The sequence below is a fragment of the Callorhinchus milii genome, unplaced genomic scaffold, assembly GCF_018977255.1.
Source record: "Callorhinchus milii isolate IMCB2004 unplaced genomic scaffold, IMCB_Cmil_1.0 Scaffold36, whole genome shotgun sequence".
In the NCBI taxonomy this organism is placed as follows: Eukaryota; Metazoa; Chordata; class Chondrichthyes; order Chimaeriformes; family Callorhinchidae; genus Callorhinchus; species Callorhinchus milii.
The window spans coordinates 372,253-444,341 of record NW_024704777.1 but is presented as its reverse complement, the minus strand read 5'-3'; the positions used below and the strand labels follow the sequence as shown (position 1 = coordinate 444,341).

Sequence of the window (72,089 nt, the reverse complement as noted above, 5' to 3'; positions counted from 1 at the left end):
TTGCAACTATAGCATGCAACGTAGAAAATTCCATACGCTGTTCTAAATATTGTTGCTGAGAGCACAGGCTCAATGAACACACTGAGGTAACACTGAAAGTAGTTTGTACTAATAGGCAGCCAGAATCTACAGCTTGCATTATGAATGCCATTACTTCCAGTCAAGTGAACAAACAAGATACTATATTCACTTTAGAATTGCACATGTAATACTCCGATTAAATTGTCGATTGTGAATTAAAGAAGTAATGCATCGAAAATAAACCGTCGAAGAATATGAATAAGTAATAAGTCGTACACTGTAATTGAAATGTTTACCTAAATTACAAGAAGAAACAATATATATTGCGTCTATTGAGCTCCGTTCATGCAGAGCAGTGCATTGGAGCTTTTATGGTTTAAATGTAGATTATATTCACACAAATGAATCTGTAATATTGAGACCCGAGATGTTGTTGGTTGTCAAGTGTTTGGAAGGTAAACCTGAACAAGAATCTGTTCAATGAGGAACATCAAATACGGACTTTGAAACACATTTGTCAGTGAATGAGCGCTGCGTTAGTAAACGTTCAGAACAATCTGCGTTAGTAAAGTGCGCCTCACGAAGGGCTTGAGTGTACTCTGGGATTGAATTGCTGAGTGTGGAGAGGCAGATAAGCTAAATGCTTGGACAATGATGGGGGCACATGTAGGGTGGGAACAGAATACATGATATATTATTTCTACGGAATCCGCTTTAACATGCTGTTCGGCTACAAACACCACCCTCCGCTTTAAACAACCAGTATGTGTAAATTTAAGAGGAGAGGTCCAAGGACAGAGACCTGAGGAGCATTGCACGAGACTCTGCAGGGGATGGAAAAGAAGCAATTTGTGGAGATAAATTGGAGATGGTGTGAGAGGTATGATTTTAAACACGGAATGAAAGAAACTGAAGGTTGTGCTGAAAGGAGAGGAGATGGGATTCCAAGACCACTGTTAATCTGCTAAGATCACAGTTTGTCCGTCGGACCTCAAGTCCTGAATGAGAGCTAACTGTCTCCAGTTGAATGTCACCGAGGCCATCATGCTTGGCCACGCTCAGGGCCATTATACCTCGTGCGCTCACTGCATCAACCTTCTTGGATGCATTCTCCACCTCATGGAGCCAATGCTGAACCTCGATGTCGTGTTCGACTATGAACATGCCTTCATACACGACAACCATGTCATGAGCCACTTTCACACCTCCACTTCGTTGCCCGGCTCCACCACAATATCTCATCTCAGGCGCCCGAGAGCCTCTTCCACCGATCACCAGGTCCCTGTTTGATCACATAGATTGCCTGCTGGTGGCCTCCGCAACCCCTCGCTCCGTAAACAGCAGATCATCCACAATTCTGAAGAGTATGTCCTTTCCTGCACCAGGTTCTGCAAAGCTATCAACCACCATCCTCTCCCGACTCCACTGGCTTCAAATTACACAGACAATAGAGCTCAATATACTAATAATAATTGCATTAGATATAGCGCTTTATCACGTATAACAGGCGTCGGAAGGCGCTTCGCAGAATATACTGTGAAGTGAAGTGACTGTATCTTTTGCAGGAGAAACGCGGAAGCGATTTTCACATAAGAGTATCCCACAAACAGTCGTGAATTAAAGAGACCAAGTTTTTTGACACTTACGAATCGACGAATGATTTTAGGAATTATTACCTCTGGAAAAGCAATCAGCAATCGACCGCCAATTGGGTTTCTCCTTATTGATAACTAAACAGTGGGGAGAAGAGTAAAATACTTGATAACGTTTATTACTGCCGGGAATTGAACCGCATAGTCAATTGCGAGATGATTCCTCTAACTATTGATCTACAGGACTTCAATATCTGGATGTCACGCTCGAGGTCTTTCTCCTCTGTAGTTCTGTGATTTCCTTAACTTCTACCAATCTGTTCGCTCCTTCTGCACAGTGTGCCTCAGCCAAATACCCAAATGTGTTTGCGCGATTCACATACAGACACACACACAAGTATCACACAGGAAGCTATTCTGAATGGTCAGAGCTTCTCTTCATTCTGCATAATTAGGCTGTGAGATACAGCAGTATTGAACAAAAAATGCCGAAACCCAATGTTGAACCAGGGACCTTTAGATCTTCAGCCAAACGCGCTCCCAACTGAGCTATTTCGGCTGTTGTAAAATTAAGAGTTTCCTCTTATTTTTATAAACCGTACAAAGTTAATGGTCTTATGAAACGCTTTTTTGACTGATCTGACCAATCCTTTGCGGGACTTTAATAGTATACAATTATATGCAGCCCTTGCAGGTTAGGAGGACGTCTTGAATGGATTCATCTCAAATATTTGCGATCTCAGAATGGGGCTTGGTTGAACGTAAACCTTCAGGCAGGTTTTGATCACAGCGTGGGTCTAGGGGCAACCAAGTTCACAAGGTTGGTTTGGATGAAGAAGAACTGTGGGCCAATCGGAAAACATCCCCTGTCTTGCTCTCTATCTTCATTCCTGACAGCTTGTTCCAGTCTTTGGTTATCCAGAAACCTACAATTTCTTTACAAACTTATACGGTTCTTAAGCTTCTTGATTGTGTTGATGCGGTGAGTCTTTTTCGATGGTTGGAGAATCTAAAACTACGGGTCATAGTCTCACGATTAAGGTCAGACTTTTAGAACTGAGTTGAGGAAACCCTTCTTCATTGAGAAGGCAGTGAAATTGTGGAATTCTCTACCACAGAAAGGTGGGTACGCTCGTTTTTGAAATACTCAACACTGAGGTTGATCGATTTCTAAAGGACAGAGGGATCAAGGGATATGGGTATATGGGGTTATATCTTATTAAATGGTGGGGCACGTTCGAGGGGTCAAATGGCCTACTCCTGCTCCTAATTCATAGGGTTTGTTGGTCTCTGCATAGTGAAACACTTCCTGATGTCTGCCCTGAAACAGCACTTTACAGCTGCAAACGTATTTCGTCTTGCTTTTATGTCTTGTTACACCCTAAATCACTAACGTGACAAAGTTTTTCAACTCAATTTGACATTTTATCCAACTCTATGAACCCAATCTGAGCTGTTTATTCTCAATGCAGGAAAAGCCTTAGTTTGTCTAATCGTTGCTGTACAAACGTTCCCCAAATACTTGGGATCAAGGTGCGTTCTGACCAGATGACTATAAACCAACAATTGAGGTGCGTCTATTATGTTAATCCTTGCAGCGACTTCTGTATATATATTTGAACTGAGATCGCTGGATTCAGGGAAAATAATCAGCAAAACCAAACACTAGAAACCAGGTCAAGGCTCTGTACTTTCATGGTTGCTTCAAGATCGCAACATTTTTTAAATAACCAATTGTGCGGGGCACCATTTAAATATAGAAACCTGGAGAAGAGACGCACTAAAAGGTCACCCAAACTAGACGGAATCAACAGCATTTTTAAATGGTATTTGGAATTTATTCTCTTTAATTTCCACTTAATACCGGTGAGTGTGTAACCACAGTGCATAGTGAGCTTTACTGTGTCTCCAACCCTGACCTTAGAGTGTGGACGAAGAGTGCAGTGTGACTTTTACTATTTCTCTAAACCTGACCTTGGAGTGTAGACCCAAAGTTTAGAGAGAGATTTACTGTGTTCCTAACCCTGACGTGGGAGTCAGAATGAATAGTGTAGAGGGAGATTTACTTTATCTCTAAAGATTACATGGGAGTGTGGACAGGCTGTGTACCATTTTCAGATTTCTGTTATCGAATCACTAGCAATGTTTTCAGTGAAATAATCTAACAATTAGAACGAATGGATAGTTCACCAGTTTCTTAAGTTGCTCCTTGAATTGCGTCTGGGTAACCGCGTAAATACACGTGTTTGTGCAGGAACTCAAAAGCTGCAGTAAGTAACCAGTTTGCCAGATAATATACACAGGAGCAGTCGGGCGTGTGTAGGAATATATTTCTGAAAGTCTTCTGTACAAAAAACACAGAACATATGTCATCCATAATAAAATGAAACTGATGGATATAGTAAAGAGCAAAACGATGGATTTCCTTCTGTTCCTCATCTCTGGATCACTGTCACTCGCTCCTCTATTCCTGTCCCCATCACTGTGTCCCCGCAGTCTATTGCGAGCTCGACTGGCCACAAGTATGTGCCTGACAGTCAGGGCGTTGAGCAGTAAAATCAGAACAAATGGGAGTAACGGAGTTAAAATGTGACTAAAAATGTCAAACGCTGCCCATGTGAGATTAATGTAGTAGCTTGTTTTGGGCACGCATTCCCACGGAATATCATTAACTATGTACTGTGGTTCAACTGCAAAACACCAAGGAATGTTTTGCGCAAAGAAGATCGCACTCAGTACCACTATCAGTGTACTACATGTTTTCTTTGTACAATATTTTGCTTTCAGATTTTGGCAACAGATAGCCACATAGCGATCAAAGGTGAAAGCCACAGTGAACCAGACAGACATTGCCGATGTTGAAGCAGACAGAACCATGAGAGCCCGACACACAGGAGTGATGGACACGAACGGATTTCGGAAATAAGAAGGAATAATTCGATAGAAAATCACCGCTATGATAATCACCATCAGATCAGCCACTGACATGGCCACCAGATAGTGAGTGACACAAGTGGAGAGACCGCACCGCCCTCGAGACAGGATCACAATCGACACCAGATTAGCTACAGAGAGACAAAGAGAAATGACCATCAGAATCGTGCAACAACTGACATTGACTTACTCCATTGCTACAGTTGATATAATGCCAATAGGGCGAAAATAGTGGACTTTGTAATGGTGCAATAGACACCATTCTCTCCTTGTTCAAATCCTAAACTTGAGATTTCGAAGCAAGATAGCAGAAGACCTGCCTCACAAAGTTAAAAAGGCAGAGAAATAGAGAGAGAGACAGAGAGAGAGAGAGACAGAGAGAGAGAGAGAGACGGAGAGGTAAACTCATAGAGAGAAAGAGAAAGCGACAGAAAGAAATAGATACACAGTGATAATCAGGCACGAAGACACGGAGACAAGCAGACAAAGAAACAAATGAAGAGACACACAGACAGAAAGACAAACGCAAACAACAATAACAACAAACTTATATTAGTAAAGACACACAGACATATACAGAAAAGAAACGATTGAAAGAAACATAGAGACACAGAGATACAGAAGCAAAAAGGAACTAAGAGATACACGGACATACACAGACAGAGAGTGAGATACAGCGGTAGAGAGAGAAGTGGGTAGTTTGGGGTGGGGAGAGAGAATGAAAAACAGTAATACAAATAATAATAATTAAAAATCATTGCATTGGATTCAGCGCCTTAATGCTTCATTGTGGCGTTTCAAAGCGTTCCACAGGATATCGTGTAATGCTAAAGGCACACAGTGTTACACTGATGCGGATAAAACGCCAGTAAATACCAGTAGCAAAAGCTTGGAAAACCTTGGATCGACCCTCAGTTCATCGAGGTGTTCTGGGTTCCAAATCACAAACTTTTGACTCAGAGACAACAGCACTAACACCTGAGCCAGACCCACGTACGTACATAGGTTCAATCCATATTTAAAACGATAATACCAGTTTCGGTCCGCTCTCTCTCTCTCTCACACACACACTCTCTCGCTCCCCCCCTCTCTCTCTCTCTGTAATATATATTTTTATTTTATACCAATAGCAATATACCGACTCAATAAACTTTTGATACAAAATTAACATTTTTGGACGACGCCATCTCATCGCGTTTGACGAGATTTGATTGCAAAAGTCTGCATTTTGGTCAAACGGCAGCTAAAGGGATCACAGTCATGAAGTGAGTTATCAAGTTTCTCTCTAAGATTGTTGTACAAGACATTCAAATCCAATCCATTCGCTTTTCAAATTGTCCCATAAGATTTTGAGTATCTAAAGAGGCCATTCGGTTTTTTCATGTTAAGTTCTTACTCAAATCACGGAAATGATCAGTTTCTCGACACTGGGCTGGAACCCACTACTTTCTGCTTCAAAGGAAAAGCGCTAAAAGCTGAGTCAGGCTGGAAACTCTGCTACACTGCATATTAATGTAAGGAATGAATTGGTTAAATCACTTGCCAGGAACACCAAAGGCAGCGAGGATCGGATAGTAAGTATGTTCAATCCTGCGCATCAACGCAATTTCCATCATTGCAGCGAACTGAAGATAACTACTCTTGATATCGACAGCAGTTTACGCTAACAAGATAATATTGAACAGCAGAAAACGCAGTCTAATTTATAATGAGGGTGAACGCTCCATTGAGCCAATTTACTTGCGTGATCATGGATGAATTTCAGCCACGTGAAAAACATGAACTTTCCCTGAACTCTGCAAACTAACTCTATTATTTACTTTTCTCCAGCTTGCTTTATTTAGCCATGTGACAACCCATGGCAATGCTTTAAAGATCCGAGATGCTATCCTTCGTGAATGGTCAAATCCAAAGCAAATTGTTTTGTTGTGAAAGTATCCCAAAGACAGATCCACATATGTGCCCATTTACAAACGGAAATCACCTCGTTACTGGAATTGATGGCACATCCTCTCTTGGAGACTCGCACCCTGTTTAACATATTGAGGAGAGTACTGGGTACCGGATGGCAAGGTTGAAGGCTTTCGGACCCCAGTTGGGCAAAGAGGTACTGTTGAAGTTAAACCAATGAATGATAATGCTCGCCATAGAGAATCATTCTGCAGAAAATTTCAATACGCCTTCGGTGCATTCCTTACATTTTCTCCAAATTGGTTAAAGACACAGTAAAGTTCCCTCTATACTGTGTGTCCACACTCCCAGGTCAGGGTTAGAGACACAGTAAAGCTCCCTCTACACTGTGTGTCCACAGTCTCAGGTCAGGGTTAGAGACACAGTAAAGCTCCCTCTACATTGTGCGTACACACTCTCAGGTCAGGGTTAGAGACTGAGTAAAGCTCACTCTGCACTGTGCGTTCACACTCCCAGGTCAGGGTTAGAGACATAGTAAAGCTCTCTCTACATTGTGCGTACACACTCTCAGGTCAGGGTTAGAGACACAGTGAAGCTCTCTCTACGCTGCTTGTCCACACTCCCAGGTCAGGGTTAGAGACACAGTGAAGCTTCCTCTACACTGTGTGTCCACACTCCATTGTGAGGGTGAGAGACACAGTAAAGCTCTCTGGACACTGTGAGTCCACACTACCAGGTAAGGGTTAGAGACACTGCTTGGATAAAACAATTTCGAGTTCCAATCAAACACAGCCACTGTTTGCAAACAGAGTAGTGTTTATTAAACTCTAGGATCCGTCCAAGTTCCCGATGTACGTGGCCAAGTAAGCACAGTCAATAGATTCACTAACAGAACAATACTACCGCGTAATCCCTCCTCGTGGTCGTCTACTTCTGCCTTCTAGCTTTCAGTTTTCCATCCACGATATGTACTGTCCGGCGCGCGCCGATCTTGGTCTGGCACGGTGTGTTAAGCTTGTGTCCATCCAATCATGGTTCGGACATTAGGTCACCTGGCCAAAATCATGCTGGGTTCACGTGAACATCTCATGGGTTGTATGTGCCTCACACACACAAATACTGTCCTTGAGACAGTCCGTTGTCTCGTTTACGTGCAGGACCTTAGTACACATCTTGTCGTTGAGACACTCACGTGATCCTGCGAAACTCATGAGATTCAGTCCAGTTGCCCCCCTACACTTAACTTAAAAGTTAACCCGTTCGCAACATCTGTCATGATTCTAACATTATACAAAAAGTGTAAATTCTAATAATGGGATGAAACTCGGTGTAACCATTATTCAAGAAAGCCGTTCATATAAGCAGAATTTTTGATGTTTAAATGTCTGGTCGTCGGCCCAGATTTTGGCAGTTCAAATCTCATCCATACCTTTAAAGCCCACTGCGGTACAGCTACTACACTCGACCTGTGCAATCTTCTTAAACCCTACGAAAGTGACACGCTGCTTCCTTTCACCTGTTTCAAGTCCCCAGAAGAAATTGAGTTACGGCTAAATACTGTCTCTTTGACTCACTGGGTCTCGCTCATTCTGTCTCACTCTCCTGCTCTCCCAGACTAGATGAAGTTACGTCGAGTAAATTTCAAGAACATCTTTGGCAGTTGGGCTTTCAGCCTGTCTAACTATAACTCCATCCCAGAAAGCCTTTTGCCTTACTCCTTTTATTTTGCTGCCTTTCAATTCCATTGGAAAATGTTCCAATTTGACGGGTCATGTTTGCCTCCCTGCCCCTCCCAACTCAAACCTCCAGGTTCATACAAACCTTCTACTCTCCAGCGAATTCGGACATATCCCAAAAGTAAAGGAGCTCCGTACATGCAATGTGTTGTGGTTGTTTCATTGTTCCTGACCCAGGAGTTTACACGATACTCCTCAGAACTGCTGATGACAGACAAGCCCTTCCTCTGGATCATTTACAGGTCAAGGAAGGCAGACCATTCACGGGTGTAGACACCAAATGGGACAATCTTAATTTAACTGTAAATAAGCTACCTGTCGCTTCAATAAAACTTAACTATAAATTTCCAGATTTCGAATACCGAGATAGTCAACTCACAGAGACCAGTGATTCTGTGTTAAGGAAACCTTTATTTTAGCGATGTGCATGTACAGAAACGTAGTTTTGCCAATTTGTCTCTATTTTCTACATCTTCCATCTGGAGGATATTCAACTTGAGGCCTTTTAGTGACCAACACATATACAGCAATTTCCTTATCTTTGCTCTTTCCTCTCCAATTTCCAATCAAGAGGGGTGGTGAGGTGGGTGGTGGGGGGTTGCCGCGGTGGGTTGGGGGTGGTGTGGGTGATGGGGTTGGGGATCCTTGTTTGTAACTGCTAGTGTTTTAACTAGCTAAAACTTCACAGTTTACTTATTACGGAAATGGGAAAGCTTCCGGCTGCTTGTCCAAAAAGGACGACCCTCATCATTACACTTTGCTCACTGTCGTGAATAACAGGAGGTGAGTGGAAAAAATTAATTCTGTTACAGATCAGGATGGGCGGGAGGCCATGTTCAGTGCCCCGGTCTGTTGTTGAAGGCCATCGTCAATGACCTAGACTGTTGTTGAAGGCCATCGTCAGTGACCTAGATTATTCTTGAAGGCCATGATCGGTGACCTGGACTGTTGTTGAAAGCCATGGTCAGTGACTGGGCTATTGTTGGAGGCTATGATCAGTGTCCTGGGCTATTGTTGGAGGTGCCACACTCCAGAGGAGACGTTAAACTGATCCCTGCTTAACCGATTTGTCAGATACTCGGATGACTGTCGTCTTCTGTGGTCACATTTCCCTCAACTTCTCCCATACTTTGCAGCAAATGGGACTCTGTGCAGCGCAAACGAGCATGGTGGACGTTTCCAGATAGCATCACTCAAATAGTGAAGCCAGTTTTTCCCCAAGTCTTTCTCTTTGCTAATTATCCAACAAATATAATTGGCTGTGTGGGGAAAGGGCAGGTAAATGGGACTGAAAGGATTGCTGTTAATATGCCCACGAAAAGAACGTGGGGAAATGGCGTCCTCTCTGCCGTAAATCACATAATTCTATTCTTTTACTAAGTTGATGGCTGAATCTGGGACATAGCAGCGTACAAATTAACTGTCGCATTTACTCCCAACACACCCAGTCTTTGAACAGTACATTTCGAAAAGTGCTTTGAGAAGTTTTCCTGATGTGACAACTGCAATATCAAATGTGGAAATACTCATTGTTCTTATTATTGTCAGTGGCAATTAGCCGCTCAGCGCTCACTGGGACCAATTCAATTCCACAGAAGGGTAAAGAAGACAGACTGAAAACTGGGAAGTGAGTGTGGATCAAATTGTCTGAGGCAAAGGCAAAGGCAGGAAATTATAACAAGTCTCAGAGAAAGAATCAGTGGTCTTAGATAGATTCTTAGCTGGAGTGGAGCTGGACTCTGACAGCTTTGGACTCTGACAGCTTTATCAGTGGAAAGGTCACGTCGTTTCTTCAATAACCCTTTCTTGACTGTTGTTTTTTTTTGCTGGTCGGCATTCGACCACGAGCACGACAATAATTACCAGAGACAAAGCGATCGCCAGGCTGAGGCGGGCAATGTTCACATTTCCCTGAGTAGATAAGGAACCTATGAGAAAGACACAATATGCAACATTGGTCAGAGACTGAATCATGATTATTCTTGTGACAAAGGTTACTTTTAACAGTCGGGTGTCCAACCGAAGAGGAAACTCATCAAAATGCTTAAGAATATTCAGTCACGTTCCACAACAACAACTGAATTCTCTATAGCACGTTGATGGACTTCCTATTCTGGACAGATAAACGTGACTGATAGGATTGCACTGTAATACAGAAGCACAGAAACCATAGCCATCACCTGTGCTGGATAATTTTATGGTTCTCCCGGAGCATTTGGTACATGGATATTGGCTGTGGTCGGAATGGAATGCAGCTTGGAGTACTCACTCCTGATTAACCAATCAAAACGACTATTACAACAACAACAACTGGCATTGATATCGTTCCCTTCGCAAATTATAGCGCCTCGTAGCGCTGCACAGAGTATCATTTGCTGCAACGTATGGGAGAAGGAGTGGGAAATGTGACAGCAGAAGCACTAATAGAGATAAATCAACAAATTAGATTAAAAATGGATAAATTGAGGGTAAGGGGACGGATTAGATGGTGGAACTCATGGGTTAAGGGGCACAATATCACAACCTCTTACATAGAATAATACGATAATAGTATGTAAAAGCACAGAAGGAGACCATTTCGCCCATCACACCTGTGCCCATGAGCTATTGGAAAGAGCTAACAACTCGACCCAATGACCCGCTCTTATCCCATCAATCTGCACTTGATTCCTTCTTAGGTACCTGTTCAGTTCTCCTTTGAAACCTGTTCTTGAATCTGTTTACACCACCCATTCAGGAAGTGCATTCCTACCAACACTCTGGATCAAAAAATAAATTATCCTCATCGGCAATGTGGTTATTTCGTCAATTATCGTAAATCTCTGCTCCAAGGAGAACAATCATAGCTTCTCCAGTCTCTCAACAACAACAACAACAACAAGATTCCATTTATAGAGCGCCTTTCACGTCAGGAGGAAGTCCCAAGGCGCTGCACAGTTGGGTCATGACCCGAGCAGGGGGGAAATGGTCAGGGTGAGGGGAGGGAAGGGAGGGAGCGAGGAGGGGGAAATGGTCAGGGTGAGGGGAGGGAAGGGAGGGAGAGAGGAGGGGGGAAATGGTCAGGGTGAGGGGAGGGAAGGGAGGGAGCGAGGAGGAGGAAGAGAGTCGAGAGGGGAGCTGAAGGCACTCTCCAAGTGATGATGTGCCTCATCCTGGAACCATCGTGTTAAATGTCCTCTGCACGCTCTTCAACTCCAGCATCCTCCCTAAAATGTTGTGCCCAAAACTCTACACAATACTCCAGCTGAGACCTAACCACCTGTTGCCAAAATGTCAACAGAAGCTCCTTGCTTGCGTATTCTATACCCCAATTTATCAAGCCGTGTATCCTGTATGCTCCTTTTAACAGCTTCTCCAATCTATACTGCAAAGTTTTTATTGTTTGCACACAGGTCTCTCTGCGCCTGAACGGCCTTTAACACAGAAACATTTTTGTGTATTGCCTCTCCCCATTCCTCTACTGAAAATGCATTACTTCACACTGCTCTGTATTAGCTTCTACCACTTGTCTAGCAATTTCCTCTGCCTGTTTGCATCTTCCTACAGTCTGCTGCCATTCTCCTCCCTTTTTTGCTACGTTTCCGGGTTTTGCGTCACCTGCAAACATTGAAGTGATACTCCTCTAGCCAATTCCTGGTCATCAATATATACTAAAATGAGCAGTTGAACGTCGATACCTGGGAAACAACATAACGTACTTTCACTATGTATGTCAAACAACTGTTCACTAATACACTCTGCTTTCTGTATCCAGTCAATTTTAGATTCATGATTCCTTACTGTTCCCTTAAACTCGGGCCTTTAGTTGTGCTAATATGTCTATTTTTCGGAAAGTTGTCAAATGCATTTTGACAAATGCACACAAAACATCAACTGCTCTCATTCATCAACCCTCTCTGATACTTGATTGAACAAATCAACCTGATGAAAATATATACATGGTAATGTTTAATGAATTGGGGGTGCGGTGTTGGTGAAGGGGGTGGGGGGGGGGGGCTGGGTTGGAGGGAGGGTGTTGGGAGTAGTGGAGATGGAATATCAGAAAAGAACATACACCGATCGCACTCTCGTCCGGTTCCCAGGCCAGGCGGGTCAGTAATATCCCAGGGCACTCACTACTGAAAACAGCACAGCCCAGTCTGGCCCATCGCCAGGATCTGGAAGGGCAGATCAGTCACTGGGGGCAGGGAATGCTCCATCTCAGCTTATTTTACTGCTACAATCAAAGCCCAAACTAACAGCAAGTGTGCTTCTAGCTGGAAAAGCAGCGCGCTCTCATTAAAAGATAGGCTGGTTAAACTCCAGGTATTACCTCAATATATATTCTTTGATTCACCGACCCACATGTAACACCCTCCGCTATTGTTAAGTGGAATAAAGAAGGGTGAGACTGGGGGAGCGAGGGGAGAAAGGCGTGCAGAAGAAATGCTGATGGAGGATTGAGAGGTCAAGAGAGGGTGGGGAAAGGGGCAAGGGAGAGAGAAGGCTGGGGAGAGGGTTGGTGAAAGGGGGGGAGGTGGGGAGTTGGGAGACGGGGCAAAGAGAAGGGAACGAAGGAGAGAGTGGAGAAGTGGAAGAGTTGGTGGGATCTGTGGGTAAATGGGGAAAGATAAGGCAGAGAGTAAGGTAGAGTAGGGAAATGGTTGTGCGTGTGGAGAAAGAGGCGGAGACAGAGGGAGGAGAGGGAGCGATTGGAGAGCGGTACTGCAAAGATATTGCAAAGGTGGAGTCCTGTAGCACAGTGGTTGGAGCCCTCGCTTTGCAAGTGAGAGACCTGAGTTGAATCCCCGGCAGGTTAGGGCGAAACTTTGGGCAAGTTTCCTTACTCCACACAGAGGCCTCCAAAACCTCTCCAAAAATCCCTCCAAAACCAAAAACAATAATAAAATGGTCAGTTTCAATCCACGACTGTTTGTGGGACATTGCTGTGCGCAATTTGCTGCCGCGTTAGCCCACAAATATACAGTCAATTCACTTTACAGTGTGTTCTGTGAAGCGCTTTGGGACGTCCTCCCGAGGTGAAAAGCGCTATATCAAATGCAAAGATTATTATTATTATATGGGGCGAGGAGTGGATAGGGTGGGAAAACGCGTCGAGAGGCGGGAGTGTGTGGCAGGCGCAGAAGGCAGGGGAGAGGGTGAACGTGGGAGAGAGTTGGAGAGATGGGAAGAGAGGTGTTATATTAGTCGGGAGATGGCAGTTAGGATGAGTGATTCGGGGAAAGGATGTAAGAGGGGGCAGAAGAAACGGAGAGATGATGGCTAAGGGAGGAGAGGGGGCACTTGGTGAATGTGGAAATGGAGAAGGCTGAAGAACGGGGAGAGAGTGTGGAGACGGGGAGAGAGGGGATATGGGGAGATGAGAGTGGGAGATGGAGAAGAGCGGAGGAGAGAGGGAGAAAGAGGTAGAGAGATGGGGAGAGAGATGGTAGAGATTTTGTTGGATGTGGGAAAGTGTGTGAGAGTATGCGGGAGTGGGTGCAAGAGTGGGAGACAGACGAAGGGCGAATACAGGAAAGGGAGGGTGAGAGCATTGGAAAAATGGGGAGAGAGCAGAGTCCGAGTAGGGCAGAGAGTTGGAGGGAGTAGAAGCAAGAGAGGTGGGGGAGAGGAGAGAGCGAAACGGACAGAGTTTGGAGGGTGGGAGAGATGGAGAGAGAAGGAGTGACAGGGAGGAGAAGATGTGTAGCAGATTTAGGATGAAGATGGGGAAGGGGCGGAGAAGGGAGAAAGGGGGGAGGGGAGAATGGAGAGAAGGGGGATGCGGAGAGGTTTAAGAAAATGGGAGGGATGGGGAGAAAGTAGGTGACAGGGGTGAACGAGTTGGGAGGAGAGAGAGTGGAGAGACGGTGAGAGGGTGGCGGACAGCGGTAGAGAGGGGGGTGGGAGCGAGGTGAGAGTGTGGGAGAAAGGGGGAGAGTGGAGCAAGAGGGGGAGACAGGTGGGTAGAGGTAGAAACAAATGGGAGAGTGAGGGGGAGATAGGGTGGGAGATTTGTGAGAGTGGAGAAGAGGTGACAAGCAATATAAGGATCTGCAGGTCAGCCTGTGACACTGTTTCTATCTGATGATTAATTCGAGGCAGATTGGACGCTCGGTTTGTGCTGCAATAAAACAATTTACTCTGACCTTGGGGTAAGTGAAAGCTCGAGGTCAGTGTGAACTGGGCGTTAGTGTGAGATTGGTGTCAGTGTGAGCTTGGGGTGACTGTGAGCTCATGGTGAGTGTAAACTAGGGTTCAGTTTGAGCTCGGGGTGCCTGTCCATTTGTCTGCCTGTTGAGGTAGAGGTTTCAGATCTCGTGGCGATTTTCAAGCACAAGATTATCTGGCCTAAAGTCCCTAAAATAAAATGATTCATTCATTTATCGGCTGATTGCGGGACCTTTGCGGTGCTCAAATTATTGTTATTATTATTATTGGTTATTGTTTTTCAGATCTGTTCCCTCCAGGGAAATATCTGGTATCGGGAAGCTTCATATCCAGAGCTTTGAGACGTCTTTCCGACATGAGAAGCGCTGGTCACTTTTTGGTGTTTGTGTCAGCACTGAGTCACGTTATTTTTGTCTGTCAACAGTCACAAGTCAATAGAACCAGAAAATTTACACACCCGGTGGTCTGCTCCTTCTCGTGTGCTCAGACCCTCCTCCTCACCCCCTCTCTTCTCAGTCCTTCCCCATGTTTTGACCCTCCCCCGTTCTCAGTCCATTACCTCTGCTCACACACATCTGCACAAACTACTCACCACCTTTGTACACCCGCTATGTTCACCACCTTCCTATGTTCAACGCCTTCATGTGTTCACCATCACTGCGCTCATACCCCCACCTGGTGCTCAACCCCACTTGTGCCCAAACACATAACCCGTCTTTCTGTGTTCCATCCCCGCTCAAATACATCACCCAGTTATCCCCCTCCCCCCCAACGTGCTGACTCCTCTTTGCTCATCCACCATATGCTGCACCTCTGTTCTCACAGCCCTCTGCTCAGCCACTCCCTGTACTTACAACCCAAGTGCAGTCACTGCCGTTCCCCCGCTGTGCCACCACCAATCCATGTTCAGCTGCCCATGCACACACACTCCCTGTGCTCACCAATCTGTTTCACCTCCCTTTTTCACACACCTGTCCTGAACACCCCTTTGCTCAATAACCTGTACTCAGCCCCAACTGTGCTCATGCACTATGTTCAACCCCTCTCGTCGCCAATACCCTGTACTCACCCCCTCCTGTGCTTCCCCACCTGTGCTCAACCGCCTGTACTTATCCAGCTTTTGCGACACAATGTGCTTCCCAATGTGCAAATCCAATGCCCCCCACTGTGCTCAATTGCATGTGCTCCGCCCTGTGCTGCTCTCGACGTCCTGTATGCCATACACCCTGTTCTCACCCCCTTGTACTCAGGACACTATGTTCAACAACTCGTGCTCAGCCTCCTGCGCTCATGCCATGGTGCTCACCCCGCTGTGCTCATCCACTTGTGTTCAAACTCTGGGTTTCGCACTGTGTTCTCAGTCACTTGTTGCATTAGTATTATCCCCTCACATTATTGTGATCACCTCTGCTGTCCAAAGCCACTTGTGCTCACTGCCCCAGCTGTGCTCACCCCCAATTTGTGCTCAACACACTGTGCTCAATCCGAACTGGTCTCATCGCCCCCCTGTGCTCACACCCGCCTGTGCTCAGGCCCCTCCATGTACTTACTCCCAACCTGTGCTCCGCGCAATGAGATCGCACACCGTGAACTTAAGCCTTGTGATCACCCGCACTGTGCTCATATCCTCTGTTCTACCAGCATACTGTGCTCTCACACAACCATTCCTCCTACCATAGATTTGCTCTCAGCCTGTGCTTATCCCACATTGTGCTCACCGCCCCGTTTCCTCAACCCTCTGGTCTCAGCCCCCTGGGCTCAAACCCCGTGGTTACTCACCATCCTGTGGTCAGACCCATGTGCTCAGCGACGTGTCCTCATTCTCCCGTGCTCAACACTGTGTGCTCAAACCCCATGCTGTCACACTCCTGTGCTCACATCCCTGAGCTCACTCTAATGTGCTCACCCCACTGTGCACAACACTTGTGCTGAGCATCTGTGCTAAACCACTTGGCTCACCGCCAGTGCTCATGCCCACGTTGCTAACACTCGATGACCATCCCCTCCCAATATTCAACATCACACCCATTTGTGCTCAACCCACTTCGCTGTGCTCATACTTCTTTCTGTGTTCCATTCCCTCTCAATCACGCACGTCCAGTGGTCATGATCCCCCACTCTGCTCACGCCCCTGTACTCTCCCTAACTTCTCACAACTCTGAGCTCACACCACTGTACTGATAACGCCGTGATCACCAGCCCCAGTCTAATCAACCCCAACCACATGCGCCCCCCACTGTGCTCACCCACCTGCTCTCAAGAACCTTTTGCTCCCTCTCTTTTCACATTACCCTGAACTGCTACCCCTGTGATCACTCCTCGGTGCTCAATATCGCCTTTGCTCATTCCCATTATAATCAGTCCCACATTTGCTCCAACATTCGCACCAATCTGTGGCCGTTCCTCTCTGCAATGCCCCCGACTGTGTTCCCCTCACACTCGGTTGCCTCTCAACCTGTGCTCATCCGCGTCTACTCAGAACGCGTTTCAACCTATCTGTGCTCACTCCTGTACTCCCCACATGCTCATCCGAAACACCATTTGCTCAAACCCCCTCCCCATGCTCACCCCTCCTTCTGTGTTCCATTCCCGCGCAACCACCAACACCCAGGGTGACCAACGTTCACCCGGTAGTCAGACCACCTGTGCTGACACCCCTTTACTCACCTGTCCAAGACTCACTAGTCGTTTAGATCTACTGCACTGTTCTCACCACCAACATTCTCGTCCTCACCACCCTGTGACATCCTCTCTGTATTCAGGAACGTATGCTCAGCCTCCACTGTGCTCCCACAACTTCTGCTCAACCCTCTGTACTTACCACCAACGTGTGTGCTCACCACACCCGTACTCACCCACCTCTTCTCCCCACAACACTCTATTATGATACACATTTGTTCAAACACCCTCCATTTGCTCTACCCTACTTCTGATTTACATCCGGTATCAACAATTTCGCCGGTCCCGTGAACAAACCTGCCCTATACTCCGACCTGTGCTCAACTCCGGTGCTCACTCCCCTGTTATCAAACCCCTGAGCGAACATCCTTGTTTCTCCCCGCGGGCATCCCAAATCGTGATCAATCCGCTGTGCTATTCGACCCCGCGCCCACGTCCTCAGGACACTGTGCTCACTCCGCCTATGCTTCCACTCTCTGTACTCAGCCCCGTGTGCTTCATTCCACTCCCTATGCTCATCACCACATGTTGCTCACCTCCACTCTGCTCAAACCCTGTGGTGAACCCACACTGTGTTCACCCTTCTGTGCTCATCCCACCATCCACCCTGTCCTCAGCTCCCTCCCGGGCTCCCTTCCGGGCTCCCACCCCCACACCAATACCGTGGTCAACATTCCGTACCACTCCCATCCAAGAACGACGTGATGAACATAGACAGGATTCTTTACCTGAGCAGATGACACCGGCATCATTGGTGTGTGACCAGGAATAGTGACCCCATGTCCCTGAGGGACAATCCCGCAGAGACGTCTCGTTCCCTCTGCACTGAACACCATACGTCACAATGGGCGCTGAGCCCCTCCCAAAGTGAGCGCCTCCTGGTGCTGACAGCGCGGCTCCACAGCCCAAATCTTTACACATCACAGCCGCGGCCGCCATTTCCCAGGTCAGACCAAAGCCAGAGCCTTCCACTGTGCCATAGCCACTTGCTTCGTAGCCGTCATATGTATCCACATCCCACATCAGATCGCTATATCCAAAGTTTTCGATCGTGTTATCCTCAATGCCAAATTCATAGTTGAACCTTTCCCAGGCATCGTCATTGAGATTAAGTAACATATTCTCGGTCAGATCGCCATCCACTGTGCCCCATTGTCCGTCGTAGTGAACCTCCACTTTCCCGGCACACGGGCTGCTGCCATTCACCAACCTCACACTCGCACTCTCTGTAAAATATCACACCCAATATAAAGAGTCTGTTTCTTGTTTGACTTCACGTCCAATCAACCAGGAAAGTACAATACAATGGGAGGCCTGTCATACTGGGAGCATGTCTGGGGCATAAACAAGAATAATATTCATTTTAACAGATGCAGACACTTCTGTCTATATACAGTCCACAACCCGCGTGTCATAACGATAGTAACGGTTTTTTAGACCTCTGTATTATTTAAACTACACTTGCAAACAAAACACTATTTTGTATTCTGATATTATGCAACATTTTAGATTGACCTACTATATTATAATATTATATTTTATATTATTACACTTTATTTTATATATATATGTTGCTCTCCAACGTCAAGTCACACCGTGGCTCGGCCAACACCTATGGGTAATCCCACATAAGGCAGACCCACCCAGGCAGAGATCACCCCAAGACGCAGGAGCCCAGGGCCAAATCACATCCCAAAGGACAGATCCTCCTCCAGCGCACAGCCAGACTCCACAGGGCATATCATCCCCCACCCAATGCACCATTTCCCACCGCCCCAGACACCAGCCCCAAGTCAAGCTTCCAGTTCATTTCTACCAGGGCATAGACCCCAGAAACAGCTACCTCACAGCGCACATGTCCTCTGGCACCGATATCGCCAGGGCGCAGCACCACACGTTCCCAATTGCACAGTCCTCACCCCGTGGAACAAATCTACATCCTAGGGCACAGCACATACATCACGCACATTCCCAGCCCCAGTGGCTCCCCACCTATGGCCAGCACCCCCACTCCCAAACCACACACCCGCCCATGCATAATTTCCCACTCCCAGGCACAGACACCCAGGCAACGCGATCTCCACACCCCAAGCACAGACGACATGCCCCATGTACAGCAACATAGGGAAGAACACCTCCAAGGCACAGCCCCAACCTCCCTACCCCATCCGCACACCGAGCACCGTCCGCTTGACCGAGGCAAAGCATGAATTTGCAAGGCGGAAATATAGACGTACTTTTTTTAGAGTTTCGGGTTGTAGTGCCTCAAAGCTCTGTCACTAGTGGTGGAACGGAGGGCACGAGGGATACGGGGTATGTGGGAACCTGCTTACTAACTTGCTCTGTCGATTGTATGATGGTTTCTCTTCGTATTCCCCAGTTGGAGGTGAAGAGAGGCTGAGTTTCACTCTTAGTAGCTAATGTTCCCACGTCAGCTTCTGGCTGTGAGATTGTGTCACTAGCCTACACAATCCACCGTCTTTCTCTCCAGAAATATCACTGTACAAGAAAAAAAAACAAGATCAATGCAGGAAGTACTAATACGGTATTTCGCACAATCAGTGATATGATTTCCCCGGTCTCCCACACAATGAGTAGTCCGTCCTTCACTACAGGGCAGATATTTAAGGCCATCAACATAAAACGCTCCAGTGGGGGTGTGAACACAAACTCAGGCTCGATCGTGAGAGAGAAGACAGGGAATGGGATTAGAATAGGGAGCTCCAAATTGGGGTCTACTACCAGCACAGACACGATGGAGAAATCGAGAGTAGCTGATGGGATTACTTAAGAAAACCATTTCCCTCTCTTCTCTATCCCCTCACGCTCCACTCCTCTCTCCTTTCTCTGGTAGCTCTCCGCTTCCATGTCTGACATCTCTCCTTTCTCTGCCTTCTCTTCTCTCTCTTCCTCTCTCCTCTCTATCCTCTCTCTTCCTTCTTTCCTCACTCGCCACTTACTCCTTTTACCGTTCTACCCTCTAGCCCTCCCGCATCTCCTCTACCAACAACACGAAAATATATTTGACCTTGCACGTCAAAAGAGTTTTTCGTACCTTACCTGATAACCGAGTTAAGGTGTTTTGAGAGCTGGTGCTGACGGAGGCTATTCGAAAGCACGATCAATGAGGAGGGTGTTGAGATGGATCGTGAAGGAAGCAAGGAAGGGGCGAGGAAAGGGACTGCAGAGTGGAGTACAAGAGGGTGGAGGCAAAGTGTCATATACTCCGATGGAGAATATGACACGGGCTGCAGAGTTCTGGGTGATATGCAATGTGTTTGCGTCGGCAAACCGGGATGTTATAAAGGCTTGAAGTTCGGTTTCCTTTGCCTGTAGATTGAAACAATGGCAAGGTCGGGTAATGTTGCGAATGTGGTTGAAGGCACAGCGTGTGAGGTAGAAAGGAGAGTTGAGGTTCAAACAGGAAGCCTCTCACTCCCCTATGCTGTCCATTTCTCAAGCTGGGCCGTCAATGTGTTTGGGTTAGCAACAATACTCACGGAAGATGAGAAACAATGGCTCCATGACAAGGATGAGTAGAGCTCGTGTGAAGATCTGATGCTGGTGGCTTATGCTTGCATCCGATGTGTAGCGGGCTCTGCAGACTCGGAGTTAAACCACACAGTGTGAATCTCAGGAGCAGCGTTTTCCAGAATTACTGAGCTCTGTGGTCCACCAACATCCTAACCCATGTGACACACAAACACAAAGAAACAGTCTTACTCACACACTCGCAAACACACACACAGACAAAAACACACATAAATTCACACTGAGAATCGAACGCGATATGTGACTTAGAGATGCATATTGCACAATTATCAGAGCTAGGGAGCAGGCAATCAGACGTCCTCTCTTTCTCTCTCGGCAGAGACCAGGCAGAATCAGCACATATGATTTCCTTTTATAGGAATTATATCACCCTCACACACAGCCAGCCAGTGTGAACGCGATTCTCGGAAACTGCAGTATGTTATTTTAACGCAGTGAGCCATGCCCTTATAGGTAGTTGTGAGCTGAGCTACACACGCAGCTGGTAAATGCAGTGGAAAGGAGAAGTGAGTTCTTGCTGGTGTCCCATTGGACACTTCCCCATTGCCGTGCACACATTCTGTATGATTGTGTTCGTCAACAAATATATAGTCATTACACATTTCCTTGAAATATTGTAGAAGGACTTGACACAGGAATAATACCTGGAGTCACTTGTAACAAAATATCGACTGGAGAAACCAGATTTTCGCCCTCAGTTTCGTCTCTGTACCGGATTACTTACTTCCTCTTTTCAGTTGTTGACACTTTTTGGGACAGAGGGACAGGTTGATGACACATCATCAACCTGTCCCTCTCCTCTGGCTCTGTCCCCATTCCATTAAAAACTGCCATCATCACGCCCACCCTGAAAAAACCCTCCCTTGATGCGTCGCAGCTATCAAGCTACCGGCCCATCTCCAACCTCCCCTTTCTCTCCAAGGTCTTGGAAAGAGTTGTCGCCTCCCAACTGCGCTCTTTCCTTTCCACCCATTCTCTTTTTGAACCCCTTCAGTCAGGTTTCCGTGCTGCCCATAGCACAGAAACTGCCCTGGTCAAGGTCACCAATGATATCCTGACCATCTGTGACCAGGGCTCCCTCTGTCTCCTCGTCCTCCTCGACCTATCGGCAGCATTCGATACGGTCGACCACGCTATCCTACTCCTCCGCTTGTCCTCCCACCTAAACCTTCAAGGAACTGTCCTTGAATGGTTTAGGTCGTACCTTTCTCACCGTCTTCACTTTGTCTCAACGAATGGCTTCTCCTCCACCCCCCGTACTGTCTCATGTGGTGTCCCTCAGGGCTCTGTCCTCGGTCCCTCCTCTTCACCCTCTATATGCTCCCCCTCGGTGACATCATCCGCAGACATGGAGTTAACTTCCACATGTATGCGGATGACACCCAACTCTACCTTTCCTCCTCTACTCTCAACTCCACGACCACCGATGTCCTGACAGCCTGCCTGTCCGACATCGAGTCCTGGACGAGAGACAACTTTCTTCAGCTCAACGTGCGAAAAACCGAGGCCCTCCTGATTGGCTCACGTCAGCGCCTCCGCACCTCAGGCGCTGACACCATCAGCATCCAAGGCTGCACTCTCCACCTCGCAAAGCCAGTCAGGAACCTCGGCGTTTTGTTCGACCCTGAGCTGTCCTTTCTCCCTCACATCCGCACTACAACTGGCACCGCCTTCCATCACCTTCGGAACATCGCCAGACTACGGCACTACCTCACCCCTCACGCTGCTGAAACCCTGGTCCACGCCTTTGTCACCTCAAGGCTGGACTATGGGAACTCTCTCCTCGCCGGCCTTCCCGCCACCTCCCTCCACAAGCTGCAGGTCATTCAGAACTCTGCAGCTCGTGTACTGTCCCGCACCAGGCTTCGCGACCACATCACTCCCACCCTCGCTCGCCTCCACTGGCTCCCCATCCCCCAGAGGATTGATTTCAAGATCCTCATCCTCACCTACAAGGCCATTCACGGCCTTGCTCCCTCCTACCTCTCCAACCTACTATCCCCCTACCTACCTGCCCGTACCCTCCGTTCCTCTGGCTCTGGTCTGCTCCACGTCCCCCGCCCCAACCGCCCTACCATCGGTGGTCGGGCCTTCAGCCTCTCAGCCCCCAGGCTCTGGAACTCCATCCCCCAGTGCCTTCGCCTTGCTTCCTCCCTTTCCTCCTTCAAGGCCGGTCTCAAAACCTTTCTCTTTGACCGTGCCTTCAGCTCCCCTCTCGACTCTCTTCCCCCTCCTCGCTCCCTCCCTTCCCTCCCCTCACCCTGACCATTTCCCCCTCCTTGCTCCCTCCTTTCCCTCACCCTGACCATTTCCCCCCTCCTCGCTCCCTCCCTTCCCTCCCCTCACCCTGACCATTTCCCCCCTGCTCGGGTCATGACCCAACTGTGCAGCGCCTTGGGACGTCCTCCTGACGTGAAAGGCGCTTTATAAATGGAATCTTGTTGTTGTTGTTGTTTTTCTTTTCTTAGTAACTTCCCTCTTTGCTTCCCCGCAGTATTTCAGGATTCTGCCTGCGGATGACGGAGCCCAGCCTGGCTCATCAGCAACAACTCGAAGGGCAGACTAGAAACTGAGGGCAAGATATCCTCCTACTCAGCTCCTTTTAACACTGCAAGCCAAAGCGCTAACTAACTGATGGACTGTTACTTGCTGGATGAGCACCAATATAGCTTGCCAGACGCCGCTCTCAATGAGAAGCTATGTAGTTGTAGCAGAAGAGACAGAACATTTACCCAAACACAATTTCTGACGTCAGCAAAAACTGGGTACGGAATTTGCAACTAAAAGTATAAATAAAGCCAAAGTATTCAGGCATTGTGTATTTGGATTTCAAGGAAGCGTTTGATAAATTACTGAACCCATAGCGGTGAAGAAAGTGAAGAATGATATCGGGGGAAATCATAGAGTTATACGTCACAGGAAGAGGCATTCAGACTATCATATCTTGCCGACTCTTTGAACGAATTTTCCTATTTAATCCTACTCCCTCACTCTCTCCCCCAAGTCCAGCAAATATGTCTTCCACAAATATCTGACTTTGGCGGTTTGGATTGAAAGTGGTTGAACTGTGGGAAATAGAGATTCGTCAGAAGCTTATAGGTGGGAAGGTCTCCGAAGCACACCTGACGAGAAAGGCGCTTTACAAATATAATTTTATATTGTATGGCAGAAATCGACAATTGAGAGGCAGCAGAACAGATTGTAGAAAGCTGTAAAATACGAAACACACAATAAAGGTTGATGTTCCACAGCGTTGCAACGTTAAAGGGTAGTGTACAAAGCATTTACCAGCATGAGTGGATGCAATTAGCAAGAAAGATTGGAACGTTTCTCCCCAGATTGAGAGGAGGCCTCATGGAAGTGGATCACAGTGTGAAAACAATTTGATAAAATGGACATTTATAAACTGTAAATCTAAAAGTCGGTTCATTAATAAAGAGAGCTGCACTTTGCAGCATAGCTTCAAGGAGTCCTGAAGTGGATGATGCTATACCAAATGTAAGAAAGACAACGTTATTTTTTATTTGATCTATCATGGAATTTAAGAGGATATACTTTCACAAAGAGTGTGGGCAGACTGTGGAATTTGTTGACACAATCTGTTGGTGATGTGAACATGTCAGTGTATTTAATAGGGAACTTGGTGTATTTAGAAGAGAATACAGGGAGGGGTAAATGTGGTGAACAGAGGGAATTAGGAGAGGAAATAGAGGAATGCAGGAGAGGGCAACAGAATTGTAGGCGTGTGGAATAGAACATTGTAGGAAGGGAATAGGGAGAGAGATGGAGGAAGAGATGGGAAGGAATGGACCATTTGGCTGGAATGGCCTGTTTCTCCGGATCATTCTGTTCGAATCCTTGTGCTCGATGACGAACATACAGGAAGTTTAGCTGTGACTTTCAGGTTGATGTACAGTTTTCAAATGGAAAAATCCTACAGGTCAGATATTGGTGGATACATAGGAGAGCAGATGAGTGTCTGTAAGAAATAGCAGCCTTTAAACTGATTGATAATCCAATCAAAGAAATGTGAGATTTGTCTTTTTTCCTTCAGGAAAATTTTGAGCTAATGATAGTCATTCAATTGGTAATCTATTTATTTTTTTCTCAAGAGTGATATTGGAACTATGACGCTCCTTACTGGGAAGGGTCTGATTAGTTATGAGCTCAGGTGGTAAATAAAGCGAAATGTTTCCACTATTATGCTGTACCTGTCCCGGGATTTGTGTTGCTTTGGTAAATAGAGAGTTAAATTGAGAGTTCCCCATCCCTGCTGTCTTGTCGGTTTTTGAGAACATTACAATTAGACAAGGAAGCCACTTCCAGCCTGCAATATCTCGGGTAACCACAGGGGGAGCAAACATATCTGCCTTTTGAGCTGCAGCTCAGCTATTAACAGGCAAGAGAAAAGACAGGCAGATACCGTTTGTGCAAATTATTGTAATTCATATGAAATCAGGTGGTAAAATAACTATAATTAATTCCAGCAGAATGAATATATCAAATATAACCAGGACTCTACCTGAGACACGTTATCCTCTCTATCAACGTCCAGAGGGCAATTGTGGTGTCTCTCCAAAAGTGAGACTCAGAACTACCCAGGAAGCTCACTGATTTCTGTGTCTCTTAAAGTGGTCGACACTACTGGCAAAAGAGATGGGAATTTCTCCAGATGATGGAAATTTTAATATTAGACATGATGTCAAATGGCAAAGGTAGCTGAATCACTGCTATTGTGTAGGCTTTGCAGCTTTACCGGATATACAGTACCAACCACACAAAACTCCATGCAAAAACGGCCCAATTACTTAACCAGAAGGAAAGAAAAACAGCTGAATCTAACGTGAGAGTTTTCAAAGAAGGTTCTTATTCTCCACAGTTCTCTGTGCAGAAACCCACTTTGAATCTCCAGTGTGATTTTTAACAATCATAATAATCCTTGCATTTGATATCGTGTCCTATCAGATATTCAAACCGCTTCGCAAGATATACTGGGAAGTCCTTCCGACGTGTAACACGCTTCATAAATATAATTTTGTTGTTTGTTGACGTTACTGTTGTACTGTAAAGTGTAGTGACTGTATTTTTTTGATGAAACGCAGCACTATTATATTTCAAAAACATTTTCGTGGGTCATAGCTGTATTCAGTTGGCTGCTGCGTTTCACCCAAAAAATATAGCGACAGTCCCACGTGGAGGGCGCTTTATAACTGAAAGTTGATGTTAATGTACATGTAAATTAGAAGCTACTAAAAATAATAATATGCCACTAATACTGATACAATACAAATTTTCTGATATAATATACTAATATCAACAATAGCAATAATACAAAAAACAATAATCACATCAACTGGCAATTATAGAGCCCTTTCCCTCTACACAGCGCATCGCCTCAGAGCTTAACTTTGGCAGCGCCTGACTCCGAACCGGAGGAAGAATAACAATAAAATTGAGAATCATGGTTGGCGTCTCTCTCTCGCTCTCTCTCTCTCTCTCTCCCTTTCACTGCTGTCAATCACTGATTAGAGAACGACAGAGGATAGGTGTGAGTGCGGTTCTCTCTCTCCAGTCAGTCACTGGTTACCAGGGAGACATTGGACGTGTCTCTCTCTCTCTGTCTTCTCAATCACCGTGACTGTGGGCATGTCTCTCTCTTTCCTATCAATCACCCGTTAACAGGGAGAAAGTGGGCGCATCCCTGTCAGTGAAGGGGAGGAGAGGGGAGTGCTGGCGTCACCAAGTGACGGAGGGAGAGGCGAGAGAGGGTCACACACAGCGGGAAGTTGTGAGAGAAAGAAAGAGAAGGTGAACGTGAGAGAAACAGACAGACAGAGAGAGAGAGAGGGAGAGAGAGAACGAGAGGGTGTGTATGAGAGAGAAGGGGTGTAGGAGGGACTGAGAGACAGAAAATATGGCGGCGGCAGATCAGTAGCAGGCCGCTCGCTCCCTCCCTGTGTCTCTCACACTCAGCCTCTATCTGTCCCTCTCTCTCTCTATCTCTCTCATACTCACCTTCTATCTGTCCCTCTCTCTCTCTCACACTCATCCTCTCTCTAGCCCTCTCTGTCTCTCGCACTAATTCTCTCTCTTCCCCCTCTCTCTCTGACATCACATTCACAGCCACAGCCTGCGGCACAGACCCGGAAACTACAGATCCCGGCATTCTTCACGGCCCAGGGGCCTGTGGTCACGGAGCTGGGCCGCGCTGGGCATCCTGGGAGCTGTAGTCAGAGTGTGCCACTCTGTCTCTGTGTCTCTGACTGACTGAGCTGTGAATGAGGGGCATGTCCTGACTTTCTGATATTAATCTGCAGTGTCCGTGCTCGATTAAGAGGAGAATGGATTGAGGGGCAGCTCTGAAACACAGTCACACAGACTCTCTCTCACACACACACGCACACACAGTCTCTGTGTCACACACACGCAGTCTCTATCTGTTTCTCGCACAAACACACAAACACGCACAGTCTCTCTGTCTTACACACACAGTGTCTCTCTTTCTCTGACACGCAATAATGATATAACAACAAAATTCCATTTATAGAGCGGCTTTCACGTCGGTAGGACGTCCCAAGGCGCTGGAGAGTTATGTCAGCACACGAGCAGGGGGGAAATGGTCAGGGTGAGGGGAGGGAAGGGAGGGAGGGAGCGCGGAGGGAGGGAGGAAAGGTCGAGGGGGTAGAGAGGTGATGGGAGGGAAGGGAGGTGCGAGGAGGGGGTAGAGAGTTGAGAGGGGAGCTCAAGGCACGGTCAAAGAGAAAGGTCTTGAGACGCCTTGAAGGAGGAAAGGGAGGAACCAAGGCGAACGCACTGGGGGATGGATTTCCAAAGCCTCGGGGCTGCGAGGCTGAAGGCCCGACCACCGATGTTAGGGCGGTTGGGGCGGGGGATGTGGAGCAGACCGGAGCCAAAGAAACGGCGGGTACGGGCAGGGTACGGGCATATAATACTAATACTGAAAACATATTATTATACAAATGTAACAATAATACAACCACAATAATAAAACCAATATAATAATAATTTAATAACAATAATAGTTTTTTTTCACCTATATTACCGTTTTCCGTCAATCTGTTCTGCTGCCTCTCAATTGTTGTTTTGTGGCATACATAAAAATGCGAAACTAAACTTGTATAGCGACTTGTACGTCATGAGGACGTCGCAAGTCGCTGAGCAGTCATGGATTAGGTCCTGAGCGAGTTGATGTGGTGTAGGGCGTTGGGGTGGGGGCGGAATCGACGTTGATTGATAAGGTGGAGTCCTCGATTTTGGTCTATGGGTAGAGAGTGGGGAAATACGATTAATTTGGACAGCTCTTTTAAAGAGTTGGCACGGACACGATGGGCTGAATATTTGGGGAAGTCACATTTGCGGGGCTACGAAGAGAGAGTGGGTGAATCGGATTAATTAGAAAAGCTCTTTCAAAAAGACGGCACAGACACCATGGGCTGAATGGCCTCCTCCTGTGCTGTATAATCCTATTCATTATCCTAATTTTGGGAGCATAGGTGTCTTCACCACCTTCTGCTCAGCAATTTACCAAACGATTCCGGGAAATCCAAATACACTCCCTATGAAGGCATTGCCTTCACTTACGCGTTTAGTTCAAACATTGGAGCCAAGGTGTTTATTGCTGACGTAGTAGTTCGCGTTTGGGTAACTGTTGGAGTCTAAGCAGTTAAACCCACACAGTCTGTCGTTCAGATGGCTGTCTAGCAACCTTTCCTGCTGCTTGTTCAGCTAGGACCACCTTACCGTTTGTTAGGGCTGCAGGAATAACAGGAGTTGAGTTGGAGGAATCCCTGCCCCCAGTGACAGGTCGACCTTCCGGCCCTGCCGATGAGCCAGGCTGGGCTATGCTGTCATCAGCACTGAGTGCCGCGCGATATTGCGGCGGAGCAAAGAAGGAAGTAACAACGGAAATATAAAGTCTGAGCAACAGAAAAGTGGAAGGATGTGATCCGATAGAGAGTATAAACAGAAAGCGTAAATCTGTTGCTCCAGTCTATATTTTGTTATATTTAACACCAGGTCTTATCCCTGCTACCAATCTTTCCGAAGTGTTTAACGACTGAGTATAATGTGTCATGACTATATGTTTGTATACGAACACAAAAATACGAAATTTGATAACACAGCAATGGAGAATTGTCCAATGTGAAACCAGCAAGGACTCACTTCTCCTTTCCACAACATACTCCGATGTGTGCTCAGCTCACGGCTCCCTATGAGGGCTTACTCACCATATTAAAATAGCTTATTGCTGTTATGTGAATCAGCTTCACGCTGGCCGGTTGAGTTTGAGTCTGAGGCATGTGTTGCAACAATTCCCGTTAAAAGCATCACAAGACATTCTGGTACCGCCTGGTCTCTGCAGAAAGTAAGAGAGAAAGGAGAGGCAGAGGCTGGGTCTCTGATTCACAGGTTTGAAATTCGCTCAACATCCATCTCTATATCGCAGCTCGAGTTCGTCTCTTAGTGTGTGTGCGTCACTGTGTGTGTGTCAGGCTGCTTCTTAGTGCGCTTTTTATCACAACAGCTCTGTGTGTGTCTGTGTCATAGGGATTTGGAGGTTTGGGGATCACAGTATTCCTGGCAAACGCTGCTTCAGCTATTTACTGCGTGTGGTTGATCACTACGTCTGCGGAGACCCCTCTCCTTAAGACGGACAAACACGGGACCCCAGGCTCTGTGCTCATCCTCGACATGGAGCCATTGTTTTTCATCTTCCGTGAGTATCGTTCCTTACCGATCACAGGGACGGCGCATCCAGAAAGATGGGAAGCAGAGAGGAGTGAGAGGCTTCTTGGTTGACTCTCAACTCTCCTTTCTACCCCACACACTGTGCCAAACAACACCGCATCATGGTTTCAAACAACAGGCAACCGAAACCTCCTACACGCATTCATAACATCCAGGCTTGCCTTTGCAAACTCACTGCTTTTCGGCCTGCACAACTCCTCCTTCTATAGGCGGCAGATTACCCAGAAAACTGCAGCCAGTGCCATCACCTCCACGAGGCTCTGTGACAGTATCAACCCCCATTCTTGCCAGACTCCATTGGATGAAGTTCAAGACCGTATTCTTCACCTTCAAAATCCTCCATGGCCTTGTTTCCCACCTTCAATTACGACTTCCTAACGCCCTGCGAAACTTCCCGCTCCTACCGCTCTGTGGGCTCCGTCCTGATTCACATCAACCACCTCAAACTCCCCACCATTTGCCCCACTCTCTGGAACTCCAATTTGCAGTTAAACTAGCTCGCCCCTTCCTTGTTTCCTTCAAGATCCGTCTTAACACCCTCTCCTTTGCCGTGCTTTCGATCACACCCCATTCCCCCCGTACTCTCCACACTACTTCAGGGAGTGACGGAGGTGAAAAACAGGGGCAAGAGGGGAGAGAGGTGTTAAACGATGGTGAAGGGGAGTGTTGGAGGATTTTGAGGGGGAACTCGGATTGTTGTCATTGAAAGAGAGAGGTTGAACGGGGATGGAGGCCTTTGCAAAGATAAAGTCCTCCTGGATACTTCCCCGCGTGAAGGGCGCTACATAAATGCAAGTTGTCAAAACGCAAGTTATTGCAAATGGCGAGAGCGTGAGGATAGACCAGGAAAAATAGTAGCCAGTATACACAGTCCTCACCGAAATGGAGAAATATTGTGTTCTGCCTATCAACGGGATTCGGGATAAATTTCTGTTTCTGCGTGGTCACCACACCCCATGTTCTCCAAGACTCGGAAGAGAAACATAGACGATTTTTTTTGCACAGAAAATACCATTCAGCCCATTGTTGTATTTGTGAGTCTATCAAATAATTCTTTATTCAGTCTTTTTGTCTGCTCTTACTATCATGTCTGTGCTGGTGCTCGCTCTTCCTCTGGCGTGGAGGGCGTTTTATAAATCAAAATCCAAGTTGTTGTTATTAATGTTGTTGGAGCTCTCTACACGAATCCCATTCCGAACTCTCTCTCTCGCCCATGGCTGTGCTGCTGCTCGCCCCCACACTGGAGCTCTCTATGCTAACCCCATTCCCTACTCACTCTCTCCCTCTTTTGTATGTGATGGTGCTCGTTCCACCACTGGAGCTCCCTACGCTTATCCCATTCCCTGCTCCCGCTTTGGCCATCGTGTCTGTGCTGCTGCTGGTTCCAGTACTGGAGATCTCTACTTGATTCCCGTCCACGGCTCTCTTTCTCTCTCCATGCTGCTTCTTCCCACTGGAGCCTTTTATATTGATGACGTTAAATGACTATGCTGTAGTTAAGGATCGACCATTGACGGTGTGACAGACTGAACAGATCAGGTTCTTGATTGTATGACTTTCGTTATCAATAATTCCTGCTTTGATCTTGTTTTCTTGTTCCTTGTGCAGTGCTATTTCTGGAGAGACGGACGGTGGAATCTGCAGGTTAGTGACACAAACTCACAGCCAAAAGCTGCTGTTGGAACATTTGCTTCTGAGTGTGAGTGTTGGCCTCTCTTCAGCACCTTCTGGGAACAGTAGGCGGAAACAGGGTACAATCCACAAAGCACATTAATAATAATGCTAATTATTAATAGTGCTGGTAGACAGACCTTCCGTTTGGGACTCGTGCCCTCCGTTCTAAGAATGGTGACCGGGCTTTTAGTTCTTAAACCTTGAAAGAGGCTACCTCCATATCTCCGCCTTGCCCCTTCATTATTAGGCCCTCTTAAGGGCTGTGTGCTTTGGTGGGCTAAGCATGTGTGGAGGAGCAATGCCCTGAGATTTGCGAGTTCCTCCTGGGGAGGAGGGATTGTACTGTGCTGAGGCAGCCAGGTGGTTTGGTTGGGGGACGATTGGTGCGCTATGCCTGTGATAATCTATGCCTATATAGAGGTGGGCCTGGGGTCTACTATATTTAAGGTTGGAAGTTGTTCTGTCCCCTCGGCGAGGTTTTGTGTCCTCGGTGGGTCTTTCAGCGGAGTGGGGAGAGCGGCGGCTGTGTCTAGTTTTGTTGCTGTGCCATCTGGTTGGCTGTGCCATCGGGTGTGGAAATGTACCCTGCGGAGCGTGTGTACAATCTTGGGGTTGACGGGCTTTTCCTGGCAGAGTGGCTGCTCTCTGCGCTGGGGGGTGGGGTGGGGCGGAGGTGTGTTACCGGGGAGTTGGAACTCCGCCCTGAAGGAAGGACTGTACCCTTCAGTGAGGGGTTTCAGCCTTATGTGGAAGAGTTGCGGCCAGGTTTGAGGGGCCGTGTCTTGATGGGATTTGACCTTGGTTGGATTTTGTGCTGTGCAGGAGGCGCTGGGCGCTATGCAGGGGCATATGCAAATGGGAGGGTCTTTCCAATTGTGAGTTCGTACCTGTGCCTATTGGCTGCTGGACTTGGGAGGTGGCTGCGATCTTGGGAGGCGACACCTGTTCCCTGAGTTCGTTGTGCTTGAAGTTCTGTGTCAGCTGGTGTTGGGCTCTGCTGCAGTTGCTGTTCCTGGGATGTCAGCTGTGCTCTGGGGGTAGGTGTGGGAAGGATCAAGAGGCTGCAGCATCTTGGATGGGGGAGGATTTTAGCCTGGGTGTGTCGTCTGTGCAATCGTAGAAGGTTTGTGACCGATGGTGGGTCTTTGTCTGGAGCGAGCTGTGGCCAGTGTGTTTGTGCTTTGGGGTTTTAAGGCTGTGGCCTGTGGTTAGCTATTACCTTGGTGGTGGAGTGGAGAGTTTTTTTGCCCTGAGTATATTTGACTTTGGGTTGCGGAAGCTGACTGACTGGAAGTCTAAATTTCTTTTATTGTGTATAAACTGTGTAACGTGGCCTGACACAAACCTGAGCCACTAGTACACTAATAAAACGACAATATCTGTGTCTATATCTGTTTATCTGTCAACAAACGCAATAACCAATTGAGCTACAGATATTATTTGTAACTTACCAGGAATATCTTGCATGCCTAATATCATGGGCGCAGTTTCGGGGATCTACTGCCGTTGCTGAGTTTTATTTAATAAAATTACATAATTTAACCACAATAAGGATGTATGTATAAAGTATAATATAATATTATAAAGTATAATATTCTTATATGAAGTATGATAGCATCAGATATAATAATCTAATATAAACTATAAAGTCTAAAATAAATTGTAATAATCTAATATATGTACATTGTATTCTATTACGCTGGGTGACTGGAAGTCAAGCAGGAATCAAACACTAAATACAGTGTGCAATATTTTACAGAGAATGTGGGTGTGAGGCTGGTGAATGGCGGCAGCCCATGTGCCGGGAGAGTGGAGATTTACCAAGGAGGATATTGGGGCTCAGTGGATGGCTATAGCTATGACTATGGGTATGTTCTGACCTGGAATATGAAGGCCGCGGCTGTGGTGTGTCAGGAGTTGGGATGTGGAGCCGCGCTGTCAGCATCAGTAGGAGCTCACTTTGGGGAAGGATCAGGCTATGTTGTGACATATAATATTCGGTGCAAAGGGAGCGAGTCTGCTCTGAGGGATTGTCCCTCAGCGACCTGGAATCATTATTACCGGACGCACTCCAATGATGCTGGAGTCATCTGCTCAGGTAAATAAGTGTATCTTTGATCATCACGTCGTTCTCGGAGTGGACTGGTTGGTGACCACGATGTGGGTTGGAGGGGCACGGAAGGTTGCAAGGGATCGGGTGCAAAAAAAAAAAAGTGGCTGAACACGGGGGGCGTTGACCGCAGTAGTTTTGAGTACGGAGTGTGGGGATGAGAGACAGAGTGAGGCAGAGCACACGGGCTGTGAGCACAGTGGAGTGAACACGCGGGTTGGAGTGCTGGAGTGGGGGTTTGGCAGAGAGAGGCTGAGCACGAGATCGAGGGGTTTGAGCAAAGGGGAGGACAGCAAAATGGGGTGAATAGAGTGGGTTGTTCACAGGTGTGGTTACCATAGGTTAACTGACATTAAAACAATGTGATGAGCAAAGGGAAGCGAGCACAGGGAGGGAAGCACAGCTTGATCGAGCAAAGTTGGAGTGACCAGCCGTTGTTGGGTTGTGAGACGGCAGCAGCACAGAGGGCCGAGACAGGGTTGAAAAGAAGTTGGGGAGCACTGCGATGTGAGCACAGGGTATACGCATAGGAGGAAGTGCGAGCACAGTATTGGCACAACGGGAGAGCCCGGGGGGGGGGTGGGGACGAAGAGAGGGTCTCTGATCTGAGGGACATGATCACAGCGGTTTGAACACAGGATATGAGCACAGATGTTGTGTGAGAAGATCTCAAGGGTGAGCACATGTGCGTGATCACAAATGGGTGAGCAAAGTGGAGATGAGCGTAGTGAGGGGAGCGCAGGAACCTGAGCATGTGGTGTGGAGATGCACAAGCATGGTAGCAGAGGTGAGAGCACAATGGGGCAGCACAGGGTTGGAAAGCAAAGGGCGGCTTGATCATTGGGTATGAGCACAAGTGGGGAGCACAGAGACAGCACAGGGAAGCACAGTTCAAGCATTGTGGGGAACCACAGTGAAGTAACAGAGGTGCGAATAGGTTAGAAAAAGAATGGTGGTGTGCACAACGGGTTTAACACAGCTGCCTGAGCAGGAGAGATTCAGCATGCGAGGGTTCAGCACATGCTGAGGACAGGGAGTGGGGGAGCGAAAGGGGAGCTCAACACAGGGAGTGTACAGAGGTTGTGAATAAGCGGTGTTAGCACAGGGTAATGAGCACAGTGGGATTCGGCACAACGTTTTGAGCACAGGGGACGTGAGCACAGGAAGAGGGCATCGGAGGTTCAGAAGCGGAAGAGGGCAAAGGTTGAGTGAGCACAGTAAAATGGCACAGCGTGTTGAGCACAGAAAGAGGGGACAGGATGGGTAAAAGTGGAGGTAAACCCAAGGAGGATACATAGGTGGTGTGAGGACAAGGGGTTTGAGCACAGGAGTGGGGTTGAAATGGGGGCTTCGATGTGAGCAAAAGGAGGGGCCTGAGCAAAACGGAGTTTAAGAACAGGATGCCGAACATATTGGTGATGAGCAGAAGGACCGGGTGCACACAGGTTGTGGTGGCAAAGGTGAATGAGTACAGTGGCTGAGCATAAGGGACTCGGGTGAGCACATAAAGGCGAGTGAGCAAGGAAGCTGCCAAGCACGGAAGGTAGTGAGCACAGTGGTTAGTGAGCACAGTGGATGGTGAGTGAAGGGGGCTGAGCAAAGGGGATTGAGCACATGGTTCCAAGCACAGGGGGTTGGTGAGCACAGGGAGCTAAGCACAGGAGCGTAGCTGAGAAAACAGGATGGTGAATATAGACGAGTGAACACAGTGGGAGGAGGAAATATAGGCAGAAGTAAGGGAGGATGTGAACAGGGGTGTGAGCACAGATGTTGGGAGCACAAGATGTGTGAGCGCAGAGTGGCGTGAGCACAGGGGTTGAACAAAGGAGGTGCGAACATAGGAGGTGAGCACATTAGTGCCAGCACTGGTGTGTGATCACAGCGGAGGGTAAGCACTGGTGGGTGAACACAGCGTGTACAAGCGTTGGTCCATTACAAAGGGGATGCCTGGCAGAGCACAGAGTGGAGTGAGCACAAGGTGGGGATTAAGATAAGGAGGGCTGAGCACAGAGGTGATGTGCAGAAGTCGTGCAAGCACGGGGGAGTGAGCAGCTGTGGTTAGCAGATGTGGTAAGCAGAGAGGGTGAGCACATGACTAGGGGTGGATGAGTATATTGATGCGGACGTAGCAACAGGAGAGTTGAGCACAGCGGTGGAGGACAGGGTGAGAGCACAATGAGGGGACACAATGTGCGAGATCACTGTGTGTGAGCAAATGGGCTGAGCAAACGGGCACTGAGCAGTGGGGGTTGAAGACATGGGATGAGCACAGTGTGTGGCAAAGGTGCGGGTGAGCACAGGCTTGGTGTGTACAGAATGCGGGTTGGGGGATGAGCACAGGGCTGTAAGCAGAGGATTGAAAACTGTGGGTGTTGAGCACAAGGAGCGTGAGCGTGATCACGATGAGTGGGTTTGAGCCCAGGAGATTTGAGGCCCGGTGTGTGAGCAGAAGGGGTGAGCAAAGAGGATGTGAGCACAGGCGGTGTAAAAACATAAAGGGGGTGGGAGCAACAGGAGAGATGAGCGCATGAAGGTTAGAGTAGGTTTGGTGAGCACAGTTGGGGTGAGCACAAAGGGTTTGAGCACAGGAGATGAGCACAGGGAGCATCGCATATGGGGGCGAACACAGAGGGTGAGCACAGAGGTGGTGAGCAGAATGGGGTTGCGCACAGAGGGCCTGAGCAAGGCGTTGAGCACAGGATGGGTGAGCACATTGTGTGTGCCCAGGTTGGGTTAGCACAGGTGATGTGCACAGGTGTCTGAGTGAGCAAAGAGTTATAGCATAGGCAGGGTTAACCCAGAAGTGTTGAGTACACCGTGGTGAGCACAGAAGGTGAGCATAGTGAGGTTTGAGAATAGATGGTGGCTGAGCAGAGTGTGCGGCTGTCATGGGGGTAGGGGAGCCCAGGTAGCGTGTGTGTTGCGGTTGTGCTGGGGAGAGGGTCAGGGGCTGAGCACAGGACGAGCTGCTGAGTGGGTGCAAATTATCTGGTGTCATTGACTTGTGACTAATGATAGATAGAAAAATTACAGGACTCAGGTCCTTAAACCAACAACAGTTAGTGACCAGCGCCGCTCATGTCGGGAGGACATTCCAACGTTCTGCAAATGAACCTCACCAACACCAGGTATTTAAAACCACGGCCAATAATCGCAATAATTATTTGAGCACTGCAAACTTTCCGTAGTGACTTAACGCAACTGTTAAGTCAATGACCAATTTTATTTGAGAATTATCGGCAAAGTCACCACGAGAAATTCCCTTCTGGTTTTGAATATTGGCCCGAGATGTGTAACCTCTGCCTGAAAAGGAGGCAGCAAGCGATCAGGCACCACGAGCCCCACCCTGGCCCCGAGCCCCACCCTGGCCCCGAGCCCCACCTTGGCCCCGAGCCCCACCCTGGCCCCGAGCTCCACCCTGGCCCCAAAACCCTCCCTGACACCGAGATCACACTGACCTGGACCTCACACCGATAACCAGCGCACACTAACTCCCAGCTCACACTGACCTCGAGCTCACAGAAAAGTGTGTAACTGCAGCAGAAACCCAGCGTACAATAAACCGTGTTAACATCAATCCACGACTCTGCCTCGTATTTGTCCTCAGACAGAAACATTCTCAAAGGCTGAGGCTGCACTCATTGTCGGTACGGATGTTTACTGTCACAGCTTACATTAGAGGGAGTGTTTGCAACATTATTTCTACGGTGTTTTTACTGCAGATTCGCTCCAGAAAACCAACATTTCCCTGAATCCAGATTCCCGGGCGTTTGTGAGAGGGGAAAGCGCTGAGATCTCGTGTTCTGGGAACTATCCTGGCAGCAAATGCTCTTTTTTCAGAGACGGAGAGTTTATCACATCACAAAGAGCTGCAAACAACAGCAACGCTGTAACTTTCATTCCATCGGAGATCAGGGCAGGCAATTACTGGTGTAAATGTGTTAAAAATATGGACGGGCGAGAGCTCACATTCCCAGAGAGCGAACGAATGGGAATCAATGTGTGGGGTAAGTGCGAATGTCTGGAGACTCTCACCAAACACTCACTGCCCCCTTGTGTCCAATCACAGCGATCACAGTACACTTCTCCCATCCTATCCTTCCTACTCTTCCGCCCGCTCCGTGACACGAGGCTCATGCCATTCTCTACAGAGCTTTGGCCCTCTACCCTCCTCAGTCTATCCTGTCTCCGCCTCTCCTCCCTCTCACCCGCGACTCTCCCTCTCTATCGTTCCCCGGCATTTTCTTCCCACTCTCTCCCCCATCTTGCACAATTTTCATCCCATTTTGACCCCCTCTATAATCGCTCGCCCCATCATTCTCCGGGGTCTACATCCTTCTCTTCACCCAATCTCTCCTCCCCGCTTCTCCACCCCTAGCTACCCTTCCTTCCCCCGCTCACTCTCCCCTTCAAGCCTCTCCCCCTCACTCCTCTCTCTTCCCATCCACGCTCCCTCTCTACCATTTTCCCCTTCCTCGTTCGCCTCTCTCCCTCCCTACTCCAACCAACACAACCCACTTCTATATCTCGGTGAATGGCACACTTTCTGCTCATCATTCCCAGAGGCTGGTACCTGCGGGTCAGTGAAAACCAAACCCCAGAGTGTGCACATAGCTGCTTTTGCTGTGGATGGCTGGCAAGCTTTAGCTTTAGCACATTACCTGTTGGAACTTTATCTTCTGCTTTTCACAGAATTGATTGTAATCATAAACTGCCACCAGTGTTTGGTTTGCCCTTCCATTTCCTGCCGATGAGCCAGGCTGGTCTGCTCTATCACCATGAATGCCCTGAAATACTGAGTAGCCACCTCTCTTAGGAACAAGACAAGAGACAAATCGCGGTGGCCTCAATTCTGATAATCTGGTGCCAAACGCATCTGCATATAACCCGTTCAACTGCAGTTACTCGACGTCATGTGTATGTCTGGATTCCACTTAAATGTGTTTGAAACACAACTGAAGACAACACGAGAGGACCAGGCTGAATCCACGGACTCCTATCCCAGCCTGGAACTGTATGTTAAACGAGTCCCTGGCCTCACTGCCCTCCCTGGCCACCCCGCACACAGCCTTCTCTCCCCATTCGTCTCTGCGAATAAATAATTACTGGGTTCTGTTCTAAAACTGTCCCTCAAATTATCTCCCTCTCCTAATCATACGGACGCCTCCTCCAGGCAGGGAACAATGCAAATGAAAAATGTTATTCTCACCAAAACCGTGTGCAGCTCCAGAGCGAGATTATCTTTACTGTGCTTTATTTCCAGATCCGCTTCAGAAACCCACAATTTCTCTGAATCCAGATTCCCGGGTAATTGTGAGAGGGGAAAGACCTGAGATCTCGTGTTCTGGGAATTATCCTGGCACAAATTTCTCTTTATACAGAGACGGCGAGTTTATCACATCACAACCAGCTCCAAAGAATAACAACAAGGCCATATTCGCCACTCCGGAGATCATTACAGGAAACTACATTTGTAAATATATTGCACGCATAGACGGACGACAATTCACATCACCAGAGAGCGAGCGAATGGGAATCTCTGTGCGGGGTAAGAGCTGAGCAAAATCTCACACAATGAACTATAATGGCCGAGGGGAGAAATAACACTTCATAGTGACAGATCTTCTCATCAACCTTCTGCCTATGAGCTAGTTTGGCATGGAGTAGTGCTGGCCCGGCTTGCTCAGGGAAGGGCTAGAGACCGACGTCAAAGGTGGGCTTGATTATGATGTTCGAGAGCTTATCGGATAACCAGCTCAGCCGCTGAAGATCCGCTGCTTATCTCACTCTCCTCAGGGCCTGTGTCCAGAAGCTTTCCTCACTTGGACAGACTGGAGGGAAATTGGGCTATTTTCATTCGAACAGGGATATTTGAGAGAAAACTTTACTTTCTACAGTAGTTTTACATCAAGAGGTGATGAAAACCTGATTGAGCTCTTTAAAATGATGTGTTATGTTCCGATATTCGCTATTAAAAAGTACAAATAACGCTTTGCCCTTTTCCTTTCTAGGATACTGGACCTGGATGCACACTGTAGGACTTGCTGTGGGGATCGTCACTGCTACAGTGATCACTGTGTTTACACTTGGTTTATGTGTGTATAAGAGAGGTAAGTGTCTATTTATGTCAGGGAATATAGTGTATAGTTTTTGGGGAAAAAGGAATAGCCAGCAATGTCTAAGTTGCGGGCAAGAATTTACACTTGATAACGGGTGTCTGTGAATGCCTTTTGACACAGGATATAATGCCTATTATCAACATAAACACAATGTGAAACCACTGCTGACGAATTTTTTACATGTAAGAAATTTTGCATTTGCAGGTAAACACAACAGTTCAATAGAGAAATGGTGAGAACATTTCTACTATAATCACATTCCCTGTTCTCGTCACAGTCTGTATTTGCTGATGCCCGATACCCACTGGAACTCTCTTCTGTAACCCCATTCCCCAGTCTCTATCCACTGTGTTTCTGCTTGGGCTTGCTCTCTAACTGTAATCTGTCTCCGCTATTCTCTCCCCAATATATTTGTGCTGCTGCTAGCTCCACATTGGCGCTCTTTGCTCTGGTCCCATTCCCTGCTTTCTCCACATCGTGTATTTGCTGGTGTTGGCTCCCACATTCGAGCTCTTTACACCAATCCCTCTCTCTGCTCTGTCCCCATTGTGTATGCGACAGTGTTTGCTCCCCCACGCAGCGGCAGGGCTAGGGTGCTCGTAACTGGACAGGTAGTGGGAAGCTTGCTGGGCATTGCCATCAATAGCAAGCTATGTAGGTTTAATTGTTTGCTCGTTGCCCCGTTTAGTGACCCTAATTAGTGGCTAGTTACTCCGATACAAGCCGTGACTCTCAACAGCCTGAGCATAATCCCAGTGGTGGTCAGGTTGGCAGAAATTCAGCATATTAACTGCAAACACAGGCGGCGTGAGTGAAAATCTTCAGCACAATGATGGCTTTCCACAATGATCAGACACCTGGCTGCCTTCCCCCAACCCCATCAATCTTAATTCAAAATCCTCCAGGTAAATAATTGCAACCGGTCACTTTCTTACCCCCGGTCTCCCACACATTTCCTCTCTAAAACACACCCCAACCCCCACAACCAGCCTTCCCAACCGCACCACATCACCAGCAGCTCCCCTCCACCACCAGGCGCCTACCCACCACCCCTCCTCACACACACACACACACAAACACGCTATCTCCATACCAGGCCAGGACTCTGCCTTTGAAGCGGCGTGTAAATCAACGTCTGGCAAACTTCCTGCTGTTTTCAGAAATCAAGAAGCAGACACAGTGGCAAACAAAAGGCGGCCATTCGGCCCCTAGTGTCTTTTATGGTCCTTCAACAGCAGTTCTGTCAATGCCATTTCCGCACGGTTTCCCGCAGACAACAGAAATTAGTTGGTGCTAAGCCCAATGACAAGCGCAGGTCTGAGCTCTCTAATCCTTCTGCGTAAAGCAGAAAGGAATTCATCACTCTCAACTCTCTGTTTTTTTTCACTCAGGAACGTACCCACGGGAGGCGGCCCGCAAACTAGCAGCAATATATGTGAGTGATAGATTTCCTGGGTTTGAGCCCAGGGGGTAAGTTCAGAAACAGGCTTGCAAAGCCGAGTGTCCAAGCCCCACAAACAAATATCGCTTGCACATGAGCCTCCTCTTAACAAGAGGGCAATGGTCTCCCAGCCACTCTCTCTGGCTCTGTCACTCTCCGTCTTTCTTGCGCTGTCTGTATGCAACTGTCTGTGTGTCTCTGCGCCGTTTGTGTTTGTGCGTGTGTGTCTGTCTATTTACTGCTCTGTCTCTGTTTGTCTGTTTATTTGACTGTTTGTTTCATTGGTCGTCTGTCCAAATGTGTGTATGTCTTTGTGCCTGTCTCTTTGTCTGTGTATGTCTTTGTGTCTTTCCACGTATCGGTGTGCGTGTGTCTGTCTGTGTGTGTTTGTGTGTGTGTCTGCGTACCTGTCTGCTTATCTAAATGCGTATTTTTCTGTGCATATGCTCTCAATTATTTATCTGAAGTACAACTGTTTGAAGGGTTGTGTGCTAAAGTTTTGATGATAAAACAGTGTCCAGTCTGCCTTCTCAGGTTGATATTGAAAAGCTCACAGCATTATTCAAAACCAAATTTCTCTTTCCCTGTATCGTTGCCGACAATCCCGCAAATAAAATAGGTTATTCACCGTTTGTGGGGCACTGCCTTACGGAATTAGCTCTTGTTTTTCAATCATAAACTAATTTCAATCCACTACAGTCAATCTTGTTAAGCGATTTGGGATAACTTGATGACATCAAACTGTTTCTTTCAAATGCAAAGATTATTAATATAGTAGTCTGTGTAATAGTTATTATTATTATAATAATAATAATTATCCTTGCATTTGGTATAGCGCTTTTCACGTTGGGAGGACGTCCCAAAGCGCTTCACAGAATATACTGTGAAGTGAATAGAGTGTATATTTGTGGGCGAACGCGGCAGCCAATTTCGCACAGCAATGTCCCACAAACAGTCGTAGATTGAAAATGACGAGTCTATTTTTGTTTTTTGGGTTTTGGTTTGGGAGGGTTTATTATTAGGCTCTGTGTGGAGTAAGGAAACTTGCCCAAGGTTTCGCCCTCTGCCTGGAATTGAACTCAGGTCTCTCACTTGCAAAGCGATTGCTGAAACCACTGAGCTACAGGACTCCACTTTATTGTTATTATCGTTGATAATTGACCGTTCTAATTTTTGATATCCTTAGTAATATGAGTACATGACAATGAATGTTATTGAAACGTGCCGGTGTTAAATCACGTTTGTTTTTGTTTCAGATGTGACGTTGAGAATGGTTGAATGTTCGGTACCACCAGCGGTGAGCATTGACCCCTTTATTGGCCTTCAGCCAAACTCAGTCCCTGTGTCAGCCCAACACAGGCTCTGTGCCAGCTCAGCTCAGCCTGTTTCAGCCCAGCTCTTCACTGCTCAGACAAGCTCAGCCCTTTGTCAGCCCTGTTCAGCTCTACGTCTGCCTAGGTCTAAGTCAGCGCTGTGTGTGTGTTTGAGTGTGTGTGATTATGACTGTGTGTATGTGTTTGCCTGTGTTTGTCTTTGTGTTCCATTTGTGTGTCTCTGCTTGTATCTGTGCATGCTCTGTGGGTGCGTGTTTGTGCGAGTGTATTTACGTACCCTATCACATCGGCAGGACTTCCCAAGGCAATTTGACATTCAACGATTTGGACCAAAGTTGGCGGTTGGGTCCAAGAGGGTGAATGGCAGGATCGGAAAGGATAGGAATGTGGCCGAAGGCACGGTCGAAGGGGAGGATTTTCAGAATGGCTTTGCAGGCAAGGGAGGGAGCGAGACAAAGTAACAGAGTGATAGTTTTTAAGGGTGGGGACAGAGTGACTGCAACACCGACTGCAGCCACACACATTCAATATCACTCACATACACACAAACATACACACACACACGCGCGCGCTCACACTGCCTCTTTTGTTTAGGGTCTCCCAGAGTTTGTTCATATGTTTCCCCATGATCGTCCACCCATGTGCTCATTTTTGGCTTGTTTGCAGGACGTTGATATCACCGACGCCAAAGGAACTTTAGACGCCTCAGCCGGTGCGGATGATGGACCAGTCAACGCCACGGTCAGAGCGTAGCGAAGTGATCAGTAACCATCACCTGCACTCTCTCCGCTCTAAGTCTCCTCGTCATTCCCTGTGGTGAATACCAACATAAGAGAGTGGGAGAGAGAGAATAGCCGCATCTTTGTCTTTATCAGAAGTAAAACTTCCTTCGTCACAGCGGCAGCTGTGTTTTATAGAATATAATAAATGATTTTGCTCTCTTCTCGTCTTCTGCACAACAAGACACGCTTGCGAATTGAATTGATTGATTATAAGTGGGCCAAATTGTGCACAGCAGAGTAATGTAAACAGTGATCCATTTCATATTATATTTTTGAAGGATTACTATCAGCCTTGTGCAGGAATCAAACTTGCCCAAAGTTTCCTCTGCTGGGCAAGCGAATCCACGTCTCTCGCTTGTCGAAGCGAGTGACCCGGTGTTGCAGGACTCCGGATGTGTTAGAAGTTGATGTAATAGTCTGCGTTTTTTAATCATAATCAGCTGATGGGAACGTATCCAAGCGATTGGTAAATCAAAGTCAATATATTGATCCGATTAACCCACTACAGTGATCTTTACTAATCTGTGATCAACTTTAATTTGACAACTAACCTGTCGTCAGCATTCGTTTGATTTGATGAAATGTATAATTTTGATGATATGTAAGATTTCAAACCTTTTATTAAATTTTACTATTTGCATGGAAATGTGTGTCAGTTCATACTTCACAAACTAAATAACGCTTAAATGTGTCGGATCTCATTGTTTAAACAACCTAAAAATAGCTATCAGTTTGGGAACGAATAGAGTCCATCCTGATCATAAATAAAGAGACAACAATAAATAAAGGCTCTTTATAGCCCCCCAGTACACCTACACTGCGTTCAGTCACACCTGGTCGCCATAACGATAGCGTTGAGCTGGTTGCCATGGTGTTCTTGCTGAGCTGGTCATTGCGTCCCTCACGCAGTGTAGTGCCCAACAGAGTCGGATTTAGGGGGAGTCAAAGGCTATTGCCTCCTTAATTCATGCCTGATATAAGCCAAGGCTTATTTGCCTTTGAAACCACAAAGCGATTTATTGTCTGAACCATGTCAAGCTGTAAACTTTGAGCCGAAAATGGGTGCCGCTGTGCTCTGCACACTGGGAATCCAGGTGAGAGCCAATGGTTTGAGTAGAAGCACAAAGCCAATATCATTGTGCTCAAGTAGTTTGAATTCAGCAGATCTTTTGTTACATCGAACTACATATTAGAGATACAAATAACAAAAGGCACTGGAGATCAATTGAACATTGTGATTATTTCATGTGATAATAATAATAACAATGCTTGCATGTGTAATAGCGATTTTCACGTCGGGGAGACGTCCCAAAGCGCTTCACAGAACACAGTATAAAGTGAATTGACTGTATATTTGTGGGCGAACGCGGCAGTCAATTGCGCACAGCAATGTCCCACAAACAGTAGTCGATTGAAAATGACCAATTTCTTATTGTTTTGGGGTTTTTGGAGGGATTATTATTAGGCTCTGTGTGGAGTAAGGAAACTTGCCCGAGGTTTCGCCCTCTGCCTGGAATTGAACTCAGGTCTCTCACTTGCAAAGCGAGTGCTCTAACCACAGGGCTACAGGACTCCACATGATGTTGTTAAATACTGATTTTGCCTGATTTTGAAGACAGAAACGCATCAGCTGTTGATCGAACTCTTTATTGAAATATTGCCATATCATGAATTGAAAGGACAGAAAGGCTGATCCAAGCTGAAATCGTTTTCTAGCCATCAACAACAAGAAGTAAAAGATGACATATATAGAGCGTCGGGAGGACGTCCCAAAGCGCTGAACAATCAGGTGTCGTGGTCGCAGGATGGGGGCGGTGCAGTGGAGGGGTGAGGAAAGCCAGAGAGGTAGGAGGGAGAACAAAGGCATGGTCGAAGAGAAGGGAATCGATGCAAAGGAGGAAGCGAGGCGAAGGGATTTTGGGATGGAATCCCAGAGCGAGGAGCCAGAGAGGCTGAAAGCCCGGCCACTGATGGTAGGGCGGATCGGGCGGGAGACGAGGTGCAGGCGTCAGGCAGATGAATGGAGTGAGCGGGCGAGTTGGTAGGGAGTCAGAAGGTTATAGAGTTAGGAGGGGCAAGTCCATGGATAGCCTTGAAGGTGAGGACTAGAATCCTGAACTCGACCCTCTGGGGGACGGGAATCCAATGGAGTGACGGTGGGAGTGATGGAGTCACGTAGCCTGGTGCGTGAGAGTACACGACCGCAGAGTTATGGATGATCTGCAGCTTGTGAGGCGAAGACATGGGAAGTCCGATGAAAAGCGAGTTCCCATATTCAAGCCTTGAGGTAACGACTGCACGGATGAGGGTTTCGGCAGCCTGAGGGGTGAGGCAGTGGCGGAGTCTGGAAATATTGCGGAGCTGGTGGTAGGCAATGCCTGTCATGACGCGGATGTGGGGATGGTAGGACAGTTCTGAGTCAAACAAGAAATCCAGGTTCCTGACTGGCTTAGTGGGGTTGAATGTGCAGCCCTGGAGGCTGTTGCTAGCAGCGCCTGAAGTGCGAGCCAAACAGGAGAGCCTCGGTGTTGCTAACGTTGAGGTGGAGAAAGTTGTACCTCATCCAATAAATGCTGTTGGACAAGCAGTTTGTCAGGACGCCAGTAGTCCTAGAGTTCACGGTGGAAGCACAGAGTGTGTGTCACCTGCATGTGGAAATTTACCTCATGTCTGCGCATGACGTCGCCAAGGAGGAACATGTAGAGGCTGAAAAGGAGGGGACTGACTCTTCAGGAACACCGCACGATACGGTGAGGCAGCTGGAGGAGAAGCTGTTTGCAGAGACGGAGTGGAGGCGCTGCGAGAGTTAGGACCTGAATCAGTCAAGGACAGATCTTTGAAAGTTGAGTTGGGAGGATAGGCTGTGGCGGAGGATTGAGCTTTCCACAGTGTCAAAGGCGGCGGAGAGGTCGACGATGACGATACGGCAGAGGGAGCCCTGGTCGTATATGGTCAGGAGTGTCCCAAATTGGGTCTTGAATGCACAAAATTCTGATTCAAGTAGCAAGAATGCTGCAACTAATCCAAACTGACACCATAATGTTTTGCAGAAAACGCAGTTGATACCAAAATGTATGGAATTATTTTGCACTCAAAATATAAAGTCAGTTAACTTGACAGTATATTTGCGAACCGCTTCGAGACGTCTCGAAGACGTGATTAAGGGCTTTATCGAAGGCAATTATTATTATTATATGGGGTTATTATTCTCAAACATGTCGTCATAGCTCGTTAATCTCCAACAATACTTCAGTGCCCTCACTGGGCTCCCAAAGCATTGTTGCTTGCCATCCTGTACCTAAATACTCTCCAGAATTAGTTAAGGAGGCTGCGAGCCTCCAGCGAGAGATTATGCCTTCAATTTCAGACACTGGGTGGTTTACATTTGTAAATGGCTATACATGTGGATTACTCTTTCTGTTTTGGATATTTCAATAATAACAATCCGCATTTACATACTATCCTTAACGCAGGTTGGCTTCTCGATGTCGAAACTATGACGATAGATTTCCGCATGGATGCCATAACAAGCTGCCAAAAATAAATAATCGACGTAAGTTGCACCGCTCAGGGAGAGTAATGTTTTACACATGGCTGAAACTCATTCATGGTCATGCAGTAAATCGACTAAATTAAGCGACCACGTTGGTAAAAATCAAACTGTGCATTTTGCTCTTGAATACCATCTTGTCAGTGGAAGTTACTGCCTGTACCTGGAGGAAGTAAAACCAGTTCGCTGCGAGGATGACAATTTCGCTATTACAAAGGATACAAAATATTTACTATCCGATTCTCGCTGCTTTTGGAGTTCCTGGCAAGTTGTTTAACGAATTCATTAGTTAGATTAGTTTTCAGTAACGTAAAGTTTGCAGCCTGACTCAGTTGGTACCACCTTCCCACTGAATCAGAAAGATATGTTTTCCAGATTCCAGAACCAGTGACCTTTGTTAGAGGAGCTCTGATTTCAATAAGAAAGTAATAAGTAAAGTCCTAATTGATTCATTAGACATTAAAGATCATGTGGCATAATTTAAAATGAAAAGGGTATTTGTTTGAGTGTGCTGGGCAATTACCTCTCGAAGAAAAATCGAGATGTAATTGATAATTCACTTCCTAGTTTTTGGCTGCCGTTCGGCTGCCGCATTTAACAACAAATCGTCTTTTCAAAAAACTCTCGTCAAATGCTTTGAGATATTTGGACGCCGACAGGTGGCGCCTCATGAAAAGTTATTCCGTCTGTATAGTGCTATTTATATATATGTTATTGTTCAACATGCCTCCCTTCCCTCCCTTCAACTTGACAATTTCCCCTCCCTGCTCGGGTCCTGACCCAAACGTCCATCGCCGTGGGACGTCCTCCCGACGTGAAAGGCGCTCTATAAATGCAATCATGTTGTTGTTTTTGTTGCTGTTGGATTCCTGCAGCTCAGTGGTGAGAACGCTATGCCCGAAAGCGAGAGGCCTGGGTTCCATTCCTGGCACTTCGAAATGTTGGGCAAGATTACTGTCTCCGCATGCATCTGTTTACCAAGCAAAATGTAGGAACGCAATTGTCAGTCGCTTGATGGATCGCTGTTCTGGAGATATTAATCCTTAGAAAAGTTATGGCACTCATTCGAAGAGCTTCTGTGGGATATTGTTGTGTGAAACTGGCTGCAGCCTTCCGTCCACATATAGATAGTCTATTCGCTTTACAGTCATAATAATCATCCACACATTTGATGCAGCGCTGTCTACCTTTTCCACAAATCGCGAAGCACTTCAGAGAACATACTGTAACGTGTCTTGTCTGCACAGTTGCAGGCAAAACGCAGTAGGCAAAGGCGCGCTGCAGTATCCCACAAACAGCCGTGGATTGAGCTGCCAACTTTTTTTTAATGATTAACATCTCCGGAAATGCGATCTACCAATTGACTAACAACCGGATTCCTGCTTGCTACTGGGTAAATGGATATATCATGTGAAGTCTTAAAGAAGACAGGAAAAGTGCTGTATCAAGAAAAAGAGAAAATAATTGGAGAATGTAATCTCTTCTTTTAGTTTTAAACAATGAGTTTAGCCAACGATTGTCAGTAGGTTTGACTTATTTGTTAGTGTTCTTGTTTGCTAGTCAGAAATTTGCGGGCTAAAGCCCCCAAGAAATCATTGAGCTGAGGTGCCGAACCATGAGTGTCCAAGCTTTTGGCTTCTGGCTTTTTCCTGCATTTTAACCAAACTCGTAAATTGCAAATCTGTGGGCATTTGGTTTCCGGATTTCGCCCACAAAATATACAGTAAATTCATGCTTCAGATTATTATGTGAACCGACCGCTTTGAGACCTCACAACAACCACTTAAGGCGCTTAATCGAATGCAAGCATTTTTATTGATTGTTATTAACAATATTATTACTAATGAGGGCTGGATGACAAACACATATGCAATAGTTTTATAGTTGTCTTTCAGAAAAATAATAGTTCTTTGCCTGCATGTTCTTTTGTATCCGACACTGCATAAATATATGTCTCTTTCTCTGCCTATGTATGTCTCTCTCTCTGAGGAACTCTCCATCTCTCTGACTGTCTGTGTGTGTTTCTCTTTGTATCTCGCTCTGTCAATGGATAGCTCTCAATCTATCTGAAGCCGGCTCTGTTTATTTCTTTATTACTCTGCCAGTCCGTTTGTGTCTGTGTGTCTCACTCTGTCTCTGTGTTTCTCTATCTCTCTGTTTCTATCTTGCTCTGTATCTGTGTTACGTTTTCTGTTTATTACTATCGTGCTGCCCGCGTGTGCCTCTCTCTCACTCTGTTTGTGTTTCTGTGACTCAGTTTCTCTACCTGTGTGTGTATCTCTCTCTGTTTGTGTGTTTATTGGTGTGTGCGCTTGTGTTTGTCTCTCTGTCTCTCTGAATCTCTCTCTCTCCCTCTCTCTCTCTCTTTCACTATCCGTGTCTATATCTCCTTCTTCCCGTCTGTGACTCTCTCATGCTTTCTGAGTGGGTTTATTTCTGTCCGCGCATGTTTTTGACTCTCTCCCTCTGAATGTCTGTCAGTAAATCTCTTTTTTGTTACGCCGAATGAATGGCGCTATATAAATGCAAGTTATGTTATTGCTCTATTACTGTGATGGGCATTTCTCTTTCCCTCTTTCTGTAGCTAACCTGGTGTCGATTATAATCCTGTCTCGCGGGCGGTGCGGACTTTCCAAATGTATCTCTCGCTATCTGGTGGCCATGTCCACAGCAGATCTGTTGGTGATTATCACTTCAGTGATTTTCTATCGCGTAATTCTTCTCCGTTTTCCAAATTCATTCCTGTCCATCACACCTGTGTGTGGAATTCTAATGGTACTGGCTGTTTAAACAACATCAATCTGTCTGGATAACTGTGGCTTTCACTTTTGACCGATATGTGGCCATTTGTTGCCGAAACCTGAAACAAAATATTGTTCAGAAAAAACTTCTGGTGCAGTGATAGCGGTATTGAGTGTGCTTTGCCTTGTGATAAATATTCCGTGGGGTTTTCTAGTTAAACCACAGTCCGTAATCAATAATATTCCCTGTGGCTGCGAACCTAAAGCAAGCTATTTCAATTATCTTAGATGGGCGGTGTTTGACCCACTTAATTATGTTATAACCCCAATTTTCCCATTCATTATGATTTTGCTGCTCAACGCCCTGACGGTCAGGCACATACTTGTGGCCAGTCGAGCCCGCAATCGATTGCGGGGACACGGTAATGGGGACAAGAATAACGGTGCGAATGGCAGTGATCCAGAGATAAAGAACCGAAAAAAATCAATCGTTTTACTCTTTGCTGTTTCCGCCAGTTTTATGTTATTATGGATGACATATGTTCTAAATTTCTTATATTGGAGAATTACAAAAACATATTCTGAAACAGCACCGGGCTTTAGTGACCCATTGTATGTTATCTGGCTCACTGGTTACATGCTGCAGCTTTTGAGTTCCTGCACCAACACATGTATTTATGCGGTTACACAGACGAAATTCAGGGAGGAGCTTAGCAAAGTGGTGACTTTTCCATTATCTATAATTGTTAGATTATTTCACGAGAAAAAAAATGTTTGCGACTCGTATAACCCGTTGGTTGAACAGAAACCTAGACAATGTTACAACGACTGTCCACCATCCAAGATTAGGGTCACAGAAAGAAGAAAGCTAACTCCCAACCTACCATCACAAATCACCGGTCACGGATAGAGGAAGGGCATATCTCCCTCTAGACTGTCCGTCCACCCTCTCGTATAAGGGTGTTTTGGTGAGATGTTGTGATTGACTTAATACGATATGTCCGCGAGTATCTGTATCTCTTTTCATGTGTGTAGCGTAATTGTGCACATCTTTATACTTGTATTTTTCTTTCACTGCGTGTGAGTGTGCGGGTATTTATATCTATTTTGCGGGTTCTAATGTGTCAGTTTCTGCAGATCAGTCTATGTGTATTTGGCTTGATGTGTGTGTACCTGCACTTCTGTGTTAGTGTATGTGTTGTATGTGTCAATGTGTGTTGTGTGTGACTGTTTGTAGGCCAGTTTGTTTAAATGTCTATATGCATTTGTATGTCATTGTGTTTGTCTTTGCGTGTGTTAGTCAGTCTATGTCTGTGTGTCAATGTGTGTGTGTGGCTGTGTTTATGTATATTTTAATATGTGTGTGGCAATGTGTGAATTTGTAGGTCGGTCTGTGTGAGTGTGTGCGCGTGTGTGTGCGAATCTTGTTTGCATACCAACAGTGGTGGTACCCCCCGATTCTATATGACTCCATCTCTCATTTTCTCTCTATCACTATGTCAAAGGTGACCATGGCATCTGGTTATATACTTGGAAAGTGACCTCTTCATATGTTTAACTAATCCCTCATCGTCACCTACAAGGCCATTAACGGCCTCGCTCCCTCCTACATCTCCGACTTACTCTCCCCCTACTTACCTGCCCGTAACCTCCGTTCCTTTGGCTCCGGTCTGCTCCACATCCCCCGCCCCAACCGCCCTACCATCGGTGGCCGGGCCTTCAGCCTCTCAGCCCCGAGGCTCTGGAACTCTATCCCCCTGTGACTTCGCCGCTTCCTCCCTTTCCTCCTTCAAGGCCGGTCTCAAGACCTTTCTCTTTGACCGTACCTTCAGCTCCCCTCTCGACTCTCTACCCCCTCCTCGCTCCCTCCCCTCACCCTGACCATTTCCCCCTTGCTCAGGTCCCGACCCAACTGTCCAGCGCCTTGGGACGTCCTCCCGAACTGAAAGGCGCTCAATAAATGGAATCTTGTTGTTGTTGTTGTTCTTTTGGTGTTTGACCATGCCTTCTCTTTAGTTAATGGGCTAGTGACCTGGTCAGCTGGTGAGTTACTGGGTATCTAACCTGTTTATCTGATTATTTTCTGTGTAATTGACCTGATTGGTTGGTCAACGGTTTGTAGAACTGGTTTGCTGCGCTGTCGGAGCTCTTCAGCCCCAAAATGGCGTCGTTGTCACTGCCTTCATTCGAGCAGCATTAGCGACACTCGGGTAGACATCACAGACCCGTATGGCTAACGTCACGGCGCTATGCAGAATGGTCAATTGCCTGCATAATTTACTATTACTATCTATTATTGAATTACTAGTAGGTATGTCGATGTGAAAGGCGCCATAGAAAATTAATTTGTTGTTCTATGTGAAATACATAATTGATCATTACTAATTAAACTAAATTGTGTCATTGATTATTACTGTCCTTCTATGATTACCAGCGCCTTGATATCCAAGTCAACCGCTTTCACAAACACATGTTGGGTCTGACTGGTAGACGTCGTGTGACCGGGGAGTTGATATGTGTTCGGGGAGGATCGGGTGACAACAATATATAATGTAAATTATCTGCAATTTCGCAATAACACACGTCCTCGCCCGGTTCCCATTCTCCAGGGCTGTTCCGAAAAATTACAATTGATCCCGAAACCAGAAGAACAACTCGAACACATCATCGTAAACCAGAAACCTTCATGATCATTCACACTCCAATTAAACCCTCTCCTCACTGGACTATCCCACTTAATCCATTGAGTCCTAAGAGGCCTACACTGAGGGAACTTTATCACGAGGAAAGTTTCAATGGAGTGAGCTAATGTTAGAGTTCAAGTAAAGCGAGGAAGAGAGAGAGAGAGTGTTGGAACCGAAAGAGGCAGAGGGCCATGTTAGACTGGAGAGAGAACGTTGCTAAGCGTTAAAATGTAGACAGATACATCTGGTGTCAGACTTGAAAGTGAGAGGGGGAAGTTAAGCTGGACAGCAAAGTGAAGGTTACGTTTAGAATAAAGAGGCAGAGTATCATCTTCAAACTACAGCGAGAGAGCGGTTAGGAGCGAGACAAAGTTGGGGAGGTAGATCAGGTAACTGGTGATTCCAGCAACGACAACCACAGCTAACGGGGAGTTGGAAAAAGAGCAATGAGCGGGGAATTTTCATTTATTTCTTTCTCTCTCTCGCAATGTGTTTATATGTCTATCTCACCAAGTACGTTTGTTTTTGGGTTCACCTTATGGTGTTTGACTGGAAGTAGGCAGGGAGAGAGTTAATCCTATTAGTTTGTGTCTGTGAGTGAGGTGTGTGTCACATCCTTTGGTCTATGTATCGATTGGTTTGTGTGCCTGTATATGTGAGACCGTGGAGAGGCAGTCGAAGCTATAATGTGTGTCTTTCTCTGTCTTTCTCTTCGCCATTGTGTCCTTTGGTAAAGGCAATGAGGGAATAACTTCGCATCACCAGCCTGACAGTAACCTGGTTCCATTAGCAACTGGAAAATGCTTCATATCCCTCAATGTTTCCAAATCTTCGATTCGTTTGCGTCATTACTTTCCTTTCGCAGAATATCTACCTTTTCCACGTGTGATTGCCAATAACATCGGAATCAGCCTGAAAATATGAGTATTTGAATATAGAAACACTAAGATGTGGTGTGCCTAGGGATTATATATTAATGTTTATTCCTTTTATCAATTTAAGCACAGACGATTCACTCCAGATACTTTTTTTTGTTGAATTTGCAGCCTTTGTTCTTTGTAGACGCTTGACTCCTACAAGAACCTTTGCATTTTGTGTCTTGTGTGAATTGAATTTACGCGAATCCTCGTTAGTATAGTGGTAATTATCCCCACCTGTCACGCGGGAGATAGGAGTTCAATTCCCGACACTCCCCCGAAGATTTGGAAATATTGAGGGATATGAAGCACTTTCCAAGTCATTGTATTCCTCTTTTTTACTAAACTAGATGCACTGGAATTTAGCGTAAAGAAATATGTTGGTAAGAATCGAAGAAAATGGTACAAAATGTGGTGTTTGCCATTTGTGTGTGTTGGATGTTCACGGAGACAGTTTCCTTCAGTTTTATTTCCTGTCATTGTCAAAATCGCAACCCTGGGATTACGGACTATTTTCACACAATTTTACGCTTATATTGTCATATATTTGTGAACGATTTTCGTGATTTGGGCGCTTGGTCCTACTGGACTCCATACACAATTTTTTCAAGCGATTTAGAAGTATGGGCGGTTCCTGTGCACACATATCGAAGCCATTTTTTCTGAAGTTGAATACTAACAACGGAAGTAACAAAGTTACACTGTCACAGGGACACAAACGTAAACGAACAGCTCTCTAATGTTCTTCAGGAAATCTGCTTCCAAGAAACGGCTTCTCTTCCACTTTCCCGACGCTTCCCATTCCCCAGACTGTTTGACAAAACTTTCAAGCCCCTTTCCTCTCCCCACCGCCGGGTGGCTTCCAGCCTCATCTCTTGTTGATGCAATTCACATAATCCAGCAAATACGGACCCGTTGCATCTGATATGACACTGATGTTATCAGCTCAACTCAAGGATAATATTTGCACTCAAGATTTCGTAATATTTTTAAAAGCAGTCATTGTGCAGATTTCAGAAGTGGAGAAGCCACCATTAACCAACATCAAAATGTTGTGCTCAGTCGCAAACAAATCATTAGCTTTCATAGCGAATGAAGCTACAACGGGAGACGATCATCCTGTGCAAAATATCTATCGCGTTTCACTATCCACATACTTAATCTTTTATCCGCACATTTAACCACTTTTGAATATTACAGCCGGTTATACAGAAATACGGCCTGTTATACAGAGACCAATCCTGTTATACAGAGACCAATCCTGTTATACAGAGATCAATCCTGTTATACAGAGACCAGTCCTGTTATACAGAGACCAATCCTGTTATACAGAGACCAATCCTGTTATACAGAGACCAATCCTGTTTTACAGAGACCAATCCTGTTATACAGAGACCAGTCCTGTTATACAGAGACCAATCCTGTTATACAGAGACAATCCTGTTATGCAGAGAACAATCCTGTTTTACAGAGACCAGTCCTGTTATACAGAGACCAGTCCTGTTATATAGAGACCAGTCCTATTTTGGAGATACCAGGACTGCTGCACATATAAGAGACCTGTTATACAGAGACGATGGAGCCCGGATAGCTTATTGGGTAGAGCATCAGACTTTTAAATTTACTAATTTGACAGCTATCTGAGGGTCCATGGTTCAAGTCCTTGTTCGGGCGTTACGTTTCTTTTCTTATTATTGGTGGGTTTGGAAGGAATGACATGCAAGTGTTTATTTAGCTTTTCCCTTATATCATACAGACGACATTAAGTATAAGATTAATATCGCAATTTGTATTCAAATCTTCCTCAGTTTCTTCTTTCCAGGATAAATGTACGTGTAGTGACAACTGAATAAATATTATGGGAAACATGATAAGTTAATGCAGTTAAACTTCAGTTAAACTTGTTTCGCATGGAGTAAATTCCTGGTCTACCTATCAAATCCCCTCATGATTTTGAAGACCTCTATTATGTCTCCCCGTAACCTTCTCTGATCCAATGAGAATAATCCAAGCCTGTCTAGCATTTTCTCATAATCATGTTCCCTCATGCCTTGTAGTATCCTTTTACATCTCCTCTGCACCGTTTCCAATGCTTTAACATGCTTCCTACACATTTGTATCTGCGGATATTTTAAGTGTACGGCTAAGTATTGGGACATTTTAGATATCATTTATGAGCTCAGCTAATGGATATGATGGCGCACCTGCAATCGTTGTTGAATTAAATATATATTTGCAAAATAGTGCTGAAAAACGCAACGCTACTGTTAGAATATACACGTTTTGTATACGGCTAGAATCATAATAGATGTTGTGAATGGGTTAACTTTTAAGTTAAGTGTGTGGACAACTGGAATGACAGTCATGGGATAGTACACAACTGGTTTTCTCTGTTTTTGAATGGATAACGGACAGGGGCAGGGGATCGCCTCTTATCAGTAAATGACAACAAGCCCACAGAACTAACGGTCCAAGGTACCAGTCGACACAGGATCTCGACTGGGCAATAAGTCGCTGGATTCTGACAGGGCCAAGCAACAGAAGGCAACCGTCAAGAATAGCAATTAATGAGCAAGTTGCTTAAACTAGAGGGTTTCGGTACCATCCCGGGATCCCATAAGAAATAACCAGTCACTTAAAAGGAATGCACTAATGATCCCACAACACAAAATAATGAGCACCACATACAGTCCTAAACTGATCAATCCTCTATCTTAGACAATCAGATCAGATAACAGGGGTCTTAAGACAATGTGTATGTGTGCTGAGGCACGTACACCCAGCGTGATTTCGACCAGGTGATCTAATGTCCGCACCATGATTGGATGAACATTGGTACAAAAGTTCTGTTAACTTTGTGTACGGTGCCGTCCCGGGTCGTGGAGACAGGGATAAGGCAGATGGGGCCGTCCCGGGTCGTGGAGACAAGCATACGGGAGATGGAGCCGTCCCGGGTCGTGGAGACAAGGATACGGGAGATGGAGCCGTCTCGGGTCGCGGAGACAAGGATACGGGAGATGGGGTCATCCCTGGCTGCGGAGACAAGGGTACAGGAGATGGAAGACTGAGAGCTGGAAACACTAAGACTGAGGAATCAGATGGAAGATTGAAAGCTGTAAGCAAGAAGACTGAAAGCATGAAGAATCAAGCTTGTGTGCTGGAAAGACACAGTGTTGAACTCTTGAACTCGAGATATCTAAAGTGGTGTTATTCTGTTGTAAGATCTGTTGATTGCACCTGCCTTTGTTCTGACCCATCGGGATATTGGGAATAACGAACGAATATCTGGTTAGAGGAATTAGCGTTATTTCCTTACAGATTTGGCTAATTTTATTTTCTAACACATTGCCTCCCAGAAACCGCTGAGAGAGATACAAAAGCAGCAGAGCTCATTAGCATCTTGCAGGGAAAGAATACAATGAATAGAAGCACACGTGGCCAACATTTATTCTAATTTGCAGTCACCCAATAACACCAACCAACACATGTAGATATCTAGAAACACACGACTATCTGCTGTATATACAGATTTATAGATATGCAGCCACCCGCTTTCCATGGCGAAACAGACACACCGTGCTTCCAATGGCATGGATATTTGACAGTGCCACAAAAGCAAGGAATAATTAGTACAGTTACCATAAAATCAAAAGACGTAGGAACAGGAGAAGGCCATTCGGGCCCTCGAGTCTGTGCCGCCATCTAATAAGATCATAGCAGATTTTCTATCCTAATTCCATTTACCCGACTTATCCCCATATACCTTCATCCCACTATCCTTTAGAAATCTATCAAGCTCAGTCTTGAATATGTTCAAGGACTGAGAACCCACAACCTTCTGGGGTGGAGAATTCCACAAATTCACCACGCTCTGACTGAAGAAATGTTTTCTCAACACACTTCGAAAAGGCTGGCCCTTAATTTTCAGACGATGACCCCTATTTTGAGATTGTCCAACCAAAGGAAAGATTCTCACCGCATTTACACTGTGAAGAAGTTTACGAATCTCATAAGTTTCTATAAGATCACCATTATTTCTTTTATATTCTAGAGAATAAAGGGTGAGCCCTGTGAACGCTCCCGATGTGAAAGTCGATATACCAAAAACAGAAATTGCTTTTTTTTCGAGTAGGTCAGGGGATGGGACAAAAATTGTAGTCGTGTGCCGGAAGCGGATTTAATGTTTAAGTAATTTGATGATTTGAGTCCACGGATAAATTACTAATTTCTTTACTTCTTGCCTGAACTTATTCTGAATCACTGCATAGATGCATGTATTGGCGGAAGAATACAACAACATGAGAAGCCGACCACATTCAGTGGCGATATAACCTGGGTCTGTGTGAGAGATTTGAGAGAAGTGCGTCACCACAACTCGGGTGCTCAGGAACGACACAGTCACCGTCGTCCACAGCAGCACGAAGCTGCCCGAGATGGTGAAAAGGAGGACGATTGATCGCTGTCTGCTCCTAATCTCAGGGTCTTCGTTGCCCAGACCCGTCGTGTCCCCGCGTCGCAGCATCCGGCGCCGCCTGCTGGCTGCCAGAATGAATCGGGCAGTCAGTGCATTGAAGAATATAATAAGCACAAACGGCATGAGTGGGGTGGAGAGGCTACAAAGCCACGTTAACGCCTCCCAGAATGGAAGCGTGAAGAACGCCGCTTTAGCACTGCATCCCCAGGACACACTGCCGATGGTGAATCGAGGCTCAAACAGGAGTAAGAATGGAACATTCTTCAGAATGAAGATCGCGCTGACAATCAGTATAACGGCGATCGCAGTTTGCTCGGTGCAGTATACCAACCGCGCCTTCTGATGGCAAATGGCTATGAATCGATCGAAGGTTAAGGAGACAGTGAACCAGACGGAGATGTCCAGGCCGAGCGACTTGAGGAAAGTGTGGACACGGCAAAAGGATGTGCGGGCGAGAAAGGTGAAGGGAAAGTGATCCATTAAAATGTGATGGAGGATCACATTGAAGAGAAGAACGAGCAGGCCAGCCATTGCCATGGCCAACATGTAGCGAGTGATGCCCCGGGAGAGACCGTGTGCTCCTCGCCAGAGAACCACAATCGTCAGAAGGTTCGCTGCAAGTAAAGAGGTAATGGAAAGTCACCGAATATAATGAAACGCCAGCAGCAATTTATATTCTAAGATAGTTTCTTGTGAAGCCATAGCGCTCAGGGACGCTATCCTGCATGGGGGCGTAATATAATTGTCATTTGTTGTTATTGGCTGATTTGATCATAAATTGCAGCTTTTCAGAAGCTTATGTGTTGAAGCTCCACATCAGTGACATTCAATTCACGATTCTCTGGGCACACAGTCAGTGCTGCACATTAACTATATTCCTTGCACATGATACTGCACCTGATCACGTCTTCGAAAACGTTTCACAGAGTGTAAAGTTGCAGAACCGGCTGTATATCTTATGGGTGAAATGCGGCAGCCAATTGCACGCAGGAGTGTCCCACAAACAGTCTTGGATTGAGTGACAACATCATTATAATTATTGAAATATATTTTTTGGAAAGAATCTTACCCTGAAAATGGAACCTGAAAAGAACATTCTTTAAAAGCTCAAGGCACAGCCCTTCACTGTATTGGGAGATTGTATACAAGATTAGTCTGTGTAATGTCAGCCTGATACTGAAGTACATCCGGTCATGGGAAAGATTTTTTTCCGTAACTTGCAGACGGAAAACGGGTAAACGTTGCTCATAGCTATTTGACGCTCAGAACTCCACCTTAAATACATTTATCTAATCTGTATTAACTACTTAAATTGTGAAATTTGCTAATTAATATGTTAGCGATTTGTAGGAAATTTAGCTGTCCAAAATTTTCACAGATGATAATTCTGAAAAAACAATTTCTTGAAAATAATCAACATTCTTGCACATTTACATACTTACAAATACGTTGCTGTCTTATTTAATTTATAAAAGGGGTACAGTTTAGTGAATCAAATGAGCATTGTTTTCTTTGGCACCTTTATTAAAATAGAAGCAATATTTAAATGTTAAGTGTTGCAATCAACTGGTATGCTCCAAATATGTCTCACCAGAGCAGCCACATTTGACATTCAGATGTGTCAAGAAAAAAAGCAAATGATAATATTGGTTACTTCAATCCACGACTGTTTGTGGGACAACGCTGTGCGCAATTGTTTGCCGCTTTTCTCCCACAAATATAAACTTAATTCACTTTGCAGTATATTATGTGAATCGTTTTGAGACATCGAGAAGACGTGAAAAGGGCTATGTCAAATGCAAGGATTATTATTATCATTATTAACCCGAAAAAGGGAACCGCTGACCGACTAGCAACTGGTTGCTACTTACTGGTAGCTGAACAGAGCCTGATGGATTTTAAAAAATTGCCTAACGTTTCGCCCTGTCGGGAATCGAATCCAAGTCCTCTTGCTTACAAGGCGAGTGCTCCAAAAATTGCACTACAGGTCTCCACTGCTTCGCTGCAAAAGTTGTTATTCTTTGGGTGAATCATTCAAACCAAGTCCCCTCTATGGCTGCAATGGTGGATGTTAAATTTCACGAATGCATTAGTGCTATTAAAAAAGCGAAGGCAATTTCTCTCTCCCTGGTGTTGGCTGCATGTTTGCCCTTGAAATTCAATTACCCGTCTTTATGGTATATACTCTGAAGAGCTTTGAGACAGCTTTCCCATGTAAAAGGTGCTACAGTAACATCCCGGTAACTCGTCCCTCCAAGGGAAAGGGCTCAGTGACGGTTACTGTTTAAAATGCAAGAACATTTATAACGATGGTGATAACAACATCAACTTTATCGACAAGACTGGGAAGTACATCTCTTGAGTACAAGGGATGGCCCTAAAATACAACCGTCCAAAAGACCAAGATCACAAATCTACAAGATGACGAGTGATTGAAAAAATCTTCGGCTATTTTGATCTGATCTTCAAACAATTCGAAATCCACCATCCTCATGGAGCAGCTTTGAAACATTCAACAACGGAATCAAGTGCCTTTATTTAGCGCTGCTTCTCATTGGTAAGGTCCTTAGAATAATACATGGTATTTTGTTACCTGTTGCGATGGATGTGAACTACGAATTCGATGGTTGTCCACAGTAAATGTGTATGAAACCATAGTGAATATTTTCGTACTATTTCAGCTGAAACAAATGGAAGTTATCTGAATTACGGTAACACAGTAACAATTTCAGACAGTATATATTTCCTGATCCTCATACACTTTCCTGATTATCGTACACTCTGAGGATTCCCGTACATTCTGATGTCTTTGCATAATTTTTTCCCCCAAGTCTGCTCACTGATACAAAACAGTAGCTGCAACTTTGCTCTACAAAACGCCAAATGGTTCTGCTGGCCTCGAAATATTTTTGATGGATCCTGAAACAAATTGTAAGGGTTAGTGGCAGATTTACAAGTTAGTCACGAACACTCACATACCCGGCACAACGAAAGCTGCCAATACAGGATAAAAAATGTCTTTGACCACGAGAATCACCGGTTGCCCCATTCATCGCTTCGTGCAGAGACACTGAAGTGACGTGGTGACAGAAGCCCAACTATTATAGAGATGAGAGGTCTCCAAAGATAAGGGATGAAGTTGCGTAAGATTTCAGAAAAGACATACTCAACTGAAAAAAACAAAACTAGCAACATGATTGGGGAATACACTGCTTGGCAATTCGTCCTTTCCCATGTAATTTTCTGTGTACATTTTACACGATTTATTCGTCTCAAGAGACGAGGGTTCACTAATATTGAAAATATCTGCAAAACCCGAACTGGAGTCGGGACAATCAAAGAGCTAACTCCCCTGCAATTTGTGGAAAAAAACACAGATTGAGCTGAGGTTATTTAAACATTGTTACCAATCAAATTTGGGGTCCGGATGGGATGCATTATAAGACGGTTGAGTTTTGTAAGGGTGGAACTAGCGTAGTCTCTGGCCAATATCTTTCAACCCTGCTTGGATGTGGGAATGGTGCGAGATAAATGGATGGTTGCAAATTTTATACCCATGTTCAGTAAAAGGGAGGAGGGATAAACAATTAAATGTAGGCCAGTCAACCTTCTGTCGGTCAAATGGAAACTTAAAAAAGACTATAGTGCGGAAAGAGAGTCAACACTTCTGATACAGCATCTTGGTCGTAAGCGGGGTATGTTGGGAGGGATAGGCTTTTAATCTTAGTAGAGAGCGGGGAAGCAGAACAAGTCAGATAAAGGAGAAAAAGTGCTTGGCGACAGTGGATGATGAGTTAAAGAGGCATCAATGATGTAAAACAAAGAGGTGATTGAAACAAAGCAATATTATCAACACTATTCCCTCTCCTGACCTATCTGTACGTCCTCACGACGTGAAATGCGCCCTATAAATGAAATCTTGCTGTTCTTTTATTGTACTACTTCTGATTATCCTGCACCTAAAACCAAGTCAATATCGAATATTGTGGACACACTGCATTTTTTAAAAATGTGATCTATGAAAGTTGAAAAAGAAGGAAGGGATGATCAGAGAGAAAGAGACAAAGAAAGAGAGAACGACAGAGAAAGAAGGAAGGAAAGAAAGAAAGAAAGAAGGAAAGACAGAAAGAAAGACAGAAAGAAAGAAAGAAAGACAGAAAGAAAGAAAGAAAGAAAGACAGGAAGAAAGAAGGAAGGAAAGAAAGAAAGAATGACAGAATGACAGCAAGAAAGAAAGAAAGAAAGAAACAAAGAAACAAAGAAACAAAGAAACAAAGAAACAAAGAAACAAAGAAAGAAACAAAGAAAGAAAAACAGAAAGAAAGAAAGACAGAAAAAGAGAGAAAAATTGAGAGAAAAGCAGAGGGAAAAACAGAACGAGAGCAACCACTTTGCTTCTGGTACAAGTGATCAAGTAAACCCGCTGAGTTAACTGTCCAAATTGACACCTGATTCTCTGCAAAACAATCCCATGATCACAGATACCCAAAGCCTCAAAGACAAAATGTTGTCGTAGAAATAGCCACACGATTTGTGTTACAGTAAAGGTTGTCTTATCTACAAGAATCCTCTACTTTTATCATTTCTTCTGCTCCTTCTATCACTGTTATTTCGAGGATCCTTATATTTTGCATCAATCCTTTCAAGGAACCATTAGAAGGATACGTATGGGTTATGATCCCAGCAATTATCGATGTGTTTAATTTGATTGGGGCATTTGTCACTGTTTTTGACTTGTCTGTTGTGTTGTGATATTTCTCACCAACATTCTCCCTCCCACGCCCTCTCGCTCCCTCTCGGGTTGCGAGATGGGTGTGTTGGGGACTTGGCTGCGAACATTAGTCTTTCGTACGTATTCTAGAATTAAAACGGGGCCGTTCCCTCTTAAAGTTTGGAGGGAAGAGTTTTCAGGAGGATAGTCAAACCCTTTTTCTTCATAAAGTAATAACCCTTACATTTTTATACAGTGCCTTCTCGAATCTTCAACATCTCTCAAAACTTATGCCCGTCTCTACTGTAAAGTTTAGTAGCTGTGCGTTTCGTGGGGGTAAAACGGCAGCCAATTGTGCACAGCAGTATCTCATACACATTCAAGGATTGAGTGACCACACGATTCTTTTCCTTTAGGTTATTCCCGTAATACGGTCCTGCAATGAACTAATATTCGGGTTCTTGCTTATTGCTCGGTAAACAGAGGTGTGTGGGTGCGTGGAGTGAGGAAACTTGCCTTATGTTTCGCCCTGACCAGAACGGCAATCTAACCTGGTTTCTCTCGCAAGTGAGGCGAATGCTCTAAACACTAAGCTTCAAGTCTCCATCACTGCTTGACTCCAGGCCTTTGCGCTCACATCCATGACCCATGACCGATCCTGACATCCTCCACCACTGCAACGTTACTCGACTCCGTCATTTAAATTCCCCTGAGTCCGCTATGATCCTCATTCACACATTCCTCACATCGAGGCACGATTAAACTGACTCGTGTTTGTCAGCGTCCCCAGTATTACTTAGAACTCTACACCTCGTGTCCTCTCCCGCCCCAGGCTCCGTAAACCTATCACATCCACCCTTACCCGGATCCATTGGCTTCCCATTCCCCCAGAGGATCGATTTCAAAATCTTCGTCTCCATTTTAAAGGCCACGCACGGACTTGCTCCTCCCGAGCTCTGAGAGCTGCTGACGCACATTTAAACAATTGGGATAAAAAAAGGATGGCACGCATCTATCAAACCTCGTGTAATTGTTTCTGTGAGTGCCGTGGCTCAATGAGTGTGATCATGGCTGTGTGTTTCTGTCTCACTCTATATGTGAGTGTGAGTACGTCAGTGTGTATGCCTCGGTAGAGGGTAAGGGAGAGGGTTAATCTTATGCGTGTCTTTCAGTACATGTATGTGTTTGTTTCTGACTCATTGTATGTGTGTGTGTGAGGGCGTCCGTGTGTGAGTGGCAGAGACAGGCAGTGAGAGGGTTAATCTTATGTTTGAGGTTGAATGCACTTATGTGCGATCAAAACCCACACTGGCCTGGCTGTGCTGTCCGTCTGCAGCGTTCCCAAACTTCCACTGTGTCAATTGTCTCAAAACTGTTGCTTTCAAGGCCTATGTTGTGGCATTGTGCTGATACCCCAGTGCGGGCTGGGGATTCAGTACATTATTGGGGAAGTCAAACTGTGAATGGGCTGTTACGCTGAGAGTCACGCCATGCACCTCCACGTGTTTCCTCCGTCATCCACCTCAGTGGGACCGCACTCGCCTGGTTCGAGTACTACCTCACAAACTGCCAGAATTACATCTGCACAAATGGCTTTTCCTCCAGCTCTCAAATGGTCACCTGCGGGGAATCCCAAGGATTCCTCCTTGGCCCCTTCCTCCTTCTGATCTATACGCCCCCTCTTGGGGTGTCATCCGCAGACATGGGGTACACTTCCACATGTATGCTGACGGCACCCAACTCTATTTTTCCACATCACTTTGCGACCCCCAGTCCCCTGAAGTGCTTTCAGCTGCCTGTCAGACTTCAGAAGCTGGATGTGCACGAATTTCCTTCACCTGAAAGTTGACAGGATGGACGTCATATCCTTTGGCTCTCGTCATTGTCTAAAATATCAAGCTTCTCACTTCCTCCTCCTTCCCTACGTCCCCCCTAAAACGATCACGGCCGCAAGGTAGGCGTCTGATTCGACCTCAATTATCCTTCCTCCCCCACATCCTGTCCCTCACCAGCACCGCTTTCGTGCACCTCCGATGCATCGCACTTCTCCGCCAAAAGCTCTCTCCGAAAGCCAGTAAAACCCTGGACCATGCCTTTGTCACCTTTTGTCTGGTCTATTCAAATGCCGTCCTCGCCGGCCTCCCATCCACTGCCATTCGTAAAATCCACATTATTCAAAACTCTATCGCCCGAATTCTCACCCGCACGAAACTCCGTTACAGGTTCACACCAGTCCTGGCCGGACTGCACTGGTTGCCTATCCCAGAGAAGACCGACTTCAAGATCATCACCCTTATCTTCAAATCTCTCCACTCCTCTGCACCTCCTGACCTCTCTGACTTCCTCTCTCCTCTAATCAGTGTACGTTGCCTCCGTTCCTCCGCCTCTCGCCTGCTCTGTATCCTCCGAGTCCTATGCTCCACCATCGGCGGCCTATCCTTCAGCCACTAAGCCACTAGGCTGTGGATCTCCCTTCCTCACTCCCTTCGCCTCGCACCATCTCTTCCTGCAATCCGATCTCTGCTGAAGACCTTTCTTTCAGACCGCGCCTTTGGTCACATTTCCCCCCTCTCCCTGGCTCGGTCCTGGGATCATTTACTATGAAGCGCTCTTGAGACGCTGTCCGACTTTGAGGGTGCCATATATACACACAATTTGATTTTTCTGTTTTCTCTTGACGTGAAGAGCGCTACACTGTAATTTGCTGTTGTATATTCTTATTTTCTCTCAATATCATCATCCGTACTCATCCCCATCCCATCCTCACCCGCACCCAGACGCTCCTCATCCTCACGCATTCTCAGAACATCAACATCCTCACCAATACACATTCCCTCTCCTCTCACTCACACCAGCCCCACCCATCCTCCCTCACACCCGGCCTATCCACCTTACCAACCACACACAGACCCTCACCCTATCACACACATCCAGCCACTTCCCCTTTTCACCTCCAGTCAGCCCTTCCCTCCTCAGTCACACCAAGCCGCTCCCACTTATTACCGACACCGACACACCCGATCCAACATCACCCACAACCAGCCACTCCCCATCATTGCATTAGCTGTCATAGCACCAGATCAGCACTAACACCATGGTGACCAGCCAGCATTAATACCGTGGTGATCAGCTCAGCACTAACACCATGGTGACTTGCCAGCATTAACACCATGTTGACCAGCTCAGCACTAACAACATGGTGACCAGCTTAGCACTTAGTCCATGGTGACCAGCTCTGGACTAACAACATAGTGACCAGCTCAGCACTAACATCACAGTGACCAGTTCAGCACAAACACCATAGTGACCACTCAGCACTAAAACCATGGTGAGCAGCTCAGCACAAACAACATAGTGACCAGCTCAGCATTAACAACATCTTGACCACTTCAGCAGTAAAACCATGGTGACCAGCTCAGCACAAACACCATGCTGACCAGCCCAACAGTAACAACATGGTGACCAGCTCAACACTACCAGCATGGCGACCAGCTCAGCACAAATCCCATGGTGACCAACTCAGCACTTAACACCATGGTGATCAGCTCAGCACTAACACCATGGTGACCAGCTCAGCGCTCACCTCATGTTGACCAACTCAGTACTTGCACCATGGTGGTCAGCTCAGCTCTAACAGCATGGTGACCAGCTCAGCACTAACACCATGGTGAGCAGATCAACAATAAACCATGTTAACCAGCTCAGCATTAACACCATGGTGACCAGGACTAATATCATGGTGACCAGTTTAGCACTAACACCATTGTGACCAGGTCAGCACGAGCAGCTCAGCTCAACCACCATGGTGACAAGCTTAGCACTAACACCATGGTGACTAATTGTGAACAGCTGCGACTGAGCACACTGTAGGTATGGTGAAGAGTTACACAAAGCCTCTGTTGTCTCTGTAACTTTGCTTTATATGATGATAGTCTGTGTGACTTCGCACGGTCTCGATGAGAGCTGTTTTTAGGCTGATTTTCGCCAATGGTGAGGGTTATTTAATTTGTGACCCTGCGGTGAAATATGAACTGATAAACATTTTCTTTTTAGTGATAAAATTTAATAAAAGTTTAGAAAGCTTACGCAAAATCAAACTGTTACATTTCATCATATAAAATTAACGCTTACTAAGGGTTAACAAATTTTCCTGCAACGAGTTGATCGGATCATTGTAATGGTTTTGATGTATGAATCGATTGGATGTGCACACTCTCTGTACAATGAAACTCTTTCCACCTCTTGGTGTCTCTCGCTGTCCTTTCCTCCACTGTTACACTCTTTCTCCTTTCACTTTTACACTCTTTCACTCACTCAATTCGCCAGAACAGAACAGTAACAGAATTACTAATACTGTATTGCAGTGTCAGCCCACATACGAGTCTTGAAACGGCAGCCTACTGAATCAATGCTGGAAACTGATGCAGACAAACCCCGAAATTAACAAAACTATTTTTCCGCCAGATTTCTTACTTGGGATTTCACGTATGCTAGATGAACGTATGAACCGTTGCATGACAGAATCATGTCCAAAGCCGCCTGCTAGATCTATCCTCAACTGAATATTTTATTTGTTTATTTATTCAACCCAGATTTGTAGATTCCTAGATGTTTACTGCGGTATTCAGTAAGTAGCAGTCACCTACTTACTGCGATGTAAATATAGGCGTATAGAGTGAGGAATCTTGCCTGAAATTTCGACCTGCCTGGAATTCAATCCAGGTTTCTCACTTGTTAGGAGAGTACTCTAACCACTGAACTGCAAGACTCCATCAATGGAAATGCAAGGTGCACCCTCTCCCTTGAGGGACACACACTGCTTACCTGATTCCGGAAAATATTAGGCGCAGATTAGCAAGATCCAAGGCTAGCAGGACCCCAGATTGTGCCTTGGGGTAACTGCTGAAGTCTAACTGGCTAAAACAAACCATTGATATCGTTGTTTGTATGTCAATTTTCCAGCTGCTTATTGTCAGTATTTGAAGAGGCTTCCCTGATTGATATATCGTAAACAATGAACGACCTGACAATCCCAATTGGGTGTAGCACTGTTAATTGTAACATACGTGGGATCATGAATATAACACCAACAAGAAAATTACAAACTCGAAGCCGTATTACCCGGTTGTTGAGCCTGAATAGTAGCCTGACATGTCGCTCACATCTGCATCTCTCCCGCTCTCGAGCAGTTACTGCTGTTGCGGATCTAATCCGGGCTCGTCATTTATAGTGTTAACAGGTTGTTTCTCTGTATAAGCGTTGTCCCTTTTCCCGTGCATGTTTCCCCTATGATATTTTGCGACTGGTCGGTGCATTCAGGTCCTGTCGATGAGCGAGGATCAAATGTGTTCTGATGAGCAGTGTCCTGATATACTGCGAACCCACCTAGCTCAGGAACCGGCCTTGAGCCGACAAAGAGGGCAGGTTTCATTCTAGCATCCCAGTTTAGCTCCAAGACGCTGCATATACCCAACTTCAGGAGGATAATCATCCGTTGCGATTTCGCCATCCAACAAGCGCAGGTTTGAGCCCCCGATATATAACAGGAAATCCGTACGATCTTTCCGTAGAGAATATATCTCAGCATGAAATTTTGGGGGCGTGCAGCTCGGTGGTTGGAGCATTCATCACGCAAACATATTACAGCGTCTTACACACATATATTACAGCGCCATCCTCAGCACTGGGGAAACATTGCAGCGATCCACACACAAACACAGCGTCACGCTCACCAATGGGGGCACATCAGAGCCTCTCGCTCTCTCTCTCCCTCTCTCTCTCTCTGTCACTCTCACACACACACAGCCTCATCCTCAACACTGAAGGTAGGTTACAGCTTCACAAGCACACACACACATGCACACAGAGCGTCACTCTTAGCTGACATACCCACACACATATACTGCGCCACCAACAACACTGGACGCACATTACAGCCTCTATCACACGTAAACAAACACACGGCGCCACTGCCATCACTGGGAGCACTTTACCAATGAGATTCACCAGCCGCCTCCTTTACTGTACTGTGTTCAAGGCTCACTACTTTTTCTTTTGCTCAGCTGTGTTTTAACTGGTTTAACTAACGATTAAAGTATCCAAACTAAACCATTATTCTTCTGTGCAAGCCACCTAAACATGGGAATTCCCATTATTGGAATTCAATGTGAACTCTCTCACTGGATGAATGCATCCTGGCTAACCAATTACAGTCAATATAAGGAGGAAGATACCCAAACTGTGCTACCTTTCTGAATGTGCTGAGCTTTCGCTCACATTCTGGATTATAAACATCTAAATCCGCTAGTGCTAGTGATGCTAGTGAGTGCACTGTCTGGCAAACTTTTCAACTGCTTATGCAGTATGGATTACCTAACCCACGATGAGCTCCCTTCGGGCTAGGATAATTCGGTCTCCTTGGCGCTGAACTGGCAACAGAGTTTCTCAACGAGCTCTGACATCAGATGCTCATTCCATCAAGTGTTTGGGAGAGCACGGTACACAGACCAATCTGTGGGCTTCCGTTGACAAAATAGACTGGTGTTGTACATCTGGGCAATGTAGCACTGCACACAAATGATTTTAGGGCTTCCTAAAGGCAAAAGACACCCCCTCAGACACGTTCACCTTATTTCTGATGTACGGACGATTTCTTTGTCCACACTAGTAGCCTTTTTCAGAATGGTTTAAACAGGGGGAACCGTCAATGGCAAATATTATTTAACTTGTGAACCTGTGATGAAGTAGAAATTGACACGAATTTCTATGTAAGTTGTAAAATTTAATAAACTTTTAACAAGCTTAGACATAATCAGCATTATACTTTTCATGAAATCAAGTGAATGCGTGTGACGGATTAGTAATGAATTTAATGCTCACTGAGGGTTACGAAGATTTACTGCAATAGGTTGATCGGATCAATATAGTTGGAATAAACTTGGTTTCGTTTCCCACCAGTTGATTCCGATTAAACATCGTAGGCCGTTACATCAACAACTTACAAATAGCCGCCACTGTGATCAGTACATTCTCACTACTGATCAATATAGCTCTTCAAGAAAAGCAGGCGGTCATTTCCCAGAGAATTTTATCTGAGGTTTTGCCAACTGCCTCGTAACATACATCGCACGTAGACATACAATTCATATGATTCGGATTAAGCGTGTAGTCTACAGATCATTGCAATGCGGAATAGGATGTGACAAACAACCTTCGCCTGATTACACAATCAATATACAATAAAGATTGTCATTCCAAACGTCAGCTGATCAACATAAGCATTTGTAACCGAACTCAAGTTAGTCTTTAAACCATGGGTGGCCGCCCATTTCTGGCTGCCGAGGGCTGGGTTCCCTATTTGGGAAACTTCCCACGAGCAATAAGGTTGTGTTTCCTTTCCAGGAGCATAACATTTACAAAGAGACGTTTTCATATCGGAAAGATGTCTTAAGTCGCTCGACATTGCCGACCGAGCACTGAGCTGAGCTGAAGGAAAGGGGCTGGGTAGGGGAAAAGATGACTGAAAGCAGTCGAAGGATAAGTTATGACAAAAGGTCATGGATCTGAAATATTAGCTCACTTTCCTATCCAATAGACTTGGCCTGAAATGCTGAATATTCGCAATGAGATTTTATTTTATTTCAGTTTTAGTTTTGATGTGGTATAGAAAGAGGAGAGCCGGAATCAATGCAACTCCAGCAATGAGCTCCAGAAAGTGGGTGATTGTGGGTCAGGTGGAGTAGGGGGAAATGTGTAAGCTGTGCGATACGTCGCTGAGTTTCTCTCCTCGGAACCCCTCACTATCTTTATTTCGCTCCCTCCCTCCCAACCGGATCCCCTCTCTCTCTTTCTCCATCTCTGTCTCTCTCTCTTTCGCTCTCGCTCTCTCTCTGACACACACACACACACACTTTGAATCTCTTTACCTTCTCTGTCATGAATTCTCTCACACAAACTCTCTCCCAGTGACTCACTATCTCTCTCAATCTCCTCCCGCACTCTCGATCCGATATCACTCTCTCTCTCTCTCCCCGCTTACACACTCAGCAAGTAATGTGCACGTTTATGTTTAGCCGATATTGGCATAGACAGCATCATCGTCCTCACCAGCTTCATTGCCATTCTCACTCCTGTTCGTAATTTCAGATTGTTGTCAGTTTTATCATCGTCCTGCAAACAGGGCAACAATCAGTATTTCTGATGCGGAATCAAGTGAATTGTTCCCCGAGATAACCCCCCGAAATAAACAGGAACCAATGTTAATAACAACCTTGCCTTTGAGAGTTTCTCCTGAGCTTAAATGAGCTGCTTCAATGTAAAACCGACAAACACACGAACACAGTCAGACAGACATACACATACACAGATACGTGCACCCACACACACACAAACACAACGGTACAAGCACTTAGTGTAAAGTGTATTAACTTGACAGCCAAATGCAGCAGGCAAATTGCGGACAGCAATGTCCACAAAATGCACAGTCACTCGACTATATAGTACATTCTCTGAAAAGCTTTGACACATCATCCTGATGTAAAAGAAGACATGTCAAATTCTTGGGTCATTATTATTTTTATAAAGTGAGCGACCAATATCGCAAGAATCCCTCTTCTCTGCTTGATTATTTCCAATTTCGCGATACGGTGATAAAACCAGCACCTTCTTTATCAGGGTAGGCTGATTCAACGCTTAGCTGGGCTGACACAGTGCTGAGCTGTGCCACAACTGGGCTGATACAGTGCCTGAGCTGGGCTGAGCTGAGCTGGCAAAGTGCTAAGCTGGGCTGAGCTGGTCTGACAGTGCTAAGGTGGGCTGATACAGGAACTGAGCTGGGCTAAGCTTGGCTGACAATCCTTCACAAGTAAAATTATTCCGTCACAACTAGAAGTAGGACCGATGAAAGTGGGAGAGCAGATGAACGAGTATGATGAGCAAAGTGTGTCAAGTGGTGAAAAGAAGCCCACGCATAGGTTACTGGTAAATAGTACTAATAGTCTTTAGTCACAATTAAGGGCACTGTATCTGAACACGCGAAGCATTCGAAACAAGATAGATAAACTAACTACACAAATGGATATGATCTGGTAGCCATCACCGAGACTTGGTTACAGGGAGATGAACAGTGCGATCTAAATATTCGAGTGTACGTGGTGTATAGAAAATATAGGCAATGTGTTAAACGAGGAGTGTGGGTGTCTCTGCTAAAACAAAGGACGGGATAAAAACAGTAGAGAGGAAATATTTTAAATCAGAAAAGAATTACAGTCAGTACGGGTAGACGTACGTAATAAATAGGGGCAGAACATTCTAGTGGGAGTGGTTCACAGACACCCCAGCAGCAGTCATACTATCTCTCAAGGTTTAAATGGGGAAAACAGCGAAGCATTTTGCGAAGGAAAAACATTAATTGTGGGTGTTTTTAATCTGTATATAGATTGTGACAACCAACTTGGGAATTGTAAGATAAAGGAAGAGTTCATGGAATGTATTATGGATAATTTTATAGATCAGTGTGTCGCGGAGCCAACCAGGGAAGAGTCCATATTAGACCTTCTTTTGTGTAGTGAAGCAGGGCTGATCAGCAAACTGGAACTTAAGGCTCTTCTCCGGCAAAGTGAACATAATATCATGGAATTGAGCATTAATTTAGAGAGAGAAGTAGTTAAGTCCGAACCAAAGTGCTTAAATTTAAACAGAGCCCACTTTGCTGGTATGAGAGCGGATTTAGCTAAAGTAAACTTGCAAATTAGACCAAAGAATTCGGATTTGACGGAAGACCAGCAAGGGCAGACGTTTAAGGAGATAATGCAAACTTTCCAACGAGCACACATTTCTTGAGGAATAAGAATGCCACGGGAAAGGTGGCCCAACCGTGGCAAACCAGAGCAGTTAGGGAAAGTATAAACTTGGAGGAACAAGCCAATTACACAGCTAAGATGAATAGTAAACACGAGGACTGGGAGAACTTTAGGGATTAACAAAAGAGAACCAAAAAGTGATTAAGAGATTGAAAATTGAATATGATGGAAAACTATCGAGGAACATGAGGACAGACGACGAGAGTTTGGATAAATATATCAAGAGGAAGAGGCTTCAAATGTAAATGTGGGTCCGTTGGAGGCAGAGACTGGGGGGAATAATAGTAGGGGACAAAGACATGGCATAGTCATTAAACATGTACTTTGCTACCATCTTCAGCTTAGAAG

General features: G+C 45.9%; 2 protein-coding genes and 1 non-coding gene across 3 annotated transcripts; 2 read left to right on the top strand and 1 right to left on the bottom strand.

Moving 5' to 3' along the window:
• Positions 1-27,467: 27,467 nt before the first annotated feature.
• LOC121851399 lies at positions 27,468-43,103 on the top strand. The gene is made up of 13 exons (XM_042345236.1): positions 27,468-27,511; positions 28,090-28,237; positions 28,922-29,005; positions 29,144-29,312; positions 30,953-30,988; positions 32,778-33,116; positions 36,851-37,135; positions 38,392-38,676; positions 39,140-39,238; positions 39,452-39,479; positions 40,639-40,682; positions 41,945-41,985; positions 42,689-43,103. Exons 1-13 carry the CDS (start codon positions 27,468-27,470, stop codon positions 42,773-42,775), a joined length of 1,689 nt encoding a protein of 562 aa, XP_042201170.1. The 3' UTR covers positions 42,776-43,103.
• Positions 43,104-49,150: 6,047 nt separating this feature from the next.
• On the bottom strand, positions 49,151-60,219 carry LOC103190248 (probable G-protein coupled receptor 139). Its single transcript, XM_007910952.2, has 3 exons — positions 60,150-60,219; positions 56,938-57,784; positions 49,151-49,214 (listed from the first exon to the last, which is right to left on the bottom strand). The coding sequence occupies exons 1-3, from the start codon at positions 60,217-60,219 to the stop codon at positions 49,151-49,153; spliced, it is 981 nt and encodes a 326-aa protein (XP_007909143.2).
• trnak-uuu lies at positions 54,278-54,370 on the top strand. Its single transcript has 2 exons — positions 54,278-54,314; positions 54,335-54,370. It is a non-coding gene; the product is annotated as a tRNA-Lys (tRNA).
• Positions 60,220-72,089: the final 11,870 nt, after the last annotated feature.

Coding starts and splice junctions, on each gene's coding strand:
- LOC103190248 (XM_007910952.2), bottom strand. CDS start 60,219: ATGGGGCAACCGGTGATTCTCGTGGTCAAAGACATTTTTTATCCTGTA. Junction 57,785..60,149: donor GGCAGCTTTCGTTGTGCCGG/GTATGTGAGTGT, acceptor CTTTACTTGCAG/CGAACCTTCTGACGATTGTG. Junction 49,215..56,937: donor GTGATTCAGAATAAGTTCAG/GCAAGAAGTAAA, acceptor ATTTTGTTTCAG/GTTTCGGCAACAAATGGCCA.
- LOC121851399 (XM_042345236.1), top strand. CDS start 27,468: ATGTGGAGCAGACCGGAGCCAAAGAAACGGCGGGTACGGGCAGG. Junction 29,006..29,143: donor GCTGGGTCTCTGATTCACAG/GTTTGAAATTCG, acceptor TCTGTGTCATAG/GGATTTGGAGGTTTGGGGAT. Junction 39,480..40,638: donor AACAGTTCAATAGAGAAATG/GTGAGAACATTT, acceptor TTTTTCACTCAG/GAACGTACCCACGGGAGGCG.